Source organism: Triticum dicoccoides, chromosome 3A, assembly GCF_002162155.2.
Source record: "Triticum dicoccoides isolate Atlit2015 ecotype Zavitan chromosome 3A, WEW_v2.0, whole genome shotgun sequence".
Classification (NCBI taxonomy): domain Eukaryota; kingdom Viridiplantae; phylum Streptophyta; class Magnoliopsida; order Poales; family Poaceae; genus Triticum; species Triticum dicoccoides.
Window position 1 is genome coordinate 404,097,820 of NC_041384.1, and position 72,089 is coordinate 404,169,908.

Sequence of the window (72,089 nt, forward strand, 5' to 3'; positions counted from 1 at the left end):
TTCGCTTATTTACTCTTCCGTTGCTATTGCTATTATCACTACAAAATACCAAAAACATTACTTTTACTAGTGTTAGCTTTTGCTGCCGTTATCACCACTATCATATTACTTTGCTACTAAACACTTTGCTGCAGATATTAAGTTTCCAGGTGTGGTTGAATTGACAACTCAGCTGCTAATACTTGAGAATATTCTTTGGCTCCCCTTGTGTCGAATCAATAAATTTGGGTTGAATACTCTACCCTCAAAAACTATTGCGATCCCCTATACTTGTGGGTTATCAATACTCTAGATGCATGATGGATAGCGGTCGATGTGTGGAGTAATAGTATTAGATGCAGGCAGGAGTCGGTCTACTTGTCTCGGACGTGATGCCTATATACATGACCATACCTAGATATTCTCATAACTATGCTCAATTCTGTCAATTGCTCAACTATAATTTGTTCACCCACCGTAATACTTATGCTCTCGAGAGAAGCCACTAGTGAAACCTATGGCCCGGTTTCTATTCTCCATCATATTAATCTTCCAATACTTAGTTATTTATTTTTCCTTCTATTTTACTTTGCATCTTTATTTCTCTTTATCATAAAAATACCAAAAATATTATCTTATCATATCTATCAGATCTCACTCTCGTAAGTGACCGTGAAGGGATTGACAACCCCTTTATTGTGTTGGTTGCGAGGAGTTTATTTGTTTGTGTAGGTGCGAGGGACTCGTGCGTGGCCTCCTACTGGATTGATACCTTGGTTCTCAAAAACTGAGGGAAATACTTATGCTACTTTGCTGCATCACCCTTTCCTCTTCAGGGGAAAACCAACGCAGTTCTCTAGATGTAGCAAGGTAGGGAACACAATGTTTACCCAGGTTCGGGCCCTGTCGATGGAGGTAAAACCCTATGTCCTGCTGGATTAATATTGATGAGTATGGGGGTTACAAGAGTTGATCTACCACGAGATCATAATGGCTAAACCCTAGAAGTCTAGCTTATCTGATTATGATTGTTCTGTGTCTCTACAGACTAAGTCCTCCGGTTTATACAGACACCGGAGGGGACTAGGGTTATACCAAGTCGGTTACATAGAAAGGAAATAGTATATCCAGCCGCCTAGCTTGCCTTCCACGCAAAGGAAAGTCCCATCTGGACACGGGAGAATGTCTTCTATCTTGTATCTTCATGGCCCAATAGTACGGCCCACGTACTATAGTCTGGACGCCCGGGGACCCCCTAATCCAGGACTCCCTCACCGACCGATCAAGCACCGAACATACAACACCTCCGAGTTCTGCAAATGTTCATCTCAATGACGTCCCTCAAAATCTTGATCCAGCAAAGTGTCGAGGGAGAGTTCCGTCAACACGACGATGTGGTGATGGTGATGGTGAAGTGATCCACGCAGGGCTTCGCCTAAGCAATATACATGAATATGACCGGAGGCGTAAATTGTGGAGGGGGGCGCCGCACACGGCTAACAATGTTTGTTGTTATATTCTAGCGGTGCCCCTCACATATATATATAGGTTGGAGGGAAGGAGAAGCAGACAAGGGGGCGCCCAAAGTAGGAGGAATCCTACTTGGGGTCCTCCCAATTCGGCCTCCCACCATTCCTATTCCTATTCGGAGTAGGAAGGGAAGAGGGGCAAGGGGGAATCCTATTCCCTTTTTCCTTTCCTTCTTCCCCTTTCCTTCTCCAATTTGGCCAACGCATATGGGGGGCGCACCAGCCCCTTAGTGGCTGGTGTGTTTCCCCTCTTCGCCCATTAGGCCCATATAGCTTGTCCGGGGTTGCCCGGAACCCCTTCCGGTGACCCGATACGTACCCGGTACCCCCAGAACACTTCCGGTGTCTAAATACTATCGTCCTATATATGAATCTTTACCTCTCAACCATTTCAAGACTCCTCGTCATGTACGTGATCTCATCCGGGACTCCGAACAACATTCGGTCACCAAATCACATAACTCATATAATACAAAATCATCATCGAACATTAAGCGTGCGGACCCTACGGGTTCGAGAACTATATAGACATGACCGAGACACCTCTCCGGTCAATAACGAATAGCAGAACCAGGATGCTCATATTGGTACCTACATATTCTACGAAGATCTTTATCGGTCAAACCGTAATGACAACATACGTTATTCCCTTTGTCATCGGTATGTTACTTGCCCGAGATTTGATCGTCGGTATCTTCATACCTAGTTCAATCTCGTTACCAGCAAGTCTCTTTACTCGTTTCGTAATGCATCATCCCGCAACTAACTCATTTGTCACATTGCTTGTAAGGCTTATCATGATGTGCATTACCGAGAGGGCCTAGAGATACCTCTCCGATAGTTGGAGTGACAAATCGTAATCTCGATCTATGCCAACCCAACAAATACCTTCGGAGATACCTATAGAGCATTTTTATAATCACCCAGTTACGTTGTGATGTTTGATAGCACACAAGGTATTCCTTTGGTATCCGGGAGTTGCATAATCTCATAGTCAAAGGAATATGTATATGACATGAAGAAAGCTATTGCAATAAAACTGAACGATCAACATGCTAAGCTGACGGATGGGTCTTGTCCATCAGATCATTCTCCTAATGATGTGATCCTGTTCATCAAATGACAACACATGTCTATGGTTAGGAAACTTAACCATCTTTGATCAACGAGCTAGTCTAGTAGAGGCTTACTAGGGACACATTATTTTGTCCATGTATCCACACATGTATCAAGTTTCTGGTTATACAATTCTAGCATGAATAATAAACATTTATCATGATATAAGGAAATATAAATAACAACTTTATTATTGCCTCTAGGGCATATTTCCTTCAAAAAAGCCAATGGAAGAATTAGTGATGTTCTTATTATTGCAAATAGGAATGATGCGCCCATAGATTTTATTATTCTTGATATTGATTGCAATATGTCTCGTCCAATTATTCTTGGTAGACCGTTTTTATGTACTATTGGTGCCGTGATTGATATGAAAGAAGGAAATATTCAATTTCAATTTCCACTAAGAAAGGGTATGGAACACTTCCCTAGAACTAGAATTAAGCCACCAGATGAATCAATCATGAGGGCATCATATGGATCTAGAAATAAAGATGACAATACTTAGATCATTTGCATTATGCCTAGCTAGGGGCATAAAACAATAGCGTGTGTTGGGAGGCAACCCAATGAATAAAATTTATTTTTTGTCTTTTTATTTCTGTTCTTGAGTGTTTGAACAATTATGCTACTGTTATGATTGTGTTTTTTGTGTTTTAATTAGTGTTTGTGCCAAGTAGAGCCTTTAGGATCATGTTGGGTGATTGTTGATTCGATCTTGCTGAAAAACAGAAACTTTTGCACTCAGGAAAATAATTTTCGTTTTTAACAGAAGTGCGATAAAATATTGATTGCTTTTTTAGAAGATTAATATACAAATTTCTCATGTTATCCTAATTTTTCAGAATTTTTGGAATTATAGAAGTATTCGAAATCTCGAGATTGCTACAGATTGTTCTGTTTTTGACAGATTCTATTTTCTTTGTGTTGTGTGCTTGTTTTGATGATTCTATGATTTTCTTTGAAGATTTTTTGCTATAGTGAATGGGTTTGCAACAGTACTTATAGTAGTGATTTGCTTTCTTATACTAACGGATCTCATAAAGGTTTTTTTAAGTCTTGTGTGATTGGAGTTTTCAAGTTTTGGGTGACTTAACGATGGATGAAGGAATAAGGATTAGCAAAATGCTAAGCTTGGGGATGCCCATGGCACCCCAAGATAATATTCAAGAAGTATCAAGCAACTAAGCTTGGGGATGCTCCCGAGTGGCATCCCCTCTCTCTTCTAACAACCATCGGTATTTTACTTGAAAACTATATTTTTATTTGTTACATATTATGAGTTTTGCTAGGAGCGTCTTGTATGATATGAGTCTTTGCTTGTTTTGCCTTGTGTTCTTAGTCATGAATCCTTGCTGGACACACCTTTTTGAGAGAGCCAAAATTATGCCATGACTTTTTAGAATTGCTCTCTATGCTTCACTTAAATCTTTATGAGCTATGGAATTGCTCTAGTGCTTCACTTATATCTTTTTGAGCATGGTGTGCTTTAGTATTTTTGAAGAAATGCTCTCATGATGCACTTATATTTAAGTAATTCTCTCTTGCTTCACTTATATTAATTTGAGAGAAGAAAATGTCCATGCTCATGTTCTTCACATAGATTTGTTTGAGCTATCAAAAGCAACATATGAAACTAGTCCCAAAGTGATAGATATCCAAGGAGGATATAATAAAAACTTTCATGAAGATCATTTGACAAAATAAACTTGATTTCTTGTAATAGTTCTGAGATATGTCGATATAATATGCGAGTCATGTTGATGGGTAATAATGCTTTGCTAAGAATATTGGTGTTAAGGTTTGTGATTCCCTATGCAAGCACGAAAGTCACTAGTTATGCAATGAAATTGCATCCTACTTGTGGTGCATTATTCGGTGTTAGTTATGATTAATGCTCGCTTATGAGATTTTTTGTTTCTTGGTTGGTCGCTTCTCAATCTTTTGCTAACCTTCATTTTGCACTAAGTATGTTCACTACTTGTGCATCCAAAATCCTTTAAACCAGTTTTGCCACATGAGTCCACTATACCTACCTATATGCGGTATTCTTTTGCCATTCTAAGAAAATTTGTATGTGCCATCTCTGATTTTCAAAATAAACTTCTCTTTTGTGTGCTCGTACCGCTCATGAAATGGTAGGGGGTGGCTGATATATTTCCATGCTAGACGTGTTATTCTCACGATGAGTGTTTATTCACTTGTCGTTGCATGAGAGTATGGCAAAGGTATTAGGGATGCCCAGTCCCGAAATGAAAAATGAATTTACTTCATGTTTTCAAATAATAAATTCCTTGGAAAGTGTTGGTATGGAGGGCACCTGTGGATACGGTTAGCCATGGAAAGTGAAAGTATGATGGAAAAAGGAATAAACTTTATTTTCTGTTTGGTAATCGCCTATGATATATCTAGCATAGAAAGTATTGGGAACTACTCGATCATTTTCGTTGACAAGAAAAGCATGCCTCCCAAAATGTTTTATCTCTATCTTTTTCGCTTTGAGCTCTATCACCTCTACAAATCCCTACTTCCCTCTATGAAGGGCCTTTCTTTTACTTTATGCAATTTTTATTTTTACTTGAGTCTCCATCTTCTCTTATAAAGCACCAACTAAGGGGCACTATGATCGTACTTGAGCATTGGGTGTAGCTAATATGCGAGTTTGTTTCATGAATGGATGAATGATTGAGAATAATGGGCTAGGGACAATTGGCTTTCGCACTGATATTTTGAAAGACATGGTTGCTTGTTGATATGCTTGAGTATTAAAGTCTTCATGTCAAAACTAGACTATTGCTTTGAACCATATAAAAGTCCAAATGTCCATGCTATAAAAGAAAGAATATGTGATGAACATGTTAGGCAGCATTCCACATCAAAAATTCTGTTTTTATCATTTACCTACTCGAGAGCGAGCATGAATTAAGCTTGGAGATGTTGATACGTCTCCAACGTATCTATAATTATTGATTGTTCCATTCTGTTATATTATCATTCTTGGGTGTTTTATAATCATTTTATATCATTTTTTGGTACTAACCTATTGACATAGTGCCAAGTGCCAGTTGCTATTTTTTGCTTGTTTTTTACATCGCAGGAAATCAATACCAAACGGACTCCAAATGCAGTGAAACTTTTTGTGGATTTTTTATGGACCAAAAGACACCCAATGGGCCGGAGAAGCACCTGCGGGGTGCCCCAAGGGGGGCACAACCCACAAGGGCGCACCTGGGCCCCCGACGCGCCTAGGTGGGTTGTGCCCACCTCGGTGGCCTCCCGCACCGCCTCTTTGCTCTATAAATACCCCAATATTCCAAAAACCCTAGGGGAGTCGACGAAAATCAATTCCAGCCACCGCAAGTTCCAGAAACACCAGATCCAACCTAGACACCATCACGGAGGGGTGTATCATCATCATTGGTGCCTCTCTGATGATGCATGAGTAGTCTTTTGTAGACCTTCGGGTCCGTAGTTAGTAGCTAGATGGCTTCCTCTCTCTTGTTTGATTATCAATACAATGGTCTCTTGGAGATCCATATGATGCAACTCTTTTTGCGGTGTGTTTGTTGGGATTCGATGAACTTTGAGTTTATGATTAGATCTATGTTTTTATCCATGAATGTTCTTTGAGTCTTTTGATCTCTTATATGCATGATTGCTTATAGCCTCGTATTTCTTCTCCGATATTTGGGTTTTGTTTGGCCAACTTGATCTATTTATCTTGCAATGGGAAGAGGTGCTTTGTGATGGGTTCGATCTTATGGTGCCTGATCCCAGTGACAGAACGGGAACCGACACATATGTATCATTTCTACATAAATAGATCTTGTCTACATCATGTCATCGTTCTTATTGCATTACTCCGTTTCTCCGTGAACTTAATACACTAGATGTATGTTGGATAGCGGTTGATGTGTGGAGTAATAGTAATAGATGCAGGAAAGAGTCGGTCTACTAATATTGCACATGATGCCTATATAATGATCATTGCCTGGATATCGTCATGATTATTTGAAATTCTATCAGTTGCGCAACAGTAATTTGTTTACCCACCGTTTGCTATTTTTCACGAGTCAAGCCACTAGCGAAACGTACGGCCCCCGGTCTCTTATTTATTATATTTGCCTTCGCGGTCTATTTTGATTTGCTTTTATTTTTAGATCTATTAATCCAAAAACCCAAAAATACCTCGCTGAATTTTATTTGCTTTTATTTGCATTTATCAATCTATCACAATTTTTCTCCCGTCTACTTGCCAATTTCTGGCGCCGTTACCCGAAAGGGATTGACAATACCTTTAATATGTCGAGTTGCGAGTATTTTTTATTTGTGTGCAAGTGTCGTTCACGTAGTGTTGCGTGGTTCTCCTACTGGTTCGATAACCTTGGTGTCATCACTAAGGGAAATACCTACCGTAGCTGTGCTGCATCATCCCTTGCTCATTGGGGAAATACCGACGTAGTTCAAGCCGCATCATGTATGCAGGGCTTTGTCAACTTAGTCAACTAATGGTTCTAGGAGCAGAGACCGTTGGATGTTAATCCAACCGTTGTGTTGCTTCTTAAAACTCTGATCTTCTTGCTCCAGCCGTCCAAACAAACGCCAGCCATACCGCCTACTCTTGCCTCTCGTGGCCGGCTGTGCTGCATCATAGGCCTCACCACCCCGTCCTACTCCCACCGCTGGTCAGGCTTTCCCTTTATTCACGCACACCCCTATTATTTTTCGGCGACGACAGCCTCACACCGCAGCCGAACCAGTCAACCTTCGTACTCCCTTCCACGTGGGAAACCACTGTTGTGTCTTCCCCGGCTTCGGGTCATTCCCTTCCTAGGCCTCACCATCGTCCACCGCGTTGGTGTTGTCTGCGCGGCGTGGTTAACATGGTCAAAAAGAGACAACCATTGAAGAGGATTGTATGTCGTGAGGCTGACAGCTTGACTCACCAACTACATCTTTGCACATAAGGAAGTGCCTCCTTATTACATGAAAAAATGATTCCTTCTAGTGATAGCTGGGACCCACCAGCTATATCTTCGCATGCAAGGAAGTGCATCCTTATCCTCCCTGACAGCTGGGACCTACCTGGTCGAAGCGTATGTAGCATTGTGTGTCAGGTCGCAAACATGTACGTACATACCGGTAGATCGGTATGTCTGCCACGATGAACCATGGCCGAGTAAGGAGCGGTAGCAGTTCAGGCAGTCCCGTGTAAATCGTGTAGACATACATACAACCATGCTGCAAAAAATACGGCCACATACGTACATACAGGCGTGGTCTCAAATGCGTACAGTGACGGCATATTGTTCATCGGTAGCCAACCGGCTGGGTCAGAATGGAGAAACGGTGTTGTGTTCATCTGGAGAGAACCGACTAGGTCAGGATGCGTCCTATTTAACAGGAGCCAACCAACTTGGATGGAACAGTCAAAATGGGGTCTGGCATAGCATAGAACGGGGGAAACGGCCTTCTATTCGACCTCCTACGGTCGAAACGGGATCCTGTTCATCGAGAGGGGTCCGGCGTACCGTAAAACGGAGGAAACCGACTTCTCTCCAACCACCTACGGTCAAAATGGGGTCATGTTCATCGGGAGGGGTGTGGCGTATCGCAAAATGAAGGAAATAGACTTCTCTCCATCCGCCTATGGTCAAAACAGTGTCCTGTTCATCGGGGGTGTAGTGTACCGCAAAATGGGACTCCACGGGCTACTATTCATCCGCCGTCTACTGCCTCGTTACAGCCTCCAAGGGTTACTGTTCATCCACCGCGGACTTCATCCATCCTTCACTGGTTGCAGTTCATCCAGCCTCCATGGGGTCCTATTCATCCACCCCAACCGGCTGGGTTTGGTGTACCGCGGCACGGCTTCCTCAGGGTCTTGTTCATCCAGCGGCAACCTCCTACTAACACGGGCTCCTTTTCATCCAACCCCCCATCGGGAACTATTCATCCACAGCCAACAAACCGGCTGGACTCACCACACGTACGTCTCGACTCGTTCTACATATCACGCGTGTGGTAGCAGTGGGCACTGTTCATCCAAAGGCAACCCAACCGGCTAGCTAGCTAAGTCTCGCACTGGGGCTTGATTCGCTTCAGTAAGCAGCAACAATGATTGATTGCTCGGGTTTAGTTAGCAGCGGCACTGAAGGAATCGATTGGGTTCAGTTAGCGGCGAAGGAATTGCTCGGGTTCAGTTAGCAGCCAAGGGATCGATCGGCTTCAGTAAGTAGCTAGATTCAGTAGCGAATGCCTCGCACACACGCATGTACGAGAGAAACGCGTGAACCACGCTACATCACTCAGCCCTGACCACCCACCATAATCGGGAACTCCCTGAAATTTTCCTCGCCCTCACTTCTACCATGATTTTTTTACAACATGGACGGACCAAAGAATGTCATGCGGGTGCGTCTCCGGCCTGCCCAGGATGAAAATCCCATTTTCTATCATATTTTTTGTCATAGAAGTAGGAGCCCACCACATCTATGATGATACATGTTTTTTTCACAATTATCGTCATAGAGGTGTCATAACCATGACAGAAAAAGTTTTCGTTCAGGCCATAATGTCACGGATGTGTCTTTTTTTGTAGTGGTGGACCCCTCAAAAGGTTATGGAAACATATTGGCAAAAGCTCCAAGACTCTTTATTTTTTGTTAAGTGATCCAAGATCATGTTGAGTCCATAGGAAAGACAATACTATTAAAAGGGGATGAGGTTTTGATCATGACTTAGTTTCTCAAAGTGCTTGAAGATATTGCTCCCAAACCCTCGGTCACTTTCCCACATTCCATTCTGTCATAATCCTAAATATCAAACTCGGTCCTACCGATACACCTACTCACGGACCCATCGAGTTCAACCTAGACAAAACCATAGCCAAACCCTAGAAACTTGGTAGAACTACGATGACATTTGGCCACACCAAAGTGCAATGAGCAAGTTTTTGTAACCCATCAATTCTATTTCGGTCAAGATGTTTTGATCGAAATTACCGAAACAAGGTTTTGCTTAGGTCATCGCAAAGCGGTCCGTCCGAGTGGATCCGTTTGGTCTCACTGAGATTCCTAATGTTTGAATCTTTTACACGGGTCGGCCTCACCGAGATTCCTCCCCCGACCCCGTCGCCTCCACCTCCATGGGCTCCACTTCGGCAGCCGATCCCCCTCCTCCTCCCTCGCTTGCTCCTCCTCCCTCGGGCGGCACGCCGGAGCGGCGCCACATGGCGCATAGCGGAGGAGGCATCCGTCAAACCATCGGTCTCTCTAAATGCCCGCGTGAGCCCTATCCATCGGTACAATGTGACGGGCATGCCAGGGCGCGTCCGGGCCTTCCCACATCCACCGCAGATTTGGGTCGGATATGGGAAGTGTTTGTCAGTCTAGACATTTGAGCCTGATATGAGGAGGCCAGTTGGCTAACGTTTTTGCATCTGGGTAATGACCGGGAAGTCTGTCTGAACGTTTGGGATGGGCATGGGGTTCGGTTATACATGCTCAGGGCATCCCCAACGCCGACCTGTAAACCTCTCGCAATGGTCCGGACCGTGCTATCCGGACTGTGGAAGCCATCCAACACGGGCCTGTATCGGTCCATGGCGCAATCCAGACGTGATTTCTCCCGCAAACCGAAGACAAAAGTGGGGGAGATTTGCGGGAGTCCGAACCGATTCCAAGCCCATTTCTGACCGCCCTGGCCCACCAAAACCTGTCCCCCCTCCCGTGCGTTTTCGGTCAATGCCGTGATATGTCTCTAACGTATCTACTTTTCCAAACACTTTTGACCTTGTTTTGGACTCTAACTTGCATGATTTGAATGGAACTAACCTGGACTGACGTTGTTTTCAGCAGCATTACCATGGTGTTATTTTTGTCCAGAAATAAAAGTTCTTGGAATGACCTGAAAATCAACGGAGACACGTTTTGCAATTAATAAAAAATACTGGCGAAAGAATCAACACCAGGGGGCCACAACCTGTCCACGAGGGTGCAGGGCGCGCCCCCCTGCCTCGTGGGCCCCCTGAGGCTCCACCGATGTCAACTCCAACTCTATATATTCACGTTCGGGAGAAAAAAATCAAAGAGAAGGATTCATCACATTTTACAATACGGAGCTGCCGCCAAGCCCTAATCTCTCTCGGGAGGGATGATCTGGAGTCCGTTCGGGGCTCCGGAGAGGGGAATCTGTCGCCATCATCATCATCAACCTTCCTCCATCACCAATTTCATGATGATCACCGTCATGCGTGAGTAATTCCATCGTAGGCTTGCTGGACAGTGATGGGTTGGATGAGATTTATCATGTAATCAAGTTAGTTTTGTTAGGGTTTGATCCCTAGTATCCATTATATTCTAAGATTGATGTTGCTATGACTTTGCTATGCTTAATGCTTGTCACTAGGGCCCGAGTGCCATCATTTCAGATCTGAACCTATTATGTTTTCATGAATATATGTGAGTTCTTGATCCTATTTTGCAAGTCAATAGTCACCTACTATGTGTTATGATCCGGTAACCCCGAAGTGACAATAACCGGGACTACTCCCGGTGATGACCATAGTTTGACGAGTGCATGTATTCACTAAGTGTTAATGCTTTGTTCCGGTACTCTATTAAAAGGAGGCCTTAATATCCCTTAGTTTCCAATAGGACCCCGCTGCCACAGGAGGGTAGGACAAAAGATGTCATGCAAGTTCTTTTCTATCAGCACATATGACCATATTCGGAATACATGCCTACATCACATTGATGAACTGGAGATAGTTCTGTGTCACCCTATGTTATAACTGTTGCATGAGGAATCGCATGCGACATAATTATCCATCACTGATCCATTGCCTACGAGCTTTTCACATATTGATCTTTGCTTAGTTACTTTTCCGTTGCCACTGTTACAATCACTACAAAAACCACTAATGTTATTGTCGGTGTCAAAACCGGCGGATATCGGGTAGGGGGTCCCGAACTGTGCGTCTAAGGCGGATGGTAACAGGAGGCAGGGGACACGATGTTTTACCCAGGTTCAGGCCCTCTTGATGGAGGTAAAACCCTACGTCATGCTTGATTTATTCTTGATGATATGGGTATTACAAGAGTTGATCTACCACGAGATCGGAGAGGCTAAACCCTAGAAGCTAGCCTATGGTATGATTGTATGTTATTGTCCTACGGACTAAAACCCTCCGGTTTATATAGACACCGAAGAGGGTTAGGGTTACACAAGGTCGGTTACTAAGGAGGAGATATCCATATCCGTACTGCCTAGCTTGCCTTCCACGCCAAGTAGAGTCCCATCCGGACACGAGACGAAGTCTTCAATCTTGTATCTTCATAGTCCAACAGTCCGGCAAAAGGATATAGTCCGGCTGTCCGTAGACCCCCTAATCCAGGACTCCCTCGGTAGCCCCTGAACCAGGCTTCAATGACGATGAGTCTGGCGCGCAGTATTGTCTTCGGCATTGCAAGGCGGGTTCCTCCTCCAAATACATCACGGAAGAATTTGAATACAAGGATAGTGTCCGACCCTGCAAAATAAGTTCCACATACCACCGTAGAGAGAATAATATTTCCACAAATCTAATCTGCTGACACGTTTTGGCAACATGACATTAAGTCACGGCCCGGTAATTATTCGAACCGTTTCCTTTAACTAGCCCCGCACACAACGCGAGGCAATTTCTTGACACGTCTTGTCAAAGCAGAGATCATGTTCCCCTTATTATGGGATTCTCATCAATACGGGCGTGGGTAACCCAACCGCGCCATCGATTATGGCGCTTGGGGGACAAGCGAGTTTTACCAGGCTATGGGGGCGCATGGCTACGGCCGCCCTTATAAAGGGATAAGGTTTAACCTTTTTCTACCCACGCCTTCTTCCTCCTTGCCTATCCGTTCTTGCACACTCGAGCTCCAACGCCCAAGTCCACATCCTTCCCCTCAACCTTCTCCAAACATGTCTGGAGCGGGGGGGGGGGGTAAATGGATGGCTTCCTCCGTTACGGAGGGGCACATCAAAAAGCTGCGCGGCCCCGGATACTTAGCCGCGAATATCGCGCATCGGCTACCCGCTGCGGGGCAGATCGTTCCTACCCCGGAACCTCATGAGAGGGTAGTTTTCCTCCACCACTTCCTCCGTGGACTGGGGTTTCCCCTTCATCCATTCGTCCATGGTATCATGTTCTACTACGGGCTGGACTTTCATGATCTGGCCCCGAACTTCATCCTCAATGTTTCGGCGTTCATCATTGTCTGTGAGGCTTTCCTCCGCGTCCGGCCCCACTTCGGCCTGTGGCTGAAGACCTTTAACATAAAGCCGAAGGTGGTGGGAAGCCAACAAGCAGAATGCAGCAGAGCCATGGTGGGCAAGATGCCCAATGTCACTTGGCTTGAGGGCTCCTTCGTGGAGACCATAAAGGGGTGGCAATCGGCCTGCTTCTACATCACCGAGCCGCGCGACACCAAATGGGCGGCGGCCCCCGAGTTTCGATTTGGGTTCCCTACACGGATCACTTCCTGGAAAGAGAAGGGCTTGTCGTGGGATTCATCGGTGGAGCTGGATGGACTCCAGAAGTGTATCCGGAGTATGGCAAGCAAGAAGCTCAAGCTTGTCAACATAGTCCAGGTCATGCTCATCCGCCGGATCCTCCCGTGCCAACAACGGGACTTCAACTTGTGGGAGTTCGACCCGGCCCAGCACCAGACTCCGAGATAGCTCTTCGACACGACGCACAAGGACGTCTGGAAGGTGTTGTTCAAGGGCGTCGAGGTCCCTCCCTCTCTCACCGAGGACCGCGGGCTAAGCGCGAAGCGCCGAGCGCATTCGGTGAGTTCTATACATCCGGTAGGATATTTATTTCCCCTAGCTTAACCATGTGCAGGGTCTGATCTCCATGCCTTTGACAGGAGTGGGTGGAGACGTCGGGGCAGATTAACTGTCCGGCCCCTCTGCCTGAAGACACTGCGGACACTCTCCTGACGGAGATGCTAACTCTGTCTCCTTACAAGGTGCCGGAGAGGACCAAGAAGGCCAAGGGAACCCGAAAGAGCTCCCGGCGCCAGGTGTTATTGGACTCATCGTCCGATAACTCCGCGATGCACTCCTCCCCCGAAGACGAGGAGGAGGATGAAGATGTTCCCCCTCCAGTCGGGGGAGACAAGAAAAGGAAGGCCGCCCCTACTGGGGGGCGAAGGGTCCAAGAAGGGAAGGACTCTCCTTCCGGACTACTCCACCACCACCGCCGAAGGCGAAGACGAGTGGCTGCTTAGGGCCAAGCCCCTGGCAAAGTCGTAAGTATCCGGATACCAGAGTAACTCATAGCATTCCTTTGTCGCACTACTTCTCCTAACGCCGAATTATGATTGTGCAGACCACACTGAACCTGTATCGACGTATCCTCGTTGGACGGCTCCCTGGGCTTGTCGGATATTGATAGCGATCCACTTCTGACCGCCACCTCCCCTTGCCCTACGGACAACACCGAGGTGTTGTCTCAAGAGGAACTGGGTCGAGGGGAGACAGTCCCGGAGGCGCCTCAAAGCGACTTTCCGGACTCCAGGAGCAGGGGGAGCAAAGCCCCCGAGGGCTCTGAGTTCGGCCCTCAGCCGAACACCGTCCCGGAACCTCCAATGGTTCCGAACTCAGGCAGGCGGCCTCCCTCCAAAAGGCGCAAGACGCCTATGCCGGTGACCTCTGTCCAACCAGAGGCACTGGACAATCTGTTGGGAGCGCTTCGCAGCGCTTCCATCGACGAAGAGCACCACACTATTATGAGTGCGGTGGTCCAGAAGGTTCAGTCCGCCAAGAGCGGATTGACTGAAGCCTGTGCCAGCCTTCTAACAGGCTTTGAGGTAAGTGTTTGAAATATAGGAAAAGTATTACCGCATAGACATTAGCCCCTGATGCTCTGTTCGGTGTTCAAAAAGAAAAGCCGAATAGAGGATCAAACAATATCGCAGGAGTCTAACATAAGTATGTCTATATGCGTATGCAGGCTTCGCTGCTGGCCTCTGCTGCACAGACTACGGAGGTTGCTGCATTGAAGCAGGACCTCGAGGGGTCCAAGAAAGAGCTCGGCCTTGCCAAGAGGCAGCTCGAGGAGAACAAGGGTAAGTAATACCCTGTCGATAGATAGGTATGTATAAAAGAAGACACGATTGCAAAATGACAGGATTATCGTAAATTTGCCAGGGGCCACGACCGAGGTGGCGACCCTGAAGCAAGCGCTACCCGAGGCCGAAAACAAAGCGGCCAAGGAGCGCACCGAGCAGGAGAGGCAGGAGGCTCGTGTGGGCGAGGTGCAGCAAGAGCTCCACGTTCTCGTGACAAAGACGAGGCGTTGGAGCTTGACTTGAAGACGCGAGAGTCCGAGCTTGCCGTGGCCCTCGAGAGCGCAAAGAATGCCAAGGCCGAAGCCCAAAAGGCCCTCCAGGAGATTGATGCGATGAAGAAGATAGTGGCGGGTAAGGCATTCTATATGCAAAGCAAGCATGTGAAAGTAAATTACCTGTTACTTACCCAAATCCGGAGCTCTCTAGGAGCATTCGCAGATTTGCCCCGCAGCGTGTCGGATGCCGCATAGTTTTACCAGGCCGAGGAGGGAAGCTCAACGGAGAAGCTGTTCTGGTCTCAGTATATTGGGACCGAACACCCGATGCCTCTGAGCGACCAGCTGAAGCAGCTGGTCGAGCTGCACAAGGCGGCCGAACAGGCCATGAAGGGCTTTATAGTCCGGATGTGGCCTGGCGACGCCCTTCCCAACAGCTACTTCGGCCTGGTGAGGCGGCTTGTGGATGCCTGCCCACGGCTGGAAGTCATCAAGCGGTCTGTCTGCATCGAAGGTGCACGCCGAGCTTTCGCCTGTGTGAAGGTGCAATGGGCCAAGCTGGACGCCGTGAAGCTGATTAAGGAAGGGCCACCGGAGGGCAAGGAGCATCGCCACCCCAAGATGTACTATGAGGGTGTCCTGAAGGGTGCTCGTCTCGTAGCGGATGAGTGTACGAAAGATATAATATTCGAGTAAATTCGCTCGTGTAATCCTGTATTTATGAAAACTTGTTCATATGCGCTATGCATGCTTGTTTGAATTTAAAATATTACCTTCTGTTCGGCTGTTTATCAAATCTGAGAGATGGCTAGTCGTCGGCTTCTGCCCCCACGCCACGAGTGCTGGGGTGTTCGGGATAAACCTGAGCACTCTTGTTCCCATTGTTGGGTCCTTCGAGGGAGGTGCTCAGCACAACAAACAAGGCAATCAGACTATAATGCGTTATCACTCTCAGTTAGCCATAGAATTCTATAATTTTAAATTTCGGCGAAGCCCCTAGTATTCGGAAGGCCGAATCTGGGGCATGATACACGCCTTAAGCCGGACAGGGCCGACTCCTCGCTCTAAGCGGCATAAGTCTTTAAGGACTCGAAAACCTCTCGAACAGCGACCAGTCTCTCGCCTTATCATGACAGTCAGTTTTAGCTTTCTCTACTGAGGTGCTTAGCCCAGCAGAATCGGGGCACAATCGCAGTAGTTCTCCCAGTGCTACCTTAGCCGATATAGCGGAACGTAAGGTACCAAAACATGGGAGCCGGGCAAACCCAACTATTGACCCAAGACATGATTCGGAGCTGATGCATATAATGCTATAAGTTCGGGGTGCCACACTGTTGAAAGTGTCCGGACTTCTCACGCCGTATTGTGGGGTATGCTTAAGCCCCTAGCGTATTGGCCGTACCAGAGTGTACGGGTGCTGGATGTCATGAATGAACATATATATATATATATATAAAAGAAGAATGCAATAATAGTCTTAGTGCAATGCATTGTTTATTAAAAAACGTGCGTTAGAGCAGAATGATACAGGTAGTGCGATAAGCAAAAAAGTAGGACCATGTCCCCTCCAAGGGCAAGCTGAGGAATAGTAGTAAAGAAAATATTTCACTCGTTATCGTAATCCACCTGGGAGTTCCGTGGTGTGACGTGGCTTTCTGCCTCCTTGGATGCTGCATCATGTGTTCAGCAATCACGCTGCCGGACAGGGTTTCCAGAGATTGAAGTCCTAAAAGAGAAAAATAACAAAGCAGGAAGCCCCTAGTGCGGTTTAAGCCGCGTCTTGGGGCGTGCCGTAATCATGCCCCCACCCTACATGTACCCATGGTATTTTTAATGCGTAATTATGTACGCGTGGCACGAGTTTCGCCGTTTGGCTTGGGCCGGGGTGGGGGCCACATTGCTATGCGAGCTCGGAACGTGTCAGGTGGTCCTTTTGCTGATTACTCCGGGCGCGCTTGAAGGTGTTCGGGTCCTTAAACGCCGAACTAGTGGATTGCCTTAAGAGGCTGCTTTGCGCTTTCGCTCCGAGGGCCGTAGTGTGCTCCTCCGTTCGGAGAGAGCGCTCTGTGTTTCCATTAACTGTAATGACCCCCTGAGGTCCTGGCATCTTGAGCTTGAGGTATGCATAATGCGATACCGCATTGAATCTCGCAAATGTGGTTCGCCCGAGCAGTGCATGATAACCACTGCGGAATGGGACTATATCGAAGATTAACCCTTCGCTTCGGAAGTTATCCGGGGATACGAAGACCACTTCCAGTGTGACTGAGCCTGTGCAATGGGCCTCTACACCTGGTATGACGCCTTTAAAGGTCGTTTTTGTGGGTTTGATCCTTGAGGGGTCTATACCCATTTTGCGCATCGTGTCCTGGTAAAGCAGGTTCAGGCTGCTGCCGCCATCCATAAGGACTCGAGTGAGGTGAAATCCGTCAATAATTGGGTCTAAGACCAGTGCGGCGAATCCGCCATGACGGATACTAGTGGGGTGGTCCTGCGATCGAAGGTGATCGTACAGGAGGACCATGGGTTGAACTTTGGGGCGACTGGCTCCAACGCATATACGTCCCTGAGCACACGCTTCCGCTCCCTCTTGGGGATGTGGGTTGCGTATATCATGTTCACCGTCCGCACTTGTGGGGGGAACCTCTTCTGTCCTCCGGTATTTTGCTGTCGGGGCTCCTCCTCGTCATTGTTATGTGGCCCCTTATCTTTGTTTTCGGCAATTAACTTGTCGGCATGCTTGAACACCCAACAATCCCTATTGGTGTGGTTGGCTGGCTTGTCGGGGGTGCTGTGTATTTGACACGAGCGATCGAGTATACGGTCCAAACTGGACAGGCCCAGAGTGCTTCTTTTGAATGGCTTTTTCCGCTGACCGGGTTTAGAGCCTTTGAATCCGGCATTGACTGTCGTATCCTCGGTATTGTCGCTGTTAATGCGGCGCTTATGTTTGTTGCGATGTGACCTGCTACTGCCATCCTTGGTATCCAAAGTACCATGGTTCTTTGATATGTTGTTACTGCGAGCCAGCCAGCTGTCTTCTCCCACACAAAGGCGGGTCATGAGTGTCGTGAGGGCTGCCATAGATTTCGGCTTTTCCTGACCAAGGTGCCAGGCTAGCCACTCATCGCGGATGTTGTGCTTGAAAGCTGCTAGAGCCTCTGCATCCGGACAGTCGACGATTTGATTTTTCTTTGTTAGGAACCGTGTCCAGAATTGCCTGGCCGATTCCTCTGGCTGCTGAATTATGTGGCTCAAGTCATCAGCAGCTGGTGGTCGCACATAAGTGCCTAGAAAGTTGTCGAGGAATGCGGCTTCCAGATCCTCCCAACAGCCAATGGACTATGCTGGAAAGCTATTGAGCCAATGCCGAGCTGGTCCTTTGAGTTTGAGTGGGAGGTATTTAATGGCGTGTAGATCATCACCGCGGGCCATGTGGATATCCAGGAGGAAATCCTCAATCCATACCGCAGGATCTGTTGTGCCGTCGTATGATTCTATATTTACGGGTTTGAAACCCTCTGGGATTTGATGATCCATTGCTTCGTCTGTGAAGCATAAGGGGTGTGCGGCGCCTCTGTACAGGGCTATATCGTGACGCAGCTCCAATGAGTCTTGCCCGCTGTGTTCGGCCCGGCCGTATTTACTTTTACTGTATCCGGCATGACGTTTATCGTCTCGCATAGTGGCGCGCCCTCGTGATCCGTAGATCGATCTTGCATGTTTTGCTTTTGTTGGGGAACGTAGTAATTTCAAAAAAATTCCTACGCACACGCAAGATCATGATGATGCATAGCAACGAGGGGAGAGTGTGATCTACATACCTTGTAGATCGACAACGGAAGCATTTGGTTGATGTAGTCGTACGTCTTCACGGCCCGACCGATCAAGCACCGAAACTACGGCACCTCCGAGTTTTAGCACACGTTCAGCTCGATGACGATCCCCGGACTTCGATCCAGCAAAGTGTCGGGGAAGAGTTCCGTCAGCACGATGGCGTGGTGACGATCTTGATGTACTACTGTCGCAGGGCTTCGCCTAAGCACCGGTACAATATTATCGAGGACTATGGTGGCTGGGGGCGCTGCATACGGCTAAGAATAAGATCACGTGGATCAACTTGTGTCTCTCTGGGGTGCCCCTGCCTCCGTATATAAAGGACCAAGAGGGGAGGCCGGCCGGCCACATAGAGCGCGCTAGGAGGAGTCCTACTCCCTCCGGGAGTAGGACTTCTCCCCCAATCCTAGTTGGAATAGGACTCGCGAGGTGGGAAAAGAGAGAGAGAGAGAAGGAAGGGGGCGCCGGCCCCCTCTCTCCTTGTCCTATTCGGACTAGGGGGGAGGGGCGCGCGGCCCAGCCCTGGCCGCCTCTCCTCTTCTTCCACTAAGGCCCATTAAGGCCCATGTACCTCCCCGGGGATTCCGGTAACCTCCCGGTACTCCGGTAAAATCCCGATTTCACCAAGAACACTTCCGATATCCAAACATAGGCTTCCAATATATCAATCTTTATGTCTCGACCAATTCGAGACTCCTTGTCATGTCCGTGATCACATCCGGGACTCCGAACAAACTTCGGTACATCAAAATGCATAAACTCATAATATAACTGTCATCGTAACCTTAAGCATGCGGACCCTACGGGTTCGAGAACAATGTAGACATGACCGAGACATGTCTCCGGTCAATAACCAATAGCGGGACCTGGATGCCCATATTGGCTCCTACATATTGTAAGACGATCTTTATCGGTCAGACCGCATAACAACATACGTTGTTCCCTTTGTCATCGGTATGTTACTTGCCCGAGATTCGATCGTCGGTATTCCAATACCTAGTTCAATCTTGTTACCGGCAAGTCTCTTTACTCGTTCTGTAATACATCATCCCGCAACTAACTCATTAGTCGCAATGCTTGCAAGGCTTAAGTGATGTGCATTACCGAGAGGGCCCAGAGATACCTCTTCGACAATCGGAGTGACAAATCCTAATCTCGAAATACACCAACCCAACATGTACCTTTGGAGACACCTGTAGTGCTCCTTTATAATCACCCAGTTACGTTGTGACGTTTGGTAGCACACAAAGTGTTCCTCCGGGAAACGGGAGTTGCATAATCTCATAGTCATAGGAACATGTATAAGTCATGAAGAAAGCAATAGCAACATACTAAACGATCGGGTGCTAAGCTAATGGAATGGGTCATGTCAATCAGATCATTCACTTAATGATGTGATCCCGTTAATCAAATAACAACTCATTGTTCATGGTTAGGAAACATAACCATCTTTGATTAACGAGCTAGTCAAGTAGAGGCATACTAGTGACACTTTGTTTGTCTATGTATTCACACATGTATTATGTTTCCGGTTAATACAATTCTAGCATGAATAATAAACATTTATCATGATATAAGGAAATAAATAATAACTTTATTATTGCCTCTAGGGCATATTTCCTTCAGTCTCCCACTTGCACTAGAGTCAATAATCTAGATTACACAGTAATGATTCTAACACCCATGGAGCCTTGGTGCTGATCATGTTTTGCTCGTGGAAGAGGCTTAGTCAACGGGTCTGCTACATTCAGATCCGTATGTATCTTGCAAATCTCTATGTCTCCCACCTGGACTAGATCCCGGATGGAATTGAAGCGTCTCTTGATGTGCTTGGTTCTCTTGTGAAATCTGGATTCCTTTGCCAAGGCAATTGCACCAGTATTGTCACAAAAGATCTTCATTGGACCAGATGCACTAGGTATGACACCTAGATCGGATATGAACTCCTTCATCCAGACTCCTTCATTTGCTGCTTCCGAAGCAGCTATGTACTCCGCTTCACATGTAGATCGCGCTACAACGCTTTGTTTAGAACTGCACCAACTGACAGCTCCACCGTTTATTGTAAACACGTATCCGGTTTGCGATTTAGAATCATCCGGATCAGTGTCAAAGCTTGCATCAATGTAACCTTTTACGATGAGCTCTTTGTCACCTCCATATATGAGAAACATATCCTTCGTCCTTTTCAGGTATTTCAGGATGTTCTTGACCGCTGTCCAGTGATCCACTCCTGGATTACTTTGGTACCTCCCTGCTAGACTTATAGCAAGGCACACATCAGGTCTGGTACACAGCATTGCATACATGATAGAGCCTATGGCTGAAGCATAGGGTACATCTTTCATATTCTCTCTATCTTTTGCAGTGGTCGGGCATTGAGTCTTACTCAACTTCACACCTTGTAACACAAGCAAGAACCCTTTCTTTGCTTGATCCATTTTGAACTTTTTCAAAACTTTGTCAAGGTATGTGCTTTGTGAAAGTCCAATTAAGCATCTTGATCTATCTCTATAGATCTTAATGCCTAATATGTAAGCAGCTTCACCGAGGTCTTTCATTGAAAAACTCTTATTCAAGTATCCCTTTATGCTATCCAGAAATTCTATATAATTCCCAATTAGTAATATGTCATCTACGTATAATATCAGAAATGCTATAGAGCTCCCACTCACTTTCTTGTAAATACAGGCTTCTCCAAAAGTCTGTATAAAACCAAATGATTTGATCACACTATCAAAGTGTTTATTCCAACTCCGAGAGGCTTGCACCAGTCCATAAATGGATCGCTGGAGCTTGCACACTTTGTTAGCTCCCTTTGGATCGACAAAACCTTCTGGTTGCATCATATACAACTCTTCTTCCAGAAATCCATTCAGGAATGCAGTTTTGACATCCATCTGCCAAATTTCATAATCATAAAATGCGGCAATTGCTAACATGATTCGGACAGACTTAAGCATCGCTACGGGTGAGAAGGTCTCATCGTAGTCAATCCCTTGAACTTGCCGAAAACCTTTTGCGACAAGTCGAGCTTTGTAGACAGTAATATTATCGTCAGTGTCTGTCTTCTTCTTGAAGATCCATTTATTCTCAATTGCTTGCCGATCATCGGGCAAGTCAACCAAAGTCCATACTTTGTTTTCATACATGGATCCCATCTCAGATTTCATGGCCTCAAGCCATTTTGCGGAATCTGGGCTCACCATCGCTTCTTCATAGTTCGTAGGTTCATCATGATCTAGTAGCATGACTTCCAGAACGGGATTACCGTACCACTCTGGCGCGGATCTTACTCTGGTTGATCTACGAGGTTTAGTAGTATCTTGTTCTGAAGTTTCATGATCATCATCATTAGCTTCCTCACTAACTGGTGTAGGTGTCACAGAAACAGTTTTCTGTGATGTACTACTTTCCAATAAGGGAGCAGGTATAGTTACCTCGTCAAGTTCTACTTTCCTCCCACTCACTTCTTTCGAGAGAAACTCCTTCTCCAGAAAGTTTCCGAATTTAGCAACAAAAGTCTTGCCTTTGGATCTATGATAGAAGGTGTATCCAATAATCTCCTTTAGATATCCTATGAAGACACATTTCTCCGATTTGGGTTCGAGCTTATCAGGTTGAAGCTATTTCACATAAGCATCGCAGCCCCAAACTTTCAGAAACGACAACTTTGGTTTCTTGCCAAACCACAGTTCATAAGGCGTCGTCTCAATGGATTTTGATGGTGCCCTATTTAACGTGAATGCGGCCGTCTCTAGAGCGTATCCCCAAAACGATAGCGGTAAATCAGTAAGAGACATCATAGATCGCACCATATCTAGTAAAGTACGATTACGACGTTCCGACACACCATTACGCTGTGGTGTTCCAGGTGGCGTGAGTTGCGAAACTATTCCACAATTTTTCAAATGTACACCAAACTCGTAACTCAAATATTCTCCTCCATGATCAGATCGTAGAAACTTTATTTTCTTGTTACGATGATTTTCACTTAATGATGTGATCCCATCAAACGATCGGGTGCTAAGCTAATGGAATGGGTCATGTCAATCAGATCATTCACTTAATGATGTGATCCCATTAATCAAATAACAACTCATTGTTCATGGTTAGGAAACATAACCATCTTTGATTAACGAGCTAGTCAAGTAGAGGCATACTAGTGACACTTTGTTTGTCTATGTATTCACACATGTATTATGTTTCCGGTTAATACAATTCTAGCATGAATAATAAACATTTATCATGATATAAGGAAATAAATAATAACTTTATTATTGCCTCTAGGGCATATTTCCTTCAGCTTTGTCCTCCAATACGTCTCGCAGGTCTGGCGTATTTCCCCATGCCTTTTTATTTGAATGGCGTTAGGGTACAGGCTGAGCTTTTGGCTGGAATGCCTCTTTATCGCGGCCACGAGGTGGCCGATCAACCGTGTCATATGCTTCTTCCTCTAGTCAGGGTAGCAACCTGCATTTTGGGTAACTCTTGGAGGGGTGTTCGAGTTTATATTCCTCGGCCGTGAGGACTTCAGTCCATCTGTCAGCTAGCAGATCTTGATCAGCTTGAAGCTGCTGCTGCTTTTTCTTAAGGCTATTTGCCGTGGCTATAAGCCGGCACTTGAAGCGCTCTTGTTCGACGGGATCCTCTGGCACGACGAATTAGTCATCGTCGAGGCTTGCCTCGTCTTCGGAGGGGGCATGCAATTATCATCCTCCGCCTCTCCATCTGCTGCTCGCTCTGGAGGGCTGGCCTCTCCATCCTCCTGTCCTAGATCGTGCTGGAGGGGATTGTTGCCATCTTCGGCACTATCCGGAGTGTTATTATCTCCTGTGCTGGTATCACTACTTCTGCTTTGGCGGGACTTAGAGCGGCGCTGCTGACGTCGGCACTTGGGTTGCTTCTTGGAGGGGTCATCCTCCGTTGTCTCGTCGCCATTGCCTTCTTTGGGTGTGTCCACCATGTATATATCATATGATGAGGTGGCTTTCCAGTGCCCTATAGGCACTGGTTCCTGTTCGTCTCCTGCGTCGTCGTCCATACCGTCGATCTCTTTGGAGTCGAAGTCGAGCATGTCGGTCAAATCGTCGATAGTGTCTATGAAGTGGGTGGTGGGTGCCCGTCGAATTTCTTCGTCGTCTGCATCCCAATCATGCCGGTCATAATCCGGCCAGGACTCTCCTGACAAAGAGAGAGACCTTAGTGAATTCAGTATGTCGCCGAAGGGCGAGTGCTGAAAGATATCTGCGGCCGTGAACTCCATGATCGGCGCCCAATCGGATTTGATTGGCAGGGGCGCGGATGGTTCAGAGTTCGGAGGAGAGTCCGGCAATGTGGAGTCACGAGCCTCGCGACGGATAAGGTTGGTGTTCAGCTCGATCGCCGTTGAGGCTGCAGCCTCCGCGGTGGGGTCTAGCCACCCGCCCTCGGTTGGCGCAGTTGGCTCCGAATTGAAGGTCGGACCGGATGCGGGTGCGGCCTCCAGGGCACTGTTCGGCGGCAGAGCTAAATCATGCCCATCATGACAGTGCGGCGCACTCGGCAGGGGCTCGAATCCGTCAAAGATCAAGTCTCCGCGGATATCGGCCGTGTAGTTTAAGCTTCCAAACCTGACCTGATGGCCAGGGGCGTAGCTTTCAATCTGCTCCAGATAGCCAAGCGAATTGGCCCGCAGTGCAAAGCCGCCGAATACAAAAATCTGTCTAGGGAGAAAAGTCTCACCCTGGACTGCATCGCTATCATTGATAGAAGGAGCCATCAAGCCTAACGGCGACGACACAGAGGAACTCTCAATGAAAGCACCAATGTTGGTGTCAAAACCGGTGGATCTCGGGTAGGGGGTCCCGAACTGTGCGTCTAAGGCGGATGGTAACAGGAGGCAAGGGACACGATGTTTTACCCAGGTTCGGGCCCTCTTGATGGAGGTAAAACCCTATGTCCTGCTTGATTTATTCTTGATGATATGGGTATTACAAGAGTTGATCTACCACGAGATCGGAGAGGCTAAACCCTAGAAGCTAGCCTATGGTATGATTGTATGTTATTGTCCTACAGACTAAAACTCTCCGGTTTATATAGACACCAAAGAGGGTTAGGGTTACACAAGGTCGCTTACAAAGGAGGAGATATCCATATCCGTACTGCCTAGCTTGCCTTCCATGCCAAGTAGAGTCCCATCCGGACACGAGACAAAGTCTTCAATCTTGTATCTTCATAGTCCAACAGTTCGGCAAAAGGACATAGTCCGGCTGTCCGGAGACCCCCTAATCCAGGACTCCCTCAGTTACTTTTCCCACCGTTACCGCTACTTCCATATTATTTTGCTACAAAATATGTTGCTGCAGATATTATGTCTTTCAGGTGCGGTTGAATTGACAACTCAACTGTTAATACTTGAGAATATTCTTTGGCTCCCCTTGTGTCGAATCAATAAATTTGGGTTGAATACTCTACCCTCGAAAACTGTTGTGATCCCCTATACTTGTGGGTTATCAAGACTATTTTCTGGCGCCATTGCCGGGGAGCATAGCTCTATTCTTTGAGTCACTTGGGATTTATATATGTTGATCACTATGAGGAACTTGAAAGATGAAAGCACCAAGATTTTTTTCCTCAACTACGAGGGGAGGTAAGGAACTACCATCTAGCTCTGCACTTGATTCACCTTGTGTTTTGAGTAAACTTGTGACACCTACACCTGCTATTGATTCTGATATGTCGCATGTTATTGATGATGCCACTTCTGCTATGCATTATGCTTATGATGAAACTACTTCTATGTTTGATAATATTGTGCCATTAGGTGAATTTCTTGATGAACAACTTGCTAGGGTTAGAGAGAATAAAATTATTGAAACTGATAATATTCATGAAAGTGATGATGAAGATTCTCCCCCTAGATATGAATTGCCTAATGTGCTTGAGGGTTATGTTATGGATGAAGAAACTGCTAGAGATCTTTTGGCTTGCAAAGATAGATGTGATCTTAAGAAACTGTTAGCTAAGCTGAAAGAAAAATCTTTGAATACTAGAATGAAATATGACCCTGCTTTTGCTACTTCACTTATGTATATTTCTGATAAGGATTATGGTTTATCTATCGATCTTGAGTTAATTACTTTGGTTGAATCTGATCCTTTTTATGGCTATGAATCTGAAACTGTTGTGGCACATCTTACTAAATTGAATGGTATAGCCACCCTATTCACTCATGAGGAAAAAATTCGTTACAACTATATCGTTAAGTTATTCCTGTTCTCATTAAAGGGCGATTCTAAAACATGGTTTAATTCTCTTGATCCTGGTTGTGTGCGTAGTCCCCAGGATATGATTTATTACTTCTCTGCTAAATATTTCCCCGCTCATAAGAAACAAGCTGCCTTAAGGGAAATATATAAATTTGTGCAAATTGAAGAAGAGAGTCTCCCACAAGCTTGGGGGAGGCTTCGCTGATTACTTAATGCTTTGTCTGATCATCCTCTCAAGAAAAATAAAATACTTGATATCTTTTATAATGGACTAACTGATGCTTCAGAGACCACCTGGATAGTTGTGCTGGTTGTATTTTCGAGGAAAGAACTGTTGAGCAAGCTGAATTGCTATAGAATAATATGTTGAGTAATGATAATGATTGGACACTTCCTGAACCAACTCCGAAGGAAAGGGGTATTCTATTTCTCAGTCCTGAAGATATGTAAGAGGCAAAGAAATCTATGAAAGAAAAAGGTATTAAAGCTGAAGATGTTAAGAATTTACTGCCTATTGAAGAGATACATGGTCTTGATAACCCTACACATGTAGTAAAGGTAAATTCTCTCTATAGATTTGATGAAGGTGATATTCCTCATAATAAGTCTGCTAGCTAATGCTTTGATGAGTTTTATAATTTTATTGTTAAACAACAAAACTTTAATGCTTATGTTGGTAGACAGTTGAAACGTAATGCTTATGTGATTGAACACTTGAGTGATTATATGTCTAGAGTTAAAGGTGAACTTAAACTTATTAGTAACCATGCTTCTATGGTTACCACTCAAGTAGAACAAGTGCTTAAAGCACAAGATGATTTGCTCAATGAATTAAATACCAAGAATAATGATAATGTTGTTAGAGTTGTGACTAGAGGGGGTAGAATGACTCAGGAACCTTTGTATCCTGAGGGCCACCCTAAGAGAGTTGAGAAAGATCCTCAATAGAACTAATGTTGATACACCTAGTACTTCTAAGAGGAAGAAAAAGAAAAATGACAGGACTTTGCATGCTTCTAGTGATCCTGTTGTTGGCACACGTGAGAATCCCAATGATATTTCTATTTCCGATGCTGAAACAAAATCTGGTAATGAACATGAGCCTAGTGATAATGTTAATGATGATGTTCATGTTGATGCTCAACCTAGCAATAACAATGATGTAGAGATTGAACCTATTGTTGATCTTGATAACCCACAATCAAAGAATCAACGTTATGATAAGAGAGACTTCATTACTAGGAAGCACGGTAAAGAAAGAGAACCATGGGTTTAGAAACCCATGCCTTTTCCTCCTAAACCATTCAAGAAAAAGGATGATGAGGATTTTGAGCGCTTTGCTGAAATGATTAGACCTATCTTTTTTCGTATGTGTTTGACTGATATGCTTAAAATGAATCCTTATGCTAAGTATATGAAAGATATTGTTACAAATAAAAGAAAGATACCAGAAGCTGAAATTTCCACCATGCTTGCCAATTATACTTTTAAAGGTGGAATACCTAAGAAACTAGGAGATTCAGGAGTACCAACTATACCATGCTCCATTAAAAGAAACTATGTTAAAACTGCTTTATGTGATCTTGGAGCCGGTGTTAGTGTTATGCCTCTCTCTTTATATCGCATACTTGATTTGAATAATTTGACACCTAGTGAAATATCTTGGCAAATGGCCAATAAATCAACTTCTATACCTGTCGGTATTTGTGAGGATGTGCCTGTTGTGGTTCCAAACCTTGCTATTTTAACGGACTTTGTTATTCTTGATATTCCCGAGGACGATAGTATGTCGGTTATCCTTGGTAGACCCTTTTTGAATACTGCAGGGGCTGTTATTGGTTGCAAGAAAGGCAATGTAACTTTTCATGTTAATGGTAATGAGCATACAGTACACTTTCCGAGGAAACAACCCCAAGTCAACAGTATCAATTCTATTGGAAAGATTTCAACGATTACTATTGGAGGTTTTGAATTCCCTCTTCCTACTGTCAAGAAGAAATATGATATTCTTATTGTGGGGGACATGCATATCCCCGTTGAGGTAACTTAGTGTTATTCGAAAATTCTCCGGTTTCATGTTATTCGAAAAGAGTTTGTTAACAAGATTTGATCAACCTTGTTAGTGGATTCCTTTTTGATGAGCATGAGATGGATGAAGTTAGAAAGCACAACTCTCTGTACCTTCCTTTTACTTTCTGTTATTTAGATTAAATAAAGCAAAATTAGTATTTTCTGTCTGTTTTCTGAAATCCTTGCAATAAAAATACCCCGAAAATAAAAGTTCTCCAAATGTCCTGAAAATGATATATGAATTTTGTAGAATATTTTAGAATTATTCGCACTGAGAACACACTAGGGGGACCCACCATCTGGCCATGAGGGTCCAGGGCGCGCCCCCCTGCCTCATGGACCCCACGTGGACCCCCTCCACTTATTCCAGCACCCACACACTTTGTCTTCCTCCAGAAAAAATCATCCCATAGCTCAAACCCGTGTTCTAGCTCATCTTGCTGCCATTTTCGATCTCCTTGCTCAAAGCTCCATTCACAAAACTGCTTAGGGGGGATGTTCTTCAGTATGTGACTCCTCCAATGGTCCAATTAGTTTTTGTTCTAGTGCTTTATTTATTGCAAATTTTTGCTGCTAAGGTGACCCTGTTCTTGAGCTTGCATGTCAAATTTATACGGTCCAAAGTAGTTTTAATGCATGATATGGCCTCTAGGCGCTTGTAGGAGTAGTTTCCATCAATCTTGTTCAGTTTGGTTCACTTCTATTTTGAATCGCTAAAAATTTCAGAAATTTTTCAGAGAAAGAAAATGATGAAGAGATTGTTGAGGGGCTCCTCGAGCCGAATCTCGAAGGATAAGCAGAATGAGGAGAATAAAAAGCCCACATACAATCTTCCTTGCACTGTAGAGGCTCGGCCGTGCAAATGGCCGTGTGATGAGTTCTTGAGAGCAGCCGGGATTTACAAGGACTTTTATTATTTGGCTGAGAATGCAGGCCTCACCGACTTCCTCTGCGACCAGCACGAACAGTATCTTCTACTCACTAATATTTTCGTGCAAAATTTTAATTTCCATGCTAAGAAGTCACCACCTTCAGTAGAGTTTCACTTATATGATGAGGTTAAGGAGATGTCACTTCATGATTTTTGTCGGGTATGCAAGATACCCTTTAAGGGCCGCATCGAGGAACCACATCGTAGCGATGTGGATGGGATTATTGATTGAATTGTTGTAGGATAAACTAGGAAAATTTTAGATGCAAGAATTACCAGCATACATTTTCCTGTTCTACGTTACTTTGTGATATTTGCTAGTAGATGCTTAATTGGTTGCGGGAACAGTGAAATCTTAGTGCCCCTGATATTTTCATTTTGCGCCATGCTTTGTTTCGTGATACTACTTTCAGCTTAGGCACTATTGTTGCTAAACGATTAAATCTGAACCGAACAAAGGATCCCATCTTCAGAGGCATCTTTGCTTCATGCCTTGCTGAATACTTTGGGATACCTATTAGGCATTATGAGAAAGAGGAAAAGTTGATGCCCCTATTTTTCTAGATTATAAGAGTGTGGTAGCACATGATTTTATTGTTAAAGATAAGAAGAAGATGTTTAAGTATAAATTATTTGATAAAACTTGTTGTGAGATTATTACCTTGCCTGCACCCTCTCTATTTAACTTACTTTTAGGCACATACCTCATCTTACCCTAGGCCATTTATGCATACTGGAGGCTCACACAAGTCCCAGAGCCTGAGCCGGAGCCACCACTTGATCCTTATCATCAGTCTGTTTATCAGTCGGATCTGGAGGAGATCGCCAACCAGTGGCACCTTGAGGGACCCTCCTCAGTACACCGGAGGGAGTAGCTTCGATCAGTGGCCATAGACCAACTTAGGCCAAAAGCCTAAGCTTGGGGGAGTACGTATTTCTCACCGACCTTACATTCATCTTCACACACTCATTCTAGTTGTCAGTGCTCATACTTTTTCATTGTACTATCCATGCTGGTTTAATATCTTTTCTAGGCCTTCTTCTTGTGTGTTTGAAAAAACTTAATAAAAACCAAAAAAATAGTTGTAACTTTTAGCTAGTTTACTTTCTATGCCTGCAGTAGTAGTAACTAAAAGAAACCCCAAAAGGATTCCTTGTTCTTCTTTTGCTTGTTGGGAGCTTTCCCGTGTAAATAGTTTTATTTCTTTTCTTTGGGGGTCGAGAGTGTTGGTGAACGTAGTAATTTCAAAAAAATTCCTACGCACACTCAGGATCATGGTGATGCACAGCAACGAGAGGGGAGAGTGTGTCCACGTACCCTCGTAGACCGAAAGCGGAAGTGTTAGCACAACACGGTTGATGTAGTCGTACGCCTTCATGATCCGACCGATCCAAGTACCGAATGTACGGCACCTCCGAGTTTAGCACACGTTCAGCTCGATGACGTCCCGCGAACTCCGATCCAGCAGAGCTCCACGGGAGAGTTCCGTCAGCACGACAGTGTGATGACGGTCATGATGTTGCTACCGACGCAGAGCTTCGCCTAAGCACTGCTACGATATAACCGAGGTGGAATATGGTGGAGGGGGGCACCGCACACGGCTGGAATAGATCAATAGATCAACTTGTGTGTTCTAGGGTGCCCCCTTTCCTCGTATATAAAGGAGTAAGGGGGGAGGCGGCCGGCCAGGAGGAAGGCGCGCCAAGGGGGAGTTCTACTCCCACCGGGAGTAGGACTCCTCCTTTTCCTTGTTGGAGTAGGAGAGGGAAGGAAGGGAGAGAGGAGGAGAAGGAAAAAAGGGGGCGCCCCCTCCTTGTCCAATTCGGGCTAGAGGGGGAGGGGTGCATGGCTGCCCTGGCCGCCCCTCCTCTTCTCCCACTAAGGCCCATGAGGCCCAATTAACTCCCCGGGGGGTTTCGGTAACCCCCCGTACTCCGATTTTTATCCGAAACCACTTGGAACACTTCCGGTGTCCGAATATAGTCATCCAATATATCAATCTTTATGTCTCGACCATTTCGAGACTCCTCGTCATGTCCATGATTATATCTGGGACTCCGAACTACCTTCGATACATCAAAACACAAAAACTCATAATACCGATCGTCACCAAACTTTAAGCGTGCGAACCATACGGGTTCGAGAACTATGTAGACATGACCGAGACATGTCTCTGGTCAATAACCAATAGCGGAACCTGGATGCTCATATTGGCTCTTACATATTCTACGAAGATCTTTATCGGTCAAACTGCATAACAACATACGTTGTTCCCTTTGTCATCGGTATGTTACTTGCCCGAGATTCGATCATCGGTATCTCAATACGTAGTTCAATCTCATTATCGGCAAGTATCTTTACTCGTTCCGTAATGCATCATCCCGCAACTAACTCATTAGTCACATTGCTTGCAAGGCTTATAGTGATGTGCATTACCGAGAGGGCCCAGATATACCTCTCCGACAATCAGAGTGACAAATCCTAATCTCGAAATACACCAACTCAACAAGTACCTTCGGAGACACCTATAGAGAACCTTTATAATCACCCAGTTACGTTTTGACGTTTGGTAGCACACAAAGTGTTCCTCCGGTAAACGGGAGTTGCATAATCTCATAGTCATAGGAACATGTATAATTCATGAAAAAGCAATAACAACATACTAAACGATCAAGTGCTAAGCTAACGGGATGGGTCAAGTCAATCACGTCATTCTCCTAAGGGTGTGATCCCACTAATCAAATGAAAACTCATGTCTATGGCTAGGAAACATAACCGTCCTTGATCAACGAGCTGGTCAAGTATAGGCATACTAGTGACACTCTGTTTGTCTATGTATTCACACATGTATTATGTTTTCGGTTAATACAATTCTAGCATGAATAATAAACATTTATCATGATATAAGAAACTAAATAATAACTTTATTATTGCCTCTAGGGCATATTTTGCTTCGGTCTCCCACTTGCACTAGAGTCAATAATCTAGATTACATAGTAATGATTCTAACACCCATGGAGCCTTGGTGCTGATCATGTTTTGCTCGTGGAAGAGGCTTAGTCAATGGGTCTGCAACATTCAGATCCGTATGTATCTTGCAAATCTCTATGTATCCCACCTGGACTTGATCCCGGATGGAGTTGAAGCGTCTCTTGATGTGCTTGCTTCTCTTGTGAAATCTGGATTCCTTTGCCAAGGCAATTGCACCAGTATTGTCACAAAAGATTTTCATTGGACCCGATGCACTAGGTATGACACCTATATCGGATATGAACTCCTTCATCCAGACTCCTTCATTTGCTGCTTCCGAAGCAGCAATGTACTCCGCTTCACAGGTAGATCCGGCCACGATGCTCTGTTTAGAACTGCTCCAACTGACAGCTCCACCGTTTAGTATAAACACGTATCCGGTTTGCAATTTAGAATCGATCCACTCCTGGATTACTTTGGTACCTCCCTGCTAAACTAATAGCAAGGCACACATCAGGTCTGGTACACAGCATTGCATACATGATAGAGCCTATGGCTGAAGCATAGGGAACATCTTTCATTTTCTCTCTATCTTCTGCAGTGGTTGGGCAGTGAGTCTTACTCAACTTCACACCTTATAATACAGGCAAGAACCCTTTCTTTGCCTGATCCATTTTGAACTTCTTCAAAACTTTGTCAAGGTATGTGCTTTGTGAAAGTCCAATTAAGCGTCTTGATCTATCTCTATAGATCTTGATGCCCAATATGTAAGCAGCTTCATCGAGGTCCTTCATTGAAAAACTCTTATTAAAGTATCCTTTTATGCTATCCAGAAATTCTATATCATTTCCAATCAACAATATGTCATCCACATATAATATTAGAAATGCTACAGAGCTCCCACTCACTTTCTTGTAAATAGAGGCTTCTCCAAAAGTCTGTATAAAACCATATGCTTTGATCACACTATCAAAGTGTTTATTCCAACTCCGAGAAGCTTGCACCAGTCCATAAATGGATCGCTAGAGCTTGCACACTTTATTAGTACCTTTTGGATCGATAAAACCTTCAGGTTGCATCATATACAACTCTTCTTCCAGAAATCCATTCAGGAATGCAGTCTATTTATCCATTTGCCAAATTTCATAATCATAAAATGCGGCAATAGCTAACATGATTCGGACGGACTTAAGCATCGCTATGGGTGAGAAGGTCTCATTGTAGTCAACTCCTTGAATTGTCGAAAACCTTTCGCAACAAGTCAAGCTTTGTAGACAGTAACATTACCATCGGAGTATGTCTTCTTCCTCAAGATCCATTTATTCTCGGTGACTTGCCGATCATCGGGCAAGTCAACCAAAGTCGACACTTTGTTCTCATACATGGATCCCATCTCAGATTTCATGGCCTCAAGCCATTTTGCGGAATCTGGGCTCATCATCGCTTCCTCATAGTTCGTTGGTTCGTCATGGTCTAGCAACATGACCTCCAGAACAGGATTACCGTACCACTTTGGTGTGGGTCTTACTCTGGTTGACCTACAAGGTTCGATAGTAACTTGATCAGAAGTTTCATGATCATCATCATTAGCTTCCTCACTAATTGGTGTAGGTGTCACAGGAACCAGTTTCTGTGACGAACTACTTTCCAATAAGGGAGCAGGTACAGTTACCTCATCAAGTTATACTTTGCTCCCACTCACTTCTTTTGAGAGAAACTCCTTCTCTAGAAAGGATCTATTCTTAGCAACGAATGTCTTGCCTTCAGATCTGTGATAGAAGGTGTACCCAACAGTTTCCTTTGGGTATCCTATGAAGACACATTTCTCCGATTTGTGTTCGAGCTTATCAGGTTGAAGCTTTTTCACATAAGCATCGTAGCCCCAAACTTTAAGAAACGACAACTTTGGTTTCTTGCCAAACCATAGTTCATAAGGCATCGTCTGAAAGGATTTTGATGGTGCCCTATTTAACATGAATGCAGCCGTCTCTAAAGCATAACCCCAAAACGATAGCGGTAAATCAGCAAGAGACATCATAGATCGCACCATATCTAGTAAAGTACGATTACGACGTTCGGACACACCATTACGCTGTGGTGTTCCAGGTGGCGTGAGTTGCGAAACTATTCCGCATTGTTTCAAATGTAGACCAAACTCGTAACTCAAATACTCTCCTCCACGATCAGATCGTAGAAACTTTATTTTCTTGTTACGATGATTTTCCACTTCACTCTGAAATTCTTTGAACTTTTCAAATGTTTCAGACTTATGTTTCATCAAGTAGATATACCCATATCTGCTCAAATCATCTATGAAGGTGAGAAAATAACAATACCCGCCGCGAGCCTCAATATTCATTGGAGCACATACATCAGTATGTATGATCTCCAACAAATATGTTGCTCGCTCCATTGTTCCGGAGAACAACGTCTTAGTCATCTTGCCCATAAGGCATGGTTCGCAAGTACCAAGTGATTCATAATCAAGTGATTCCAAAAGTCCGTTAGTATGGAGTTTCCTCATGCGCTTTACACCAATATGACCCAAACGGTAGAGCCACAAATAAGTTGCACTATCATTATCAACTCTGCATCTTTTGGCTTCAACGTTATGAATATGTGTATCACTACTATCGAGATTCAACAAAAATAGACCACTCTTCAAGGGTGCATGACCATCAAAGATATTACTCATATAAATAGAACAACCATTATTCTCATATTTAAATGAATAACCGTCTCGCATCAAACAAGATCCAGATATAATGCTCATGCTTAACATTGGCACCAAATAACAATTATTTAGGTCTAAAACTAATCCCGAAGGTAGATGTACAGGTAGCGTGCCGACGGTGATCACATTGACCTTGGAACCATTTCCCACGTGCATCATCACCTCGTCCTTAGCCAGTCTTCGCTTAATCCGTAGTCCCTGTTTCGAGTTGCAAATATTAGCAACAGAACTAGTATCAAATACCCAGGTGCTACTGCGAGCTCTGGTAAGGTACACATCAATAACATGTATATCACATATACCTTTGTTCACCTTGCCATCCTTCTTATCCGCCAAATACTTGGGGCAGTTCCGCTTCCAGTGACCAGTCTGTTTGCAGTAGAAGCACTCAGTCTCAGGCTTAGGTCCAGACTTGGGTTTCTTCTCCTGAGCAGCAACTTGTTTGCTGTTCTTCTTGAAGTCCCCTTCTTTTTCCCTTTACCCTTTTTCTTGAAACTGGTGGTCTTGTTGACCATCAACACTTGATGCTCCTTCTTGATTTCTACCTCCGCTGCCTTTAGCATTGTGAAGAGCTCGGGAATTGTCTTATTCATCCCTTGCCTATTATAGTTCATCACGAAGCTCTTGTAGCTTGGTGGCAGTGATTGAAGAACTCTCTCAATGACACTATCAATAGGAAGATTAACTCCCAGTTGAGTCAAGTGATTATGATAACCAGACATTTTGAGTATATGTTCACTAACAGAACTATTCTCCTCCATCTTGCAGCTATAGAACTTATTGGAGACTTCATATCTCTCAATCCGGGCATTTGCTTGAAATATTAACTTCAACTCTTGGAACATCTCATATGCTCCATGACGTTCAAAACGTCGTTGAAGTCCCAGTTCTAAGCCGTAAAGCATGGCACACTGAACTATCGAGTTCATCAGCTTTACTCTGCCAGACGTTCTTAACGTCATCAGCAGCATCTATAGCAGGCCTGGTGTAACGCCCTCGATGCAGCTATATCTCCCACATGTCGAAGCACGACTTAGAGGCATAACCGCATTGAAAGCAATGTCGCAAGTGAGGTAATCTTCACACAACCCATGTAATACATAAGGGACAGAGGTACATAGTTGGCTTACAATCGCCACTTCACACAATACATGAATAAAGCATTACATCATCCAGATATAATCAAGGTCCGACTATGGAACCAAAATAAAAGAAGACTAACCAAAAGCTACACAGATCCCTCATCGACCCCAACTGGGCTCCACTACTGATCAACTAGAACGAAACAACACAAAGGACAAGATCTTCATCGAGCTCCTCCTGAGCTTGGTTGCGTCATCTGCACGATAACCTCGGCACCTGCAAGCTGGTTTTGGAAGTATCTGTGAGCCACAGGGACTCAGCAATCTCACACCCTCGCGATCAAGACTATTTAAGCTTAAAGGTAAGGTAGTGGTATGAGGTGGAGCTGCAGCAAGCGACTAGCATATATGGTGGCTAACATACGCAAATGAGAGCGATAAGAGAAGGCAAAGCATGTTTGAGAAGCTATGATCAAGAAGTGATCCTAGCACAACCTACGTCAAACATAACTCCAACACCGTGTTCACTTCCCGGACCCCGCCGAGAAGAGACCATCACGGTAACACACGTGGTTGATGTATTTTAATTAAGGTCAACTTCAGGTTTTCTACAACCGGACGTTAAAAAATTCCCATCTGCCCATAACAGCGGGCACGGCTTTCGAAAGTTCAAAACCCTGCAGGGGTGTCCCAACTTAGCCCATCACAAGCTCTCACGGTCAACGAAGGATATTCCTTCTAGCGGGAAGACCCGATCAGACTCGGAATCCCGGTTACAAGACATCCTCGACAATGGTAAAACAAGTCCAGCAAGACCACCCGATGCGCCAACATCCCGATAGGAGCTGCACATATCTCGTTCTCAGGGCAACACCGGATAAGCAATCCGTACAACTAAAACCAGCCCTCGAGTTTCCCCGAGGTGGCGCTGCAAGGGGCTCTAGTTTGGACCAACACTTACACAAGCACTGGCCCGGGGGGTTTAAAATAAAGATGACCCTTGGGCTGGCCTAACCCAAGGGAAAAAGGCTAGGTGGCAAATGGTAAAACCAATGTTGGGCCTTGCTGGAGGAGTTTTATTCAAAGCGAACTGTCAAGGGGTTCCCATTATAACCGAACCGCATAAGGAACGCAAAATCCGGGAACATAACACCGATATGACGGAAACTAGGGCGGCAAGAGTGGAACAAAACACCAGGCATAAGGCCGAGCCTTCCACCCTTTACCAAGTATATAGATGCATTAATTAAATAAGATATATCGTGATATCCCAACAAAATATCCATGTTCCAACATGGAACAAGCTTCAATCTTCACCTGCAACTAACAACTCTATAAGAGGGGCTGAGCAAAGTGGTAACATATCCAAACAACGGTTTGCTAGGACAAGGTGGGTTAGAGGCTTGGTTTAACAATATGGGAGGCATGATAAGCAAGTGGTCGGTATCGCAGCATAGGCATAGCAAAAGAGCGAGCAACTAGCAAGCAAAGATAGAAGTGAATTCGAGGGTATGGTCATCTTGCCTGAGATCCCGCAAGGAAGAAGAACGAGTCCCTGAAGAAGACAAACGGACGTAGTCGAACGGTTCCTCACAAATGCGACGTTATTGGAACTAGCCCGAAGAAGCAACACCGGAAAGGAGCAAACAACATAATAAACAACCACCACATAAGCATGGCACGATGCACAACCAAGTATGATGCATGTCCGGTTTAATATGCATGGCATGGCAAAGTGCACAAGCAATCCTACAAATTAAGTGGAGCTCAATATGCAACGAGTTGCATATTGACGGAACACCACATGCCTTATTTAGTTCGATCTCGTTTAGGTACTCAACAATATTAAATGTTGCTAAACATGGAAAGAGGAGAGCATAAGGAAATCATCTATTTAGGCAAGTTTAAATGAGGCCGGAACGCCAAACAACAATTCCGGTAAAACCCCATATGCAATTAGCAATTTAAAGCAAACAACAATTTTAAACATTCTAATTGTTGTTATCATGATGTAGATGGCAGGAATCAAGTTTATGCAATTTTTATGAAAATGTTGATAAGAGCATTATGAAGCACTTGTCACCGTGGTGGAAAGGAAGGGGTGCCACGGCAACGATAACGAAAACGGTGCCACGACAGCGTTCCGGTTCTGGAAACTCGATTGAGATACCGATGCAAAGAGAAGTGTGCGGATGCGTGCAAAAGATGGTGGGGCGCTCCCGGATTCCGGGTGTCCCACGAGACGACGGTAACAAGGCAAAAGAGGGGCAACATGCATCGACAATTCGAGCACGGAGCAAGCACGAGCATCTCATACATCACACATGCATTAGTTCACGGGCGGTCATCTCGGCGGTTATACCTTTGAAGCGTGCATTATCGGAGCGGTTCGAGTCGGCGTAGAGGAAGTAGTGGAAGTAGACGTTCTCGGACGTCGAGGGAAGTAGTGGTTCACGAGACGGTAGTCGAAGTAGTCGTCCTATCGTTCATCGGCGATGGTAGTGGTTCACGGCGATGGTAGTCGTTCACGTTCTTAGTTGCACAATTTTTCATAGATGTTCGGGATCACGACGAGGGACTTGATGTCCATGGAGGCTTCGAGGGTCGACGGTAGTTGTTCTCGTATCATTGTGGAAGTGGTCGTACTCGGCGGTGGTGGTACTTGGCGTTTCGTTCGGTACTCGTTCGGACATCCAAGGTCTTGTCGGTGGTGTACTTGGCTGTCTCGTTCCATCGGTCTTGCCGGTCTCGGTAACGTGGTTGTACAATAGCGTCATCGAACTTGTCGAACCCGAACTCTTTGGGGGGCGTCGTGGCACTTGGCGAATCCGGATACGGTCTTAGAGCCACGGTCTTAGCATCAACAGAAAGCGGAGACGCATGAAGGGCGAAGTAGTACGCTGCTGCTGCACTCCAGGCCAGCAGGAGGAGGCGATTGGGAGCCCGACACGCCTGGACCGATGCTGCTAAAACCGCGGGCTGCTGGAGCACTTCGGAGCTGCTTCTCGTAGATCCCAAGGATGACGAGCAGGTGCAGGCAGAGGAGGATGGTGCTGGCGACGCTGGCCTTGACGGCGCCATGGGTTCCCTGGACGGCATCCGGCGAGGCTGGAAGATGGCATCCGCGGGGGTTTCAGAGAGGCGAGGTGGAAGGAGGATCCCGAGCAGCGGCGAGGATGGCCGGCGGCGAGGATGCAGCAGTGACGCGATGATGTGCAACAGTGAGCTCAGCGGGGCCTGGGCACCGACAAGGAGAAAGCGGCGGGGCAGGGACGCGCGGCGGCGAGGCAAGTCAATGAGGAGGAGCCTGCGAGGGACCCTGTCACCGAGGCAGTGGAGGTGAACAGGGACGCGGGCACCACGGGAGGAGCTGGGAAGAGCAGCTGCAGCAGGACCATGGGGTTCGGCGCAAGGAAGAGCGAGAGGAGGGAGAGGGGATCGGGCGAAGGGAGAGACAAGGCGGTGCAGGAGGGAGAGATGGGATCGAGCACGCCTCCTGGCTCGATGCGTGCGTACGAGGTAGCGGCACACTAGAGGGAACGAGGGAGAGGGGAGATGGAGATCGAGCTAGGGTTACGGGGGGAGCTTTACTGGGCCTTGGGGAGGCCGGCCCAGGGAGAGGAAAGGCTGCGCCTAGGGAGGTTTGGGCCGGAAGTGGATGGGCCCTAGAGAGGCCTGGGTCTCTCTTCTCCCTTAAGTCTTTAAAAAAAACCTTCTAGAAATCAGAAAACCGCAAAGAAAGAAAGGAAAGGAAAGAAAGGATTAGAGGAAGGATTTGGGCATGCGGAATATTTTTCCGGACTTGCAAAAATATGCTCGTTCCGAGAAAATAGAAAAGGCCATGATAGAAATATTTAAATTCAAACTCATTTGATTTAAATTCAAATGATTTGAATGGGAAGTGGGTGATAGGAGGTCCAAAAAATGTTCGGATACTTGGTGGAGCTCCGGAAAATAGAGAAAAGATATATAGCAAAGATAGAGGCCAAGAGTTGTGATAACTACAACATTGGGATTTTTACAAGTGTGTTATGGTGAATTTCAAATTAAAGAAATATTTTAATATAGCTCCCTACTACCGGGAGGATATGTTATAAAGAGAAGTCACCCTTCCCTCGATTTAAATGGATCGAAGATCCACACAAATTATTTAGTTGAGATGCAAAAGATTTATGACATGATGCAATGCACATGATGCAAAGATGAATGCAACAAACCAACAACTCACATGACGAAAACCCGGAAACCCTGGAAGCCATCTGAAGCTCCGCCCTTGGGGCATCACAACACTCCACCACTATGAGAGGATCTTGTCCCGAGATCTAGAATGGCACCGGAGGGAAAACGGAAGAGAAAGACAAGAGGTAAAACTAAGTTGCTTCTTTGACAAACGAGTGAAACCAAGAAACCTTGAAAAGTTGAACAAATTGAAAGAAAGAATACAAGGGAGGTGAACGAAGTTGAAAACACTCCGTTAGAAAAGAGGGACAAGGAAGAACAACTTCGAGCAGCACTCCGGTTGAGAAGTTATGCAAGACTTGATACGGTGAAAAGAACTTGAGCAGAGGACACGACACTCCGGTTAAACAAGATAGAGAAGGAATAAGACTGATATAATTTGGACAGCACTTCGACTGTAAATGGAAGAAATTGAACATGATCTTGACAAACCGAGATGAGGAGTGAAAAAAATCAACATCACTAGACCTCCGGGAGAAAGAATAGAATAAAGATAATTGAGACAAAAGAATGTAGAAGAAAATGCCAACTTCTGCTACAAAAGAGCTTGAAAAGGTATCCTTAGGAGAAGGGTCGAACGGAGTTGTTGGAAAAAAACAACAACGAAAAGAATAAGCTTGATATGGTCTTATGGAATACATCTCAAATTATGAGGTGACAACCTGCCACTCACGGGAAAAAGAATTGGATTGGTATGAGCAAGGAGACAAGAAACTTATTTCACCGGGAGGATAGCTGAAGAACTTGGGTCACTTATAAGCACCATGGATAGCAACACTCCTCAGGGAAGGCTTTAGGTGAAATATATCCAAAGATAACTCCAAAGAAGAGGTTGATGGATTTAAAATACCTCATTCTTAACAACATGTGGAACATGAAACATGAACTCAATTATCAAGAATGACATAATACCACCTCCAATGATACGGACGAAAGAATTGCACTCCGGATAGCAAGAAGAAGAAAACTTGAGTTCCCCTGAAAAGAATCTTGACGAACACTTCGAGAAGGAATTAAATCCTTGATGAACCATCATGAAGAACCTTCATGAAGAACTCCGGTAAACGAAAATGAAGAGAAGTTGGAAACACAAGGTGAAACCTTGTAATGATTTAGATGGATCTCCGTGATAATTAGAGCTTGGAACTCCGGGAAAAAAGAGGAGATGAAAACAATTGAAAACCGAGAGCTTGATGAGCCTCCGGAATAAGGAATTAAATCACTTGGATGAAACAAGAATAAGAATTACATTATGCTTATCCTTCACCAAATTAAATTGATGACAATCAACGGATTTGGCATATTACTTATTCTCGTAGAAAAGATTAAGAGAGTATAACATCAGACTTGGGAAGGTCTTCAATGAAACACCGGTAGGATTAAAACAACGAATGAATTTGTATGATAACAAAAGAGAAGCACTCTTGAACAAACCACCGTAAGAATTGAAAAAGAACGAATAAAAAACATGAAGAAACACCGGGAAGGATTAGCAAATAAACGAAGATGCTTGAGAGAATTTAGATCCATGAGAACGAAGAGATTACGAGCTGATTAGAGAATCCTTGATTTAAGCACCGGTATGATTTAGAGTATGAGAGCTGAAAGCTGGGAATGAGTGATATTTGAAAAGATGGCCTTCGGGGAAAATATATGGAAAAAAACTCATGAAATTCTCCGGATGGGTGAAAAGAATTCCCACAATCGAAAATAATTATAAGAGGATGGCAACAAGCTAGAATCACGAATCTTGAAGAGAATGGAGCAGGATTGAGAGAAAAATCTTCTTCGGTCTTCAAAAGCAGAGAATGACGATGAGGAACACCACCATGAATTGTTTAGACACTCCGGAAGAATCAAAACAAAGAGGTTGAGCCAATGATGAATAGAATTCGACAGATCTTGGAGAAAACATAAGACTGATGATAATTCATTCTTACGTCAAACTTCAAAAGAATTTAGGCTAGCTCCGGGAAAATAAGAAGAGTCGGGTAAGATCCTAGGAAAAGACCTGTGGGTTAGGGCCCACTCAAAAGAAATACCGTTGAATGATTCAAAAGAGAGAAAGCACCGGTTGAATTAAATGACTTGAATGAGGGAACATCCTCGAAAGAGCTTGAACGAAAGCAGAGTGTAAGCACGAATCTTCGAGATATCTTGAGCACTCCGGAATAAATGAATAGCGAGAAATGAATGGTTATGAGGTGCACCGGCAAGAGAAGGCATTTGAAACGAGGAAAACAGATATGATCAACACCAAAAGCTTGATTTGAAACCATCAGAGAAGACAAGAATGAAGAAAGATGAACTTGAAGCTCCCTTAGCATCTTCGTGAGAATCACCGGATAAGAACATTGACGGAAAAGAATGGAAAGACTTCACATCAATAAGATGGATACTTGATTAAGAAATCTGAATCCTTGAAGGAAAAGGGTGGGTGGGCGGGAAAAACAAAGGCAACTTGGAGATGGATGAAACAAACACCGTTCAAAAGAAACTGATACTTGATCTTGCGGATGTTGAAATGATCGGACCCACTTGAAGAGAAGCACACCGGTTAAAAAGGATTGACAAAAACAATCTTGATGAACATGAAGGATTTGTATTCACATCGGAGTATGAGAACACCACTATGAGAAAGGTATAGAATCAACATTTGACTTCGAAGCAACTCGAATACCACATCTCAAAACAAAACAAGGATTGGCTTGCGGAATAAGCCAGAACAAACATATGATAGAGATTTCGTCCGAAGTTTTCGTGGTGGGGCCTACACGGGCTCGATCGTATAGCACCATCATGTACAAGGCAGTGCACATGACATACGAAGTGTCCCCGAGTCGGCATAGCCAAGGACTCTTTAAGACACAACGAGACCACTGTAAAACCAACCGTGGATAGGCGGACCACTAGACGTCGAACCCCAATTTCATATCATACATCTGTCGAAAAGATATCCTAACAGCTACTTGAATTCCCACTTATAAACTCCTGAAATTTTCCGGTTATGCAATCAGGTGTTGGGGATACAGGGGAAGCATAATATCTCACCCAAAACTAACAAATCGTACATCCAGCTGTATCCATCCTTCAACACATAACCAAGAAACCTTCGGATATCATCTACCTCAACCTTCAAAAAGCATCCGTTATACGAGTTATGGCGATACTCCCGAACTCCCGCCCCAGTACTGGGTGGCGTCGAGGTTATCTCACCAACAACTGCATAAAAGAGATTTTCGATGTCGGCGAAACTAAACTCAGGTATTCCAGAACTGCAACGATAAAATTGTGACGACAACACCTCGAAGCTCAACTCCTTGGGACACTGCCACAACCCCTAAATGTCAGGAGGCACCAAGAACAATGTTCTCGTCACAAAACCATCGGAACGATTCCAAAATACCCGCGTGATCCTAAAAAAAATTAGTGAAAATTTGAGAAGAGAAGAGTCAAAACTCTACGTCAGGATGCCTTACCAGAGCGATGAAGGGACTGGGGAGTAAAAAGAATTCCTAAACTCTCCAATATATAATTCCTAATGACTCAAAACATTTTTCTGGACTCAACAACGGCAACTAATTCGATCAAGCAGTGGGGCTCCTAAGGTCGGGGAAGGCTCTGATTACCAACTTGTAACGCCCTCGATGCGGCTATATCACCCACGTGTCGAAGCACGACTTAGAGGCATAACCGCATTGAAAGCAATGTCGCAAGTGAGGTAATCTTCACACAACCCATGTAATACATAAGGGACAGAGGTACATAGTTGGCTTACAATCGCCACTTCACACAATACATGAATAAAGCATTACATCATCCAGATACAATCAAGGTCCGACTACGGAACCAAAATAAAAGAAGACTACCCCAAAAGCTACACAGATCCCCGATCGACCCCAACTGGGCTCCACTACTGATCAACTAGAACGAAACAACACAAAGGACAAGATCTTCATCGAGCTCCTCCTGAGCTTGGTTGCGTCATCTGCACGGTAACCTCGGCACCTGTAAGCTGGTTTTGGAAGTATCTGTGAGCCACAGGGACTCAGCAATCTCACATCCTCGTGATCAAGACTATTTAAGCTTAAAGGTAAGGTAGTGGTATGAGGTGGAGCTGCAGCAAGCGACTAGCATATATGGTGGCTAACATACGCAAATGAGAGCGAGAAGAGAAGGCAAAGCACGTTCGAGAAGCTATGATCAAGAAGTGATCCTAGCACAACCTACGTCAAACATAACTCCAACACCGTGTTCACTTCCCGGACCCCACCGAGAAGAGACCATCACGGTAACACACGCGGTTGATGTATTTTAATTAAGGTCAACTTCAGGTTTTCTACAACCGGACGTTAACAAATTCCCATCTGCCCATAACAGCGGGCACGGCTTTCGAAAGTTCAAAACCCTGCAGGGGTGTCCCAACTTAGCCCATCACAAGCTCTCATGGTCAACGAAGGATATTCCTTCTAGCGGGAAGACCCGATCAGACTCGGAATCCCGGTTACAAGACATCCTCGACAATGGTAAAACAAGTCCAGCAAGACCACCCGATGTGCCGACATCCCGATAGGAGCTGCACATATCTCGTTCTCAGGGCAACACCGGATAAGCAATCCGTACAACTAAAACCAGCCCTCAAGTTTCCCCGAGGTGGCGCTGCAAGGGGCTCTAGTTTGGACCAACACTTAGACAAGCACTGGCACGGGGGGTTTAAAATAAAGATGACCCTTGGGCTGGCCTAACCCAAGGGAAAAAAGGCTAGGTGGCAAATAGTAAAACCAATGTTGGCCCTTGCTGGAGGAGTTTTATTCAAAGCGAACTGTCAAGGGGTTCCCATTATAACCCAACCGCGTAAGGAACGCAAAATCCGGGAACATAACACCGATATGACGGAAACTAAGGCGGCAAGAGTGGAACAAAACACCAGGCATAAGGCCGAGCCTTCCACCCTTTACCAAGTATATAGATGCATTAATTAAATAAGATATATCGTGATATCCCAACAAAATATCCATGTTCCAACATGGAACAAGCTTCAATCTTCACCTGCAACTAACAACTCTATAAGAGGGGTTGAGCAAAGCGGTAACATAGCCAAACAACGGTTTGCTAGGACAAGGTGGGTTAGAGGCTTGGTTTAACAATATGGGAGGCATGATAAGCAAGTGGTCGGTATCGCAGCATAGGCATAGTAAAAGAGCGAGCAACTAGCAAGCAAAGATAGAAGTGATTTCGAGGGTATGGTCATCTTGCCTGAGATCCCGCAAGGAAGAAGAACGAGTCCCTGAAGAAGACAAACGGACGTAGTCGAACGGTTCCTCACAAACGCGACGTTATCAGAACTAGCCCGAAGAAGCAACACTGGAAAGGAGCAAACAACATAATAAACAACCACCACATAAGCATGGCACGATGCACAACCAAGTATGATGCATGTCCGGTTTAATATGCATGGCATGGCAAAGTGCACAAGCAATCCTACAAATTAAGTGGAGCTCAATATGCAACGAGTTGCATATTGACGGAACACCACATGCCTTATTTAGTTCGATCTCGTTTAGGTACTCAACAATATTAAATGTTGCTAAACATGGCAAGAGGAGAGCATAAGGAAATCATCTATTTAGGCAAGTTTAAATGAGGCCGGAACGCCAAACAACAATTCCGGTAAAACCCCATATGCAATTAGCAATTTAAAGCAAACAAAAATTTTAAACATTCTAATTGTTGTTATCATGATGCAGATGGCATGAATCAAGTTTATGAAATTTTTATGAAAATGTTGATAAGAGCATTATGAAGCACTTGTCACCATGGTGGAAAGGAAGGGGTGCCACGGCAACGATAACGAAAACGGTGCCATGACAGCGTTCCGGTTCTGGTAACTCGATTGAGATACCCATGCAAAGAGAAGTGTGCGGATGCGTGCAAAAGATGGTGGGGCGCTCCCGGATTCCGGGTGTCCCACAAGACGACGGTAACAAGGCAAAAGAGGGGCAACATGCATCGACAATTCGAGCACGGAGCAAGCACGAGCATCTCATACATCACACATGCATTACTTCACGGGCGGTCACCTCGGCGGTTATACCTTTGAAGCGTGCATTATTGGAGCGGTTCGAGTCGGCATAGAAGAAGTAGTGGAAGTAGACGTTCTCGGACGTCGAGGGAAGTAGTGGTTCACGAGACGGTAGTTGAAGTAGTCGTCCTATCGTTCATCGGCGATGGTAGTGGTTCACGGCGATGGTAGTCGTTCACGTTCTTAGTTGCACAACTTTTCATAGATGTTCGGGATCACGACGAGGGACTTGACGTCCACGGAGGCTTCGAGGGTCGATGGTAGTTGTTCTCGTACCATTGTGGAAGTGATCGTACTCGGCGGTGGTGGTACTTGGCGTTTCGTTCGGTACTCGTTCGGACATCCAAGGTCTTGTCGGTGGTGTACTTGGTTGTCTCGTTCCGTCGGTCTTGCCGGTCTCGGTAATGTGGTTGTACAATAGCGTCATCGAACTTGTCAAACCCGAACTCTTCGGGGGGCATCGTGGCATTTGGCGAATCCGGATACGGTCTTAGAGCCATGGTCTTAGCATCAACAGAAAGCGGAGATGCACGAAGGGCGAAGTAGTACGCTGCTGCTGCACGCCAGGCCAGCAGGAGGAGGCGCTCAGGAGCCCGACACGCCTGGACCGATGCTGCTACAACCGCGGGCTGCTGGAGCACTTCGGAGCTGCTTCTCACAGATCCCAAGGATGACGAGCAGGTGCAGGCAGAGGAGGACGATGCTGGCGATGCTGACCTTGACGGCGCCATGGGTTCCCTGGACGGCATCCGGCGAGGCTGGAAGATGGCATCCGTGGGGGTTTCAGAGAGGCGAGGTGGAAGGAGGATCCCGAGCGGCGGCGAGGATGGCCGGCGGCGAGGATGCAGCAGTGACGCGACGATGTGCAGCAGTGAGCTCAGCGGGGCCTGGGCGCCGACAAGGAGAAAGCGGTGGGCCAGGGACGCGCGGCGGCGAGGCAAGTTGACGAGGAGGATCCTGCGAGGGACCTTGTCACAGAGGCAGTGGAGGTGAACAGGGACGCGGGCGCCATGGGAGGAGCCGGGAAGAGCAGCTGCAGCAGGACCATGGGGTTCGGCGCAAGGAAGAGCGAGAGGAGGGAGAGGGGATCGGGCAAAGGGAGAGACAAGGCGGCACAGGAGGGAGAGATGGGATCGAGCACGCCTCCTGGCTCGATGCGTGCGTACGAGGTAGCGGCGCACTAGAGGGAACGAGGGAGAGGGGAGATGGGGATCGAGCTAGGGTTACGGGGGGAGCTTTACTGGGCCTTAGGGAGGCCGGCCCAGGGAGAGGAAAGGCTGCGCCTAGGGAGGTTTGGGCCGGAAGTGGATGGGCCCTAGAGAGGCCTGGGTCTCTCTTCTCCCTTAAGTCTTTAAAAAAACCTTCTAGAAATCAGAAAACCGCAAAGAAAGAAAGGAAAGGACAGAAAGGATTAGAGGAAGGATTTGGGCATGCAGAATATTTTTCCGGACTCGCAAAAATATGCTCGTTCCGAGAAAATAGAAAAGGCCATGATAGAAATATTTAAATTCAAACTCATTTGATTTAAATTCAAATGATTTGAATGGGAAGTGGGTGATAGGAGGTCCAAAAATGTTCGGATACTTGGTGGAGCTCCGGAAAATAGAGAAAAGATATATAGCAAAGATAGAGGCCAAGAGTTGTGATAACTACAACATTGGGATTTTTACAAGTGTGTTATGGTGAATTTCAAATTAAAGAAATATTTTAATATAGCTCCCTACTACCGGGAGGATATGTTATAAAGAGAAGTCACCCTTCCCTCGATTTAAATGGATCGAAGATCCACACAAATTATTTAGTTGAGATGCAAAAGATTTATGACATGATGCAATGCACATGATGCAAAGATGAATGTAACAAACCAACAACTCACACGACGAAAACCCGGAAACCCTGGAAGGCATCTGAAGCTCTGGCCTTGGGGCGTCACAACACTCCACCACTATGAGAGGATCTCGTCCCGAGATCTAGAATGGCACCGGAGGGAAAATGGAAGAGGAAGAGAAGAGGTAAAACTAAGTTGCTTCTTTGACAAACGAGTGAAACCAAGAAACCTTGAAAAGTTGAACAAATTGAAAGAAAGAATACAAGGGAGATGAACGAAGTTGAAAACACTCCGTTAGAAAAGAGGGACAAGGAAGAACAACTTCGAGCAGCACTCCGGTTGAGAAGTTATGCAAGACTTGATACGGTGAAAAGAACTTGAGCAGAGGACACGACACTCCGGTTAAACAAGATAGAGAAGGAATAAGACTGATATAATTTGGACAATACTTCAACTGTAAATGGAAGAAATTGAACATGATCTTGACAAACCGAGATGAGGAGTGAAAAAAAACAACATCACTAGACCTCCGGGAGAAAGAATAGAATAAAGATAATTGAGACAAAAGAATGTAGAAGAAAATGCCAACTTCTACTAGAAAAGAGCTTGAAAAGGTATCCTTAGGAGAAGGGTCGAACGGAGTTGTTGGAAAAAAACAACAACGAAAAGAATAAGCTTGATATGGTCTTATGGAATACATCTCAAATTATGAGGTGACAACCTGCCACTCACGAGAAAAAGAATTGGATTGGTATGAGCAAGGAGACAAGAAACTTATTTCACCGGGAGGATAGCTGAAGAACTTGGGTCACTTATAAGCACCATGGATAGCAACACTCCTCAGGGAAGGCTTTAGGTGAAATATATCCAAAGATAACTCCAAAGAAGAGGTTGATGGATTTAAAATACCTCATTCTTAACAACATGTGGAACATGAAACATGAACTCAATTATCAAGAATGACATAATACCACCTCCAATGATACGGACGAAAGAATTGCACTCCGGATAGCAAGAAGAAGAAAACTTGAGTTCCCCTGAAAAGAATCTTGACGAACACTTCGAGAAGGAATTAAATCCTTGATGAACCATCATGAAGAACCTTCATGAAGAACTTCGGTAAACGAAAATGAAGAGAAGTTGGAAACACAAGGTGAAACCTTGTAATGATTTAGATGGATCTCCGTGATAATTAGAGCTTGGAACTCCGGGAAAAAAGAGGAGATGAAAACAATTGAAAACCGAGAGCTTGATGAGCCTCCGGAATAAGGAATTAAATCACTTGGATGAAACAAGAATAAGAATTACATTATGCTTATCCTTCACCAAATTAAATTGATGACAATCAACGGATTTGGCATATTACTTATTCTCGTAGAAAAGATTAAGAGAGTATAACATCAGACTTGGGAAGGTCTTCAATGAAACACCGGTAGGATTAAAACAACGAATGAATTTGTATGATAACAAAAGAGAAGCACTCTTGAACAAACCACCGTAAGAATTGAAAAAGAACGAATAAAACATGAAGAAACACCGGGAAGGATTAGCAAATAAACGAAGATGCTTGAGAGAATTTAGATCCATGAGAATGAAGAGATTACGAGCTGATTAGAGAATCCTTGATTTAAGCACCGGTATGATTTAGAGTATGAGAGCTGAAAGCTGGGAATGAGTGATATTTGAAAAGATGGTCTTCGGGGAAAAGAAATGGAAAAAAACTCATGAAATTCTCTGGATGGGTGAAAAGAATTCCCACAATCGAAAATAATTATAAGAGGATGGCAACAAGCTAGAATCACAAATCTTGAAGAGAATGGAGTAGGATTGAGAGAAGAATCTTCTTCGGTCTTCAAAAGCAGAGAATGACGATGAGGAACACCACCATGAATTGTTTAGACACTCTGAAAGAATCAAAACAAAGAGGTTGAGCCAATGATGAATAGAATTCGACAGATCTTGGAGAAAACATAAGACTGATGATAATTCATTCTTACGTCAAACTTCGAAAGAATTTAGGCTAGCTCCGGGAAAATACGAAGAGTCAGGTAAGATCCTGGGAAAACACCTGTGGGTTAGGGCCCACTCAAAAGAAACACCGTTGAACGATTCAAAAGAGAGAAAGCACCGGTTGAATTAAATGACTTGAATGAGGGAACATCCTCGAAAGAGCTTGAACGAAAGCAGAGTGTAAGCACGAATCTTCGAGATATCTTGAGCACTCCGGAATAAATGAATAGCAAGAAATGAATGGTTATGAGGTGCACCGGCAAGAGAAGGCATTTGAAACGAGGAAAACGGATATGATCAACACCAAAAGCTTGATTTGAAACCATCAGAGAAGACAAGAATGAAGAAAGATGAACTTGAAGCTCCCTTAGCATCTTCGTGAGAATCACCGGATAAGAAATTGACGGAAAAGAATGGAAAGACTTCACATCAATAAGATGGATACTTGATTAGGAAATCTGAATCCTTGAAGGAAAAGGGTGGGTGGGCGGGAAAAACAAAGGCAACTTGGAGACGGATGAAACAAACACCGTTCAAAAGAAACTGATACTTGATCTTGCGGATGTTGAAATGATCGGACCCACTTGAAGAGAAGCACACCAGTTAAAAAGGATTGAAAAAAACAATCTGCGGGGGTATCAGAGAGGCGAGGTGGAAGGAGGATCCCGAGCGGCGGCGAGGATGGCCGGCGGCGAGGATGCAGCAGTGACGTGACGATGTGCAGCAGTGAGCTTAGCGGGGCCTGGGCGCCGACAAGGAGAAAGCGGCAGGGCAGGGATGCGCGGCGGCGAGGCAAGTCGACTAGGAGGAGCCTGCGAGGGACCCTATCACGGAGGCAGTGGAGGTGAACAGGGACGTGGGCGCCACGGGAGGAGCCGGGAAGAGCAGCTCCAGCAGGACCATGGGGTTCGGCGCAAGGAAGAGTAAGAGGAGGGAGAGGGGATCGTACAAAAGGAGAGACAAGGCGGCACAGGAGGGAGAGATGGGATCGAGCACGCCTCCTGGCTTGATGCGTTCGTACGAGGTAGCGGCGCACTGGAGGGAACGAGAGAGAGGGGAGATGGGGATCGAGCTAGGGTTACGGGGGGAGCTTTACTGGGCCTTAGGGAGGCCGGCCCAGGGAGAGGAAAGGCTGCGCCTAGGGAGGTTTGGGCCGGAAGTGGATGGGCCCTAGAGAGGCCTGGGTCTCTCTTCTCCCTTAAGTCTTTTAAAAAAACCTTCTAGAAATCAGAAAACCGCAAAGAAAGAAAGGAAAGGAAAGAAAGGATTAGAGGAAGGATTTGGGCATGCGGAATATTTTTCCGGACTCGCAAAAATATGCTCGTTCCGAGAAAATAGAAAAGGCCATGATAGAAAGATTTAAATTCAAACTCATTTGATTTAAATTCAAATGATTTGAATGGGAAGTGGGTGATAGGAGGTCCAAAAATGTTCGGATACTTGGTGGAGCTCCGGAAAATAGGGAAAAGATATATAGCAAAGATAGAGGCCAAGAGTTGTGATAACTACAACATTGGGATTTTTACAAGTGTGTTATGGTGAATTTCAAATTAAAGAAATATTTTAATATAGCTCCCTACTACCGGGAGGATATATTATAAAGAGAAGTCACCCTTCCCTCGATTTAAATGGATCGAAGATCCACACAAATTATTTAGTTGAGATGCAAAAGATTTATGACATGATGCAATGCACATGATGCAAAGATGAATGCAACAAACCAACAACTCACACGAAAAAAACCCGGAAACCCTGGAAGGCATCTGAAGCTCCGGCCTTGGGGCGTCACACCTGGCACCCAGCGGTGCTTCCAGGATGTAATTATTCTATCTAGCAATGAACATAATCCTTAAGTTATGGACCCAGTCCGTGTAATTGCTTCCATCATCTTTCAACTTTGCTTTCTCAAGGAACGCATTAAAATTCAATGGTACAACAGCACGGGCCATCTATCTACAATAACATGGACAAGCAAAATACTATTAGGTACTAAGATAAATTTAAGTTCAATTAATCATATTACTTAAGAACTCTCACTTAGATAGACATCCCTCTAATCATCTAAGTGATCACGTGATCCATATCAACTAAACCATGTCCGATCATCACGTGAGATGGAGTAGTTTTCAATGGTGAACATCACTATGTTGATCATATCTACTATATGATTCACGCTCGACCTTTCGGTCTCAGTGTTCTGAGGCCATATCTGCATATGCTAGGCTCGCCAAGTTTAACCTGAGTATTCTGCGTGTGCCAAACTGGCTTGCACCCGTTGTATGTGAACGTAGAGCTTATCACACCCGATCATCACGTGGTGTCTCGGCACGATGAACTGTACCAACGGTGCATACTCAGGGAGAACACTTATACCTTGAAATTGAGTGAGAGATCATCTTATAATGCTACCGTCAAACTATGCAAAATAAGATGCATAAAGGATAAACATCACATGCAATCAAATATAAGTGATATGATATGGCCATCATCATCTTGTGCTTGTGATCTCCATCTCTGAAGCACCGTCATGATCACCATTGTCACCGGTGCGAGACCTTGATCTCCATCGTAGCATCTTTGTCGTCTCGCCAACTATTGCTTCCTTGACTATCGCTACCGCTTAGTGATAAAGTAAAGCAATTACAGGGCGATTGCATTGCATACAATAAAGCGACAACCATATGGATCTTGCCAGTTGCCGATAACTCGGTTACAGAACATGATTATCTCATACAATATAGCATCATGCCTTGACCATATCACATCACAACATGCCCTGCAAAAACAAGTTAGACGTCCTCTACTTTGTTGTTGCAAGATTTACGTGGCTGCTACGGGCTTAGCAAGAACCGTTCTTACCTACATATCAAAACAACAACGATAGTTCGTCAAGTTAGTGTTGTTTTAACCTTCTCAAGGACCGGGCGTAGCCACACTGGCTTCAACTAAAATTGGAGAAACTGACACCCGCCAGCCACCTATGTGCAAAGCACGTCGGTAGAACCAGTCTCGCGTAAGCGTACGTATAATGTCGGTTCGGGCCGCTTCATCCAACAATACCGTCGAACCAAAGTGTGACATGCTGGTAAGCAGTATGACATGTATCGCCCACAACCCACTTGTGTTCTACTCGTGCATATAACATCTACGCATAAAACCAGGCTCGGATGCCACTGTTGGGGAACGTAGTAATTTCAAAAAAATTCCTACGCACACTCAGGATCATGGTGATGCATAGCAATGAGAGGGGAGAGTGTGTCCACGTACCCTCATAGACCGAAAGCGGAAGCGTTAGCACAACACGGTTGATGTAGTCGTACGTCTTCACGACCCGACCGATCCAAGTACCGAACGTACGGCACCTCCGAGTTCAGCACACGTTCAGCTTGATGATGTCCAGCGAACTCCGATCCAGCAGAGCTTCACGGGAGAGTTCCGTCAGCACGACAGCGTGATGACGGTGATGATGTTGCTACCGACGCAGGGCTTCACCTAAGCACCGCTACGATATAACTGAGGTGGATTATGGTGGAGGAAGCACCACACACGGCTGGAATAGATCAGCAGATCAACTTGTGGTGTCGGTGCCAAATTCATTGGGGGAGTACGAATTTCCCACTGACATTACATTCATGTTCACACACTCATTGCTAGATGTCGATGCTCATACTTTTTCATTGTAATATCCATGCTAGTTTATTTCTTTTTTATGCTTTCTTCTTGTGTGTTTGATAAACCTTAAGAAAAACCAAAAAAATAGTTGTAGCTTTTAGCTAGCTTTAAATTCTATGCTTGTAGTAGTAATTAAAAAGAAAACCCAAAAAGATTTCTTGTTCTTCTTTTGCTTGTTGGGAGTTTTCCCGTGTAAATAGTTTTATTTCTTTTCTTTTCTTTGGGTGTCGATAGGAGAAGACCTTAATTAAATTGTTAAAGTGGCTCTTATATGCAATATTGTTGATCTGACAAAAGAGCCCATATTGCCTTGTCTTCTCCTGTTTACTGAATGCTTGCAGATTCCAGCTTAGTCCAATGCACGTGCACTGTTATTATTATTCACATCATTCGGTCGTGCAAGTGAAAGGCAATTATGACGATATATGATGGACTAGTTGAGATGAGAGAAGCTGGTATGAACTTGACCTCTCTTGTTTTTGTAAATATGATTAGTTCATCATTCCTGATTCAGCTTATTAAGAATGAACATGTTTGCAATGAGAATTAGAGATTATAGTTGCTTATGCCATGCTTAATTAGCTAGGAGCTTATAATGGTTTACCTTGCATGCCAACATGCTATTAAAATGGTTGTGATGTGGTATGATAGGGTGGTATCCTCTTTTGAACGATTCGAGTGGCTTGACTTGGCACATGTTCACGCATGTAGTTGAAACAAAATCAACATAGCCTCGACGATATTTATGTTCATGGTGCATTATATCCTACTCATGCTTGCATTCGGAGTTGATTAATTTTAATGCATGTTCATGACTGTTGTCGCTCTCTAGTTGGTCGCTTCCCAGTCTTTTTCTAGCCTTCACTTGTACTAAGCGGGAATACTACTTGTGCATCCAATCCCATAAACCCCAAAGTTGTTCCATATGAGTCCACCATACCTACCTATACATGGTATCTACCTGCCGTTCCAAGTAAATTTGTATGTGCCAAACTCTAAACCTTCAAATAAATATCCTGTTTTGTATGCTCGAATAGCTCATGTATCAACTAGGGATGTTCGTATCTTCCATGTTAGGCGGGTTATTCTCAAGAGGAGTGGACTCCGCTCCTCACTCACGAGAAAGTGGCTGGTCACCGGAATGCCCAGTCCCATGCTTTATGCAAATCAAATCAAAATAATTGCAAACCAAACTCCCCCTAGGACTCTTGTTAGTTGGAGGCACTCGTTGTTTCAAGCAAGCCATGGATTCATGCTTGTTGGTGGAGGGGGAGTATAAACTTTACCATTCTGTTTGGGAACCGCCTATAATGTGTGTAGCATGGAAGATATCACCATCTCTTGGTTGTTATGTTAACAATGAAAGTATACCGCTCAAAATATTATTCATCTCTATTTCAAAACCGAGCTCTGGCACCTCTACAAATCCCTGCTTCCCTCTGCGAAGGGCCTATCTATTTACTTTTATGTTGAGTCATCATCCTCTTATTAAAAAGCACCAGTTGGAGATCACCGCTGTCATTTGCATTCATTACTGTTAGTTTACATTGAGTATGACTTCATTGCATCTCTTTTACCATGAATTACAATGTCTAGTCAGTCCTTGATCTTTAAAGGTGCTCTGCATTTATGTTTTGCGGTCTCGAAAAGGGCTAGCGAGATACCATCTTGTTATATCATATTATGATTGTTTTGAGAAAGTGCTGTCATCCGAGATTTATTATTTTTTCTCGCTAGTTGATTATGCCATTGATATGAGTAAACATGAGACCTAAGAGTTATTGTGATTATGGTTAGTTCATAATCTTTGTTGAATACTTGAATGCTGGCTTTACATATTTACAACAACAAGAGCAAACAGAGTTTGTAAAAGTTTTCTTTATCACTTTTAGGTTGTCAACTGAATTGCTTGAGGACAAGCAATTGTTTAAGCTTGGGGAGCTGATACGTCTCCGTCGTATCTACTTTTCCAAACATGTTTGCCCTTGTTTTGGACTCTAACTTGCATGATTTGAATGGAACTAACCCGGACTGACGTTGTTTTCAGCAGAATTGCCATGGTGTTATTTATGTGCAGAAACAAAAGTTCTCAGAATGACCTGAAACTCCACGGAGCGTATTTTTGAAAATAATAAAAAAATACTGGCAAAAGATCAAGGCCAAGGGGCCACACCCTAGCCATGAGGGTGGGGGCGCGCCTTCCCCCCTGGGCGCGCCCCCTACCTCGTGGGCCCCCTGGAGCTCCTCCGACCTCAACTCCAACTCTATATATTCGTGTTCGGAGAGAGAAAAATCAAGGAGAAGGATTCATCGTGTTTTACGACACGGAGCCACCGCCAAGCCCTAAACTCTCTCGGGAGGGCTGATCTGGAGTTCATTTGGGGCTCCGGAGAGGGGAATCTGTCGCCATTATCATCATCAACCATCCTCCATCACCAATTTCATGATGCTCACCGCCGTGCGTGAGTAATTCCATCATAGGCTTGCTGGACGGTGATGGGTTGGATGAGATTTATCATGTAATCGAGTTAGTTTTGTTAGGGTTTGATCCCTAGTATCCACTATGTTCTGATATTGATGTTGCTATGACTTTGCTATGCTTAATGCTTGTCACTAGGGCCCAAGTGCCATGATTTGAGATCTGAACCTATTATGTTTTCATGAATATATGTGAGTTCTTGATCCTATCTTGCAAGTCTATAGTCACCTACTATGTGTTATGATCCGGCAACCCCGAAGTGACAATAATCGGTACCACTTCCAGTGACGACCTTAGTTTGAGGAGTTCATGTATTCACTATGTGTTAATGTTTTGGTCTGGTACTCTATTAAAAGGAGGCCTTAATATCCCTTAGTTTCCGCTAGGACCCCGCTGCCACGGGAGGGTAGGACAAAAGATGGCATGCAAGTTCTTTTCCATAAGCAAGTGTGACTATATTCGAAATACATGCCTACATTACATTGATGAATTGGAGCTAGTTCTGTGTCACCCTAGGTTATGACTGTTACATGATGAACCACATCCGGCATAATTCTCCATCACCAATCCGTTGCCTACGAGCTTTCCATATATTGTTCTTCGCTTATTTAATTTTCCGTTGCTATCGTTATCATCACTACAAAATACCAAAAACATTACTTTTGCTACCGTTACCTTTTGCCACCGTTACCACTACTATCATATTACTTTGCTACTAAACACTTTGCTGCAGATATTAAGTTTCCAGGTGTGGTTGAATTGACAACTCAGCTGCTAATACTTGAGAATATTCTTTGTCTCCCTTTGTGTCAAATCAATCAATTTGATTTGTATACTCTACCCTCGAAAACGGTTGCGATCCCCTATACTTGTGGGTTATCACTCATGCCATGCTTAATTAGCTAGGAGTTCAAAATGGTTTACCTTGTGTGCCAACATGTTATTAAAATAGTTGTGATGTGGTATGATAGGGTGGTATCCTCCTTTGAATGATTTGAGTGGCTTGGCTTGGCACATGTTCAAGCATGTAGTTGAAACAAAATCAACATAGCCTCCGCGATATTTATGTTCATGATGAATTATATCCTACTCATGCTTGCATTCATTGTTGATTAAATTTAATGCATGTTCATGATTGTTGTCGCTCTCTAGTTGGTCGCTTCCCAGTCTCTTTCTAGCGATCACTTGTACTAAGCGGGAATACTGCTTGTGCATCCACTTCCATAAACCCCAAAGTTGTTCCATATAAGTCCACCATACCTTCCTATATGTGGTATCTACCTGCCGTTCCAAGTAAATTTGTATGTGCCAAACTCTAAACCTTCAAATGAAATTATGTTCTGTATGCTCGAATAGCTCATGTATCAACTAGGGTTGTCTATATCTTCCATGCTAGGTGGGTTATTCTCAAGATGAGTGGACTCCTCTCATCATTCACGAGAAAATGGCTGGTAACCAGGATGCTCGGTCCCTTGCTTAAATTAAAATAATTTCAAACAAAACTTCCCTAGGATTGTTGTTAGTTGGAGGCACCTGTTGTTTCGGACAAGCCATGGATTGATGTTTGTTGGTGGTGGGGGAGATTAAACTTTACCATTCTGTTTGGGAACCGCCTATAATGTGTGTAGCATGGAAGATATCGAGATCTCTTGGTTGTTATGTTGACAATGAAAGTTTACCACTCAAAATTTTATTTATCTCTGTTTCAAAACTCGAGCTCTGGCACCTCTGCCAATCCTTGCTTCCCTCTGTGAAGGGCATATCTATTTACTTTTATGTTGAGTCATCATCCTCTTATTAAAAAGCACCAGCTGGAGAGCACCGCTGTCATGTGCATGCATTACTATTAATTTACATTGAGTATGACTGTGACTGGATATCTTTTACCATGAATTACAATGTCTAGTCAGTCCTTGATCTTCAGGGGTGCTCTGCATTTATGTTTTGCGGTCTCAGAAAGGGCTAGCAAGATACCAGCTTGTTATATCATATTATGATTGTTTTGAGAAAGTGTTGTCATCCGAGATTTATTATTATTGCTTGCTAGTCGATTATGCCATTGATATGAGTAAACATGAGACCTAAATGTTATTGTGAATATGGTTAGTTCATAATCTTTGCTGAAAACTTGAATGTTGGCTTTACATATTTGCAACAATAAGATTAAACAGAGTTTGTAAAAGTTTTTCTTTATCACTTTCAGTTTGTCAACTGAATTGCTTGAGGACAAGCAAAGGTTTAAGCTTGGGGGAGTTGATACGTCTCCAACGTATCTACTTTTCCAAACACTTTTGACCTTGTTTTGGACTCTAACTTGCATGATTCGAATGGAACTAACCCAGACTGACGCTGTTTTCAGCAGAATTGCCATGGTGTTATTTTTGTGCAGAAATAAAAGTTCTCGGAATGACCTGAAAATCAACGGAGACACGTTTTGGAATTAATAAAAAATGATGGCGAAAGAATCAACACCAGGGGGCCCACACCCTGTCCATAAGGGTGCAAGGCGCCCCCCAACCCCCTGGTGCGCGCCCCCTACCTCGTGGGCCCCCTGCGGCTCCACCGGCGTCAACTCCAACTCTATATATTCACGTCCGGTGAGGAAAAAATTAGAGAGAAGGATTCATCGCGTTTTACGATACGGAACAACCGTCAAGCCCTAAACTCTCTCGGGAGGGCTGATCTAGAGTCCGTTCGGGGCTCCAAAGAGGGGAATCCGTCACCATCGTCATCATCAACCTTCCTCCATCACCAATTTCATGATGCTCACCGCCGTGCGTGAGTAATTCCATCGTAGGCTTGCTGGACGATGATGGGTTGGATGAATTTATCATGTAATCGAGTTAGTTTTGTTAGGGTTTGATCCTAGTATCCATTATGTTCTAAGATTGATGTTGCTATGACTTTGCTATGCTTAATGCTTGTCACTAGGGACCGAGTGCCATGATTTCAAATCTGAACCTATTATGTTTTCATGAATATATGTGAGTTTTTGATCCTATTTTGCATGTCAATAATCACCTACTATGTGTTATGATCCGGTAGCCCCGAAGTGAAAATAATCGGGACCACTCCCGGTGATGATCATAGTTTGAGGAGTTCATGTATTCACTAAGTGTTAATGCTTTGTTCAGGTACTCTATTAAAAGGAGGCCTTAATATCCCTTAGTTTCCAATAGGACCCCGCTACCACGGGAGGGTAGGACAAAAGATGTCATGCAAGTTCTTTTCCATAAGCATGTATGACTATATTTGGAATACATGCCTACATTACATTGATGAACTGGAGCTAGTTCTGTGTCACCCTATGTTATAACTGTTGCATGAGGAATCGCATCCGACATAATTATCCATCCCTGATCCATTGCCTATGAGCTTTTCACATATTAATCTTTGCTTAGTTACTTTTCCGTTGCCACTGTTACAGTCACTACAAAAACCACTACTGTTACTTTTGCCACCGCTACCGCTACTTCCATATTACTTTGCTACTAAATATTTTGCTGCAGATATTAAGTCTTTCGGGTGCGGTTGAATTGACAACTCAATTGTTAATACTTGAGAATATTCTTTGGCTCCTCTTGTGTCGAATCAATAAATTTGGGTTGAATACTCTACCCTCGAAAACTATTGCGATCCCCTATACTTGTGGGTTATCACGCCGCTTCAGAGCGTCGGCGCCTGCATTCATGCCCGGACAAAGTGTGTTATATCGACTAGAGGGGGGTGAATAGGCGATTTTTATGAAAGTCTTCAAAACATGGGAGTTTTGAAGACAAACGATAGAAATGAACCTATAACCATGCAGCGGAAGGTAGACTACCCTAGACAAGCCATAGTCAAGTATTCAATGAAGTGAAAGTACAAAGACTAACAACAGCTAGGCAGTACGGATCAGGATGGAAGATAATATGAAACCAATCTGAACTAACAGTCACATAGTGAAGACAAATGGACAATGCAAATAGGCAATGACTTCACAAGGACCAACTATAAATAAAGAGATGGGAAGGATAGAACCAGTGAGCTTGGTGAAGACAAAGATTTGGTAGACCAGTTCCAACTGCTGTGACAGTTGTACGTCTGGTTAGGGCGGCTAGGTATTTAAACCTGAGGAGACACAGTCCCGGACACCCAGTCCTGAACACGCAGCTCAGGACACTCAGTCCTCACCGTATTCCCCTTGAGCTAAGGTCACACAGACCTCGCCCAATCACTCTGGTAAGTCTTCAAGGTAGACTTCCAAACCTTCACAGACTTCGTTCACCGGCGATCCACAATGACTCTTGGATGCTCAGAACGCGACGCCTAACCGGCTGAAGGATTCACAGTCCTCAAGTGTAATAAGTCTTCAGGTCACATAGACAGGAAGACTTCAGTGATGCCTAACACTCTTTGGCTCTGGGTGGTTAGGGCTTTATCCTCGCAAGGAATTCTCTCTCAAAGGCTTCGAGGTGGGTTGCTCTCAAACGACAAAAGCCGTACTCTAACTCTAAGCAGCCAACCATTTATGGTTGTAGGGGGTGGGCTATTTATAGCCACTAGGCAACCCGACCTGATTTGTCCGAAATTACCCTTGGTCACTAAGGAACTGACACATGTTCCAACGGTCAGATTCAAACACACACGACAACTTTACTTGGGCTACAAGCAAGGCTGACTTATCCAACTCTGGACAAGATTTGCTCTCATAGTCTTCACTCGAAGACATAGGATTTTTGTTAAGCATCACTTCAGTCATTCTGACTGGTTCACTTGGACCCCACTTAACAGTACGGTGGTTCCTATGACTCAACAAAGAAGAAAAAGAACGACGAAACAACTAAGTCTTCGCGCTCCATAGTCTTCATGCGATGTCTTCTCTTGTCATAGTCTTCAATGTGAATGTCTTCACATACCACCTTTGAGTTCAATGTCTTCATTCATTTTTAGGGGTCATCTCTGGTAGGAAAACTGAATCAATGAGGGACTTCTACCTGTGTTATCCTGCAATTCTCACAAACACATTAGTCCCTCAACTAGGTTTGTCGTCAATACTCCAAAACCAACTAGGGGTGGCACTAGATGCAGTTACAATCTCCACCTTTTTGGTGATTGATGACAAACTAGTTGAAGTTTTCAATGGGGAGTATAATATGTGAAATTTTAAAGGATATGGGATTGTCTTCATAAGTTGCAAGGGCTCCCCCTGAAGATGTGCATATAAGTAATTTGCTTTTGGAATGCAAATGCACATGGCAAGTTATACTTGTGGAGATCCTCTTCAACTTATGATGACAATTCATCATGCATAAAAGTATGTGAAGATAATGACATGCATAATGAAAAATGGACGTATGCAAAATGATCTAAGTGCGGAATTTATCGTCGTACATGCAGAATTTATCATCGCATCACAGTAAAGCAAATAAGTAGTAGACGACCATCGAGTTTGAGTGTTACAACTCAAAGAACCAAATGTATCAAAACGCAAGAGTTGTAAACACTAGGCAAAATATAAAACCACCGCCCATATGGACCCGCTTGAAGACTATCAAACTCATATGCTTCTCCCCCTTTTGTCAGTAAGGACCAAAAAGGTTTGAAGACATAGAGCATCTACTCGTTCCCATGAGGAGTAGGTGAAGCAGTAGGGTCTTCGGTGTTGTTAGGCGGTGCAGACGAACTCGGGGCAGTGTCGATGCATGCAGAAGTAGGGGGCGGTGAAGTAGCATCGTCTTCATCATCGATCACTCGGGCATTCACAGTTGCAGCAGAGGAGGAGAACCCAGAGTCTTCAAGAGACGGAGTTCGTCGCAGCACAGTCCTTCTTGGAGGTGTTGAGTCAAACTTGAAGCATTCAGAGAAGCCATCCTCTTGAAGATCATCCTCAGAGCACATAAGCGTCAGCCCTTTCCATGTACGCCGACAGGTTTCATGGGCAACAAAGGCATTCTTGGTGGCAAGATTGCGAATCCTGTTTACGTCCACCAAGAGGCTTTGCATTTGGCGCTTCAGCCAGTCATGATGCCTATCCTGTTTCTGATGAAGGGAAACCAGAAGCTCTCGGTCATTGAGAACACGGGAGCGCTTCTTGGGCCGTTGGGAAATGGTGCTTTCAGTGGCTTCAGTGAGGGCACGATGAGGTGCACGTGTAGTTCCAGCCAGAGGATAAACACGAGAGACTGCTTGAACTCCTTCAATGTTTTGAGAGAAGCTTTGATTCTCAGCATTCTGAAGACTAAGGGGCTCCTTGGCAGGCTCTGGATAGATGGCTTCTAGCTAGGCATGTGGAGAATGTCCTTTGATGGGCCAGAGAGTTCGCCTTATGATGTGATAGATAGTACGTGGCAAATACTCAAGGTCTTCAACAAAGAACTCCTTAGGATATTCAGCATCTGGAGGCAAAGGCTTCATCATGCTAAGCATCTGACTCATATTGGGCTCAGGCTTGTGGAAGATGCTTTCCATAACAGCACTGTGAAGCTGACAACCAGGTTCATACAGATCTCCTGGAGTGGGCAGGCTAGTAGGCTCAATGATATCGAAGGCTTTGGCTTCATGATGAACATTGCTTGTCATCCACTCAAGGACCCAAGTCTTCAGATCCTAGTTGTAGCCACGGATATGAAGAGTGGCATAGAATTGGAGTAGCAATTCTTCATTCCAGTGCTCCTTATCAGTGACAAACTGCAGCAAACCACACTCTTTGAAGAAATCCAGAGCTTCTTCCAAACAGGGCAGTCCAGTTATGGCTTCAGTGTCAAGACGCATATGTGCGAAAATGCGGCCTTGATTGTACAGAATGCATGAGTAATAACTGCGCTGCTGATAGCTCCAGAACCGATCAGAAGATATTCTTGCCTTGGTGTAGGGGTTCTTGGCGCTATCAAAGAAGGTGTTGTGTGCCTTGAAGCCATTGATATTGAATGATCCGGGTGCAGATGCAGTGCCTGGTAACCTGGGCAACCTTGGTATTGGCTTCTAAACCTGAGGCATGTGCTCAACGTGATAGTCAAACTGAGGACTAGCAGCAAGCGGAGGAGTTAGAATGGGCCATTTGACAGTGACAAGTTGGCCATAGTTGAATGCTTGCTCGCATCAACAGAGGCGTCAGGCTGCACATTGGTTGGTGCAGGTGCATCATTGGCTTCATTGGCCTCTGGCACATTGGTTGGTGCAGGCTCCACATTTGCTTCAGCCATGACTACGTCATTGGCTTCATTTGTGTTGGTGGTGGCAGCCTCAAGATTCTCAACCTCCACTTGATGAGCTGGAGGGTCGGGCACAGACACGTTCACTTCAGGAACATCTTCATCAGAGATTGGGGGTGTAGGGACACGATCTTCTTCTTGTTTGTCATCGGCTGATGCAGCCGGATTGTCTTCAGCACCTTTGGCTTTAGACACAGAGACATTCACAGTCGGAGTGGCTTCTGGGAACACTTGACCTGCAACAGATTGGGGCACTTCTCCTTCTGGAACGCTCGAAAGGGGGACTTGAGGCCTTGGTCCTTTGCGAAGCCTGCGTAGCGCTGGCGACGCCTGTGGAGATGGAGTTGGCTGGGCCTCAAAGTCGTTTTCTTCGTCGGGCACAGGTGGTGTGACTTGTTGCTGTTGGGGAGTACTCGGGGTGTCTTGTTGTTGTGGGTGATCAACCCACGATGCATCCTGAGCAATTGGCGTTAGAGGACGACCAATGATGATGAGTTCGCTGTGCGTGAGCACAGGCGATGATACCAGTTGGTTCTCGATCTGAGGAAGAACTACATCATCTTCAACATTGTCATGGTGACCAATGTCTTCAGCAGTGGTGGGATCAACTGCTGGAATGTCTCCAGCTTCATGAGCCTCTGTGGAAGCAGGCTCATGAACAATCAGTTGGCGCTCGTGGTGTTCAGATGCAGGGTGAACCATTGAGATAGGTTCAACAACTAAGGGCTCTGTGGGAGTAGCCTGATCCTTCTTGGTTTTGCGCTTCTTCTTAGAGCGAGCGACATCAGAGGCTTCAGGATTTTTCCTTTTTCTAGCTTCAGCCTCGGCAGTCCTCGTCTTCTTCAGCTCTGAAGCGGTTGACCTGACCTTTGGCTTCGAGCCAGTCATGCTGCTTGGGAAGACTATGCGAGGTTCTTCCTGCCTTGAAGGTGCAGATTGATCAGTTGAGGGCTTCTTCTTCTTTGCAGCCATTCTAGGGTCGATGCCAGGATGACCAAGAGCCTTGCGCTTCTCAGCCTCATTGTAGGCTTGCACACACTTGTCAGCCAGGCTCTTCATGCGCTCACGAGAACCTTGAGCTTCTTCACGCTTCTTAAGAAAGGCTTCCTTGAGCTCGTGCAGCATAATCTTGAAGTTTTTCACATCTTGCATGCTGAGCTTGGCCATGTGCTTCTTGAACTGAGCTTTCTCATAGTCGATCATTTGCTTCAGTTCAACGATGCGCTGAGCTAGAGCCAGCTCAGAAGCAATGGCGCCAGTGAAGGCGACACTAAGCCCAATTGGAAGTTGCAGATCTTCAAAGCTGAGGTTGGGCGTGTCAAACCACTCATCAATGAAGTCATGGATGATTGCCACATCAAAGAGAGGCAAATCATTGAAGATCTCTGCTTATTCCTTGCTCTTGATCAGTTGCTCAAGAGCATCATCTGCAAGATCTTCATCACTGGACAGATCAATGGCGTCGTTGCGCAGAATAGCAGCAGCAGTCAGTGCCTAATCAGTACTCTTTCTCATCTCAGTCTTCTTGGAGATGCGTGATAGATCTTCAGACTGCACACTGTCTTCAGGAGGTGCAGTAGCCAGTGGCTTCGCATGTGAGATTTTTGGTGCTGAGGCGGACTTTGAAGCTTTAGGCTTATTTAGTTTCTTTGGCTTCGGCGGTGCAGGCGCTTCATCAGATTCAGCGTCATCTGCAAGCTCATCCACGGCTGTCCCTTGAACCATGACATGAGTGATGAGACCTTCCAGGTTGTAGAAGGGCCCAACAAGATTGGGTTCAGCTTCGCGGGTGCCATCGGCACGGGGAGCAGAGGGGCCAGGGTTGAAGTCTAGTCCCAATGACTTCTTGTTTTGCTTCGCCGAATTCTTGGCAAACTGGAAGTTGCGCTTGAACAGATTGTCGTCATGACACCATAGCAATGACGATGGGTCTGCATACGCAGGCTGTGGTCCACGGACCATGCAGGGATAGAAGCCTTGTTCAATGGCTTCATCTCTGGACCTGGGTTGAAGATTTCTGTATAGGATGTCTCCCCATGGTCGCTTGATAGCATTCTTCTCAGCATATTCCTTGGTCACAAACATGTACTTGAACCATTGTTCTGCCCAATATCATTGAATCCATTGGATTCGTGTCTTGCGCTGATTGTAATCCTCTTCTGGATCTGTCTTGTACAACTCTGAGAGGTCATCGGGCAGATCTCTTGATGTTCCTCCTCGACGCTGTCTGCCACCCTTCCTTGTTGATTTCTCCGTAGCCATGATCTTCAAACTGAATGGCTTCAACACGTTCAAAGGTTTCAAAGGCTTTCGCTTGCTGGTCAAGCAGGAACTGGCTTCGCGAGAATTTATGTGATGTTGTAAGAATTCTGCAAATGAATGCAGACTATGAGAACCAAGGGATTCTCCCATGGACATGTACCTGTGACAGCATTAAGGTGCGAGGGAAGGGGAAGAGGTCATATGCATTCTCAGAAGATTTTGAAGATAAATCAGTTTAGAAGACATTGACCTCATAGTGCGAAGACATTCACTCATAGATAGAGAGTTGGTTCCAGATTTGTACGAATCCACGAATAAGTACAAGTGAGGAATCTAACTACTTTGTGAAGCATAAGTGAACATACTAGGCATATTATGAGATGCAGTATGAAATAGATCCAACTTCTGTGAACAGAAACTGCTTGTGGTAGAAAGTGATGAATCTATAGGATCAAAGGGGCCGTAAAAAGGAAGTTTTGTTTACCACACAAAGAACTGCTAGACGGAGTGGGAGAGGAGGCCGAGCAGATCGATCGTCCGTGCCCTAACTTGGCGAAGGAGGACACCTACGGCGATGGCGGAGAAGACGATGTCCGCGGCCGGCGTGAAGACGGCGTCGGTGAGGTCGAGGAAGCTATGCGCTTCGTCACCAGCGTCGTCGAGGGCTAGCGGTGGCGCTAGGGTTTGTGCGAGAGTGGAAGAAAGGATAATGACTATGGTGAGGCGTGTATTTATAGGGATAGGGATGGCACAGTGTTATTACACAGGTGCCCCTGGCGATTCACATCTGAAGGACACGTGGCCATCATGCAACATATCGGAGGTTGTTCCACGTTCCCACACACGCCTGGATTGTCGGGTGGTCGTTCCCACTTCTTCGGGTTTCAGGTGAAGGAATTATCATTGAAAACGGACTTAAGGTTTGTCTCTGTATCTTCTGCTGACAAGGACGCAGAGAAGATATTTGACAGTTTCAATAGAATGCATATGATTTGGAGAGATAGAGTTTGAGATAGAAAGCATAGAGAGGTTAGGGTCCGATCACATTCACTTAGTTCAAAAGATTCAACAAGAAGACATAGCTATAAGTGAATGTTGTAGAGGACAGAACACTAGTATATATATATGTATATATAAGAAATACAATCAAATCAATATCGTGAAGATAATCATGAAGACAAGTTGAGATTGAAGCCAAACCAAATGTGACGACATACCAAACGTAATGCCATGAGTGAAACACTTCAAACAGAAAAATTTGGTGGTGGCATTACCCACCATATAGGAAGTATTAGACCCAGACACGGTGCACAAATATCGTGGCGCTCTGAAGTCAAATTCCACATTAATGTATTCACACTTAGAATGTAAGTCTTTATTGATTGAAGATATACTTTACTTCGTGTGTTGCACATCTAAGTCATCAGTATGCATAAGTGTTAGGATGTGTGCCTGATAACAGGACATTTGAGGATTCCAAGATATTTAGCTCACACCGTAACTTGCAAAACCTCTTCTCATCCAAGGGCTTGGTGAAGATATCTGCCAATTGCTCTTCAGTGTTGACGTGTATGATATCAATATCTTCCTTCACAACATGATCTCTGAGAAAGTGATGACAAATTTCAATGTGCTTTGTCTTCGAGTGCTGAACTGGGTTGGTGGCAATCTTGATGGCGCTTTCGTTGTCGTAGTAGAGTGGCACTTGCTTCAGATGAATGCCATAGTCTTTGAGTGTTTGCTTCATCCATAGAAGCTGAGCGCAGCAAGATCCAGCAGCAATGTATTCAGATTCAGCAGTGGAGAGAGATACACAGTTCTGCTTGTTTGAAGACCAACATACAAGTGATCGTCCCAGAAAATGACATGTGCTAGATGTAGACTTGCGATCCACCTTGTCACCAGCATAATCAACATCCGAGAACCCAACTAGATCAAACTCTAAGCCCTTTGGATACCATAATCCTAATGTTGGGGTGTGAGCCAAATATCTGAGAATTCGCTTCACAGCTAAGTGATGTGATTCCTTTGGTGCCGCTTGGAATCGAGCACACATGCAAACACTAAGCATAATATCTGGCCTAGATGCACATAGATACAGTAAAGAACCAATCATGGAGCGGTATACCTTTTGATCGAACTCTTTACCATTGTTGTCGAGACCCAGATGATGTTTGGCTGGCATTGGAGTCGTGAAGCCTTTGCAGTCTTGCATCCGAAATTTCTTCAGGCAATCTTTGAGGTAATTCTCTTGAGATATGAAGATGTCGTTGCGTTGCTGACATATTTGAAGACCAAGGAAGAACTTCAGCTCACCCATCATGGACATCTGATATTGCTCTTGCGTCATATATTCAAACTCGTCAGTGTATTTCTGATTGGTGCAGCCGAAGATAATGTCATCCACATATATTTGGCACACAAACAGTTCACCATCATATGTCTTTGTGAAGAGAGTGGGGTTATTTGAGTGTGTCTTACCAAGCCCGAGGGGCTTGTTTGAGGCCATACAGTGCCTTGTTGAGCTTGTACACCATGTCAGGATGTTTTGGATCTTCAAAGCCAGGCGGTTGTGCCACATACACTTCTTCTTCAATCTTGCCATTGAGAAAAGCACTCTTCACATCCATTTGATATAGAAGAATGTTATGATGATTTGCATAGGCCAGCAGTATGCGTATGGCTTCAAGTCTAGCCACAGGAGCAAATGTTTCATTGAAGTCAATCCCTTCAACTTGAGTGTAACCTTGAGCAACGAGACGAGCTTTGTTTCTAACAACTTGACCATGCTCATCTTGCTTGTTGCGATATATCCATTTGGTGCCTATTATAGTGTGCTTGCGAGGATCAGGGCGCTTAACCAGTTCCCATACATTATTCAGCTCAAACTGTTGAAGCTCTTCTTGCATAGCTTGAATCCATTCAGGTTCCATGAAGGCTTCTTCAACTTTCTTGGGTTCAGATATTGAGACAAATGCGAAGTGCCCACAGAAATTTGCTAGCTGTGTTGCCCTTGAACGAGTGAGTGGACCTGGTGCATTGATGCTATCAATTATTCTCTCAATCTGTACTTCATTTGCGACACGAGGATGTATAGGACGAAGATTTTGCTCTTGCTGATCATTGTCATCGTTAGAAGGATTGTCTTCAGGCTGAGCATTGTCTTCAGGTTGATCATTGTCTTCAGGTTGATCAGGTGCGGAGATGATAAGTTCCTCTTTAGGCTGAGCTTCAGAAGGTATGATTTCTCCAGTTCCCATAAGTTTGATTGATTCACTAGATGGAACTTCATCTAGCACATTTGGCACGTGCTCTCTTTGTGAGCCGTTAGTCTCATCGAACCGCACATCCACTGTTTCAACCACTTTATAGTGAAAAAGGTTGAAGACTCTGTAGGAGTGCGAATCCGTTCCATATCCAAGCATAAAACCTTCATGTGCTTTTGGTGCAAATTTTGAAGTGTGATGTGGATCCTTGATCCAGCACCTGGCACCAAATACTCTGAAGTAACTGACATTTGGCTTCTTGCCAGTAAGGAGCTCATAGGATGTCTTGTTGAGAAGTTTGTGAAGATACACACGGTTGATGATATGGCATGCAGTATCAATGGCTTCAAGCCAGAACTTTCTTGGAGTCTTGTATTCATCAAGCATTGCCCGGGCCATCTCAATGAGTGTTCTGTTCTTGCGTTCCACGACGCCATTCTGCTGTGGTGTGTACGGAGCTGAGAATTCATGTGTGATGCCCAATGTATCAAGATAAGTGTCTAGACCAGTGTTCTTGAATTCAGTGCCATTGTCACTTCTGATGTGCTTGATCTTGACGCCATAGTTGTTCATGGCTCGATTGGCGAAGCGTCTGAAGACATCCTGCACTTCAGTCTTGTAGAGGATTATATGCACCCAAGTATATCTTGAATAATCATCAACAATGACAAAGCCATAGAGACAAGCACTAGTAGTAAGAGTTGACTAATGAGTGGGACCGAAAAGATCCATGTGTAGCAGTTTGAAGGGTTGAGTCGTTGTCATGATTGTCTTCGAGGGATGCTTGGCCCTCATCATCTTTCCTGCTTCACAGGCACCGCATAAGTGATCCTTCTTGAACTTGACGCCCTCGATGCCTATGAAATGCTTCTTCCTTGCAAGGGTGTGGAGGTTCCTCATGCCAGCATGCCCTAGCCTCCGATGCCAGAGCCAGCATTCAGAAGCTTTTGCTAGAAGACATACGGCAAGTTGTGGTCCTGCTGAGAAATCTACCACGTACAAATCATCTTTCGGATACCCTTCAAACACTAGAGACTTGTCAGATTCCATTAGAACAAGGCAACGATATTTTCCAAACATCACAATCATGTTTAAATCGCAAAGCATTGAGACAGACATTAAGTTGAAACCAAGGGATTCAACAAGCATGACTTTATCCATGTGTTGATCCTTTGAGATTGCAACTCTACCTAGACCCAATACCTTGCTTTTACCAGTGTCAGCAAATGTGATGTGACTTTTGTCAGATGGATGTAAGGTTGAGTCCATAAGAAGGCTTCGCTTGCCAGTCATGTGATTGGTACACCCACTATCAATAATCCATTCTGAAGCAGCTGGTGGCATACCCTACAGTGCAGTTAGGGGGATAGGCTTCACGAAGAGAATTGTGAAGCATAAACATTTGACGAGCAAGTGGATTATGAAGGCTTAAATCAAGGTTAGGACCGATAGAGCAAGTGGCAAGCGACTCAGGAACAAAATACATAATAAGACCATTTGGGCATTTGATCTTGCGCCCTACAAGATGTTTAAGGTCCCCAACAATAGCATCAGACGATTTTGGTTTTCGGCTAGAGACCTTTCCCTGCAAAAGAGAGTTAAGCTTTCTTAGCCACCCACATCTTCAAGGGTGGCTTCGAAGCAATGAGTCTAAGTGCAGCATCTGAGAACTTTGGCTTTGGAGCCCTAGCAAAAAGTCTTGCAGGTGGACAATAGTACTCATAAGAATAAGCAGAATAGTTCTTGGTCTTATGAACATGGCGGTTTGATGAAACGCGCGCATATTCACAGGCCTGAGTATAGTTTCCCTGCAAAACATTTGCGTTAGTGCGACTCGGGTGAGTCCTCTGTCTGGATGAAGCCTTTGGATCCTATGAAGCATGTAGTCTGGGGTTTGTCTTCTTCACTTGTGGTGTCATGACGAGATTCAAAGGAAGATTATCCAAACACCTTTTCGGCACCCAGACTTTCTTCATAGGCGGCCCATTCCTGCAATTACTACCAATATACCTGGCAAACACTTCACCATTCTGATTCTTAAACAGTTTATAGTTTGCATCAAAGGATTCATCAATAACAATGGGATTAGCACAAGTGAAGCCAGATAGGGTGGATGGATCTGCTGAAGGTTCCTTTGCAGCAACCCATGTGGTTTTGGGGTACTGCTCAGGTTTCCAGTAAGAGCCATCAGCATTCATTTTCCTTTCGAACCCAACACCCTCTTTCCTAGGGTTTCGGTTCAGGATCTGCCTTTTGAGGACATCACATAGTGTCTGATGCCCTTTGAGACTTTTGTACATCCCTGTTTCAAGCAATGTCCTAGCATTCTCATCAGCAATAGCAGTGGTATCCTCAGCAGAGGGGTTAGTTACCACATCAACAGTTGAAGATATTGCAATAGTAGCAGCAGTAGAACACCCAGCAACAGAAGTAGCGTTGTCACGCTCGATGCATTTAATACATGGTGGTTCAAATCCTTCCTGAGCTGAACTGATCTGTTCGGCGCGAAGTGACTCGTTTTCCTTTTGAAGATCTTCATGAGCCGCTCTCAATTTCTCAAGATCTTGCTTCCTTTGAAGATAATCATAGGAAAGCTTTTCATGAGTTGTTGAGAGCGTTTCATGACGACTTTCAAGTTCCTCATACTTAACGTGAAGATTTTTTATGTCTTCAATTAAGGACTGAGACCGAGTCATTTCAGCGTCTAACAGATCATCGCTTCTGTCTAACAGTTTTTGAATATGTTCCATAGCTTTCTGTTGTTCAGTTGCAATTTTAGCAAGTGTTTTGTAGCTGGGTTTGGAACCACAATCAGAGTCATCTTCACTAGATGTTTGACAGTGAGTAGTAAGTGTTTTACCTTGGCACCGCGTGCCATGAAGCAGTAGGTAGGAGCAGAGTAGTCCTTATCATTTGCATCGGGGTCGGTGATGAAGTCATTGTCTTCAGTGTTGAAGATGGACTTGGCAACATATGCTGTAGCCAGACTCGCAACGCCAGAATCGGACTCCTCCTCAGACTCCACCTCCGCCTCCTCAGAAACGGACTCCTCCTCTGAATTCATTTCCTTGCCAACAAACGCACGTGCCTTGCCAGATGAGCTCTTCTTGTGTGATGAAGACTTTGAGGAAGACTTGGAAGAAGACTTTGAGTATTTCTTCTTCTTCTTGTCGTCAGAGTCATACTCCTTGCTCTTCTTCTTCTTCTTCTTCTTCTTCTTCTTCTTCT